General features: G+C 43.7%; 3 protein-coding genes across 8 annotated transcripts in view; 1 reads left to right on the top strand and 2 right to left on the bottom strand.

The window, feature by feature from the left end:
- Positions 1–8,153, top strand: part of jam2a (junctional adhesion molecule 2a) — a 16,501-nt gene extending 8,348 nt beyond the window's left edge. Inside the window, exons 5-10 of one of the 4 annotated variants that reach the window (XM_064969408.1) lie at positions 3,882–3,984; positions 5,284–5,391; positions 5,532–5,544; positions 5,869–5,940; positions 6,185–6,218; positions 6,495–8,153. In XM_064969408.1, coding sequence (XP_064825480.1) covers positions 3,882–3,984; positions 5,284–5,391; positions 5,532–5,544; positions 5,869–5,940; positions 6,185–6,218; positions 6,495–6,533 — 369 coding nt within the window. In that variant the 3' untranslated portion in view covers positions 6,534–8,153. The other 3 variants (XM_064969405.1, XM_064969407.1, XM_064969406.1) reach the window with 3 other exon arrangements.
- A 217-nt stretch (positions 8,154–8,370) lies between these two features.
- Positions 8,371–14,836, bottom strand: atp5pf (ATP synthase peripheral stalk subunit F6). Of its 2 annotated transcripts, none has more exons than XM_064969410.1 (4): positions 14,731–14,836; positions 14,133–14,303; positions 9,400–9,527; positions 8,371–8,481 (listed from the first exon to the last, which is right to left on the bottom strand). In XM_064969410.1, the coding sequence occupies exons 2-4, from the start codon at positions 14,300–14,302 to the stop codon at positions 8,453–8,455; spliced, it is 327 nt and encodes a 108-aa protein (XP_064825482.1). In that variant the 5' UTR covers position 14,303; positions 14,731–14,836; the 3' UTR covers positions 8,371–8,452. The 2 variants fall into 2 exon arrangements, with proteins under 2 accessions (XP_064825482.1, XP_064825481.1); XM_064969409.1 differs by lacking the exon at positions 14,731–14,836 and adding an exon at positions 14,620–14,692.
- Positions 14,837–21,988: 7,152 nt separating this feature from the next.
- On the bottom strand, positions 21,989–63,516 carry appa (amyloid beta (A4) precursor protein a). Of its 2 annotated transcripts, XM_064969403.1 has the most exons (16): positions 63,299–63,516; positions 40,055–40,222; positions 37,399–37,528; positions 37,073–37,185; positions 36,429–36,613; positions 35,604–35,896; positions 35,053–35,220; positions 32,045–32,178; positions 31,773–31,847; positions 31,365–31,523; positions 30,997–31,125; positions 30,494–30,593; positions 26,713–26,937; positions 26,351–26,496; positions 24,680–24,826; positions 21,989–24,025 (listed from the first exon to the last, which is right to left on the bottom strand). In XM_064969403.1, exons 1-16 carry the CDS (start codon positions 63,356–63,358, stop codon positions 23,924–23,926), a joined length of 2,334 nt encoding a protein of 777 aa, XP_064825475.1. In that variant the 5' UTR covers positions 63,359–63,516; the 3' UTR covers positions 21,989–23,923. The 2 variants fall into 2 exon arrangements, with proteins under 2 accessions (XP_064825475.1, XP_064825476.1); XM_064969404.1 differs by lacking the exon at positions 35,053–35,220.
- Between the last annotated feature and the right edge of the window lie 8,573 nt (positions 63,517–72,089).

Genomic DNA, 72,089 nt, shown 5'->3' with positions numbered 1-72,089 from the left:
TATTTCAGTTATTTTTTGCAAGCTGTTTTTGCTTTGTCTTTATGGGGTATTGTGTGTAGATTGATGAGGGGAGAAAAAAACTATTTAACTCTTCAGGATTGGTGGGTCCCCTGCGGGACGGGTTGAGCTAACGTAGGCTAATGCGATTAGCATGAGGTTGTAAGTAGCAGGAACATTTCCTAGGACATAGACATATCTGATATTGGCAGAAAGCTTAAATCGTAGTTAATCTAATTGCACTGTCCTATTTACAGTAGCTATTACAGTGAAATAATACCATGCTATTATTTGAGGAGAGTGCAACATTATTAATAAACCAATTAGGCACATTTGGGCAGTCTTGATACAATATTTTGAACAGAAGTGCAATGTTTCACTGGATCAGTCTAAAACTTTGCACATACACTGCAAAATCTAAATTGCGCCTGGGCTGGAATAATACATCATGGCCTTTCTCTTGCATTTCAAAGATGATGGTACAAAAAAAATACAAAAACGCGCATGTTTTTTTCTTTGTATTGTCTTTTACCAGATCTAATGTGTTATATTCTCTTACAATAATTTCACATTTCCACAAATTTTGAAATGTTTCCTTTCAAGTGGTATCAAGAATATGCATATCCTTGCTTCCGGTCCTGCGCTACAGGCAGTTAGATGGATTAACACCTCTTAAGGATCCGCCCCTTTTTTTTTAAAAATTCTCCTAACATGACATACCCAAGTATGTCATGTTAGGAGAATTAAAAAAAAAAGGGGCGGATCCTTAAGAGGTGTTAATCCATTTTAGAACAAGGCTGTAACATAACAAAATTTGGAGAAAGTCAAGGGGTCTGAATACTTTCCAAATGCACTCTATGTGCCAGTAAAGCAATTTGAATTTGACAGAACGAGGGCCCAGCCACACCCACAGACTGTGTGTTACATAGGAGCCACACTAGGGCATCAAGATTATTTTTTTTACCTACTACACTGGAAGTGTAATTTTTGGCCAGCGAGAGCAATGTGCAAGGTTCTTTATCCTATTGTGAGCTGCGGGGGAAAAGGGTCTTGAAAACAGAACCAAAGTATAACTTACAGCTCACTTACGCCCACGTTTCATTGAGATTAATAGGAGCGCCTCACGTTCTGTACGCTGTAAGTTATGCATCCGATGTAGCAGGCCTCCATTACAGACTCCAATACATGGAAGTATAATCAACCACTAACACAGTATATGATAATACAAACCTCAGTAAGACACTGAAACCTTAGTTACAGTTCAGACCAACAGGGGCAACCTCAGAAATAAAATAAAATTTTATTCGTCACATACACATGGTTAGCAGATGTTATTGCGAGTGTAGCGAAATGCTTGTGCTTCTAGTTCCGACAGTGCAGCAATATCTAACAAGTAATCTAAAAATTCCATAACAACTACCTAATACACACACATCTAATTAAAGGGATGGAATAAGAATATATACATATAAATATATGGATGAGCAATGACCAAGCGGCATAGGCAAGATGCAATAGATGGTATAAAATACAGTATATACATTTGGGATGAGTAATGCAAGATATGTCAACGTTAATAAAGTGCCAATATTAAAGTGACTAGTGATACATTTATTAAAGTGGCCAATGATTTCAAGTCTGTATGAAGGCAGCAGCCTCTCTGTGTTAGTGATGGCTGTTTAACAGTCTGATGGCCTTGAGCTAGAAGCTATTTTTCAGTCTCTCGGTCCCAGATGCACCTGTACTGACCTCCACCTTTTGGATGGTAGCAGGGTGAACAGGCAGTGGCTCGGGTGGTTGTTGTCCTTGATGATCTTTTTGGCCTTCCTGTGACATCAGGTGCTGTAGGTGTTCTGGGGGGAAGGTAGTTTGCCGCTGGTGATGCGTTGTGCAGACCCCACCACCCTCTGGAGAGCCCTGCGGTTGTGGGCAGTGCAGTTGCCATACCAGTTGGTGATACAGTTCTCAATTGTGCATCTGTAAAAAATTGTGAGGGTTTTAGGTGACAAGACAGATTTCTTCAGCCTCCTGAGGTTGAAGAGACGCTGTTGCTCCTTCTTGTGGGTGGAGCATTTCAGTTTGTCCGTGATGTGATCGATGAGGAACTTAAAAGTTTCCACCTTCTCCACTGCTGTCCCGTCGATGTGGATAGTGGGATGCACCCTCTGATGTTTCCTTAAGTCCACGATCATCTCCTTTGTTTTGTTGACGTTGAGTGAGAGGTTGTTTCCACACTCCGAGTGCCCTCACCTCCTCCCTATAGGCTGTCTCGTCATTGTTGATGATCAAGCCAACTATTTTTGCGTCATCTGCAAACTTGATGTTGGAGGCGTGCATAGCCGTGAAGTCAATGGTGAACAGGGAGGACAGGAGGGGGCTGAGCACACACACTTGTGGGGCCCCAGTGTTGAGGATCAGCGAAGTGGAGATGTTGTTTCCTATCTTCACCACCTAGGGGTCCTAGGAAGTCCCAGGACCCAATTGCACAGGGCGGGGTTGAGACCCAGGGCCTCAAGCTTAATGATGAGCTTGGAGGGTACTATGGTGTTGAATGCTGAGCTGTAGTCAATAAACAGCATTCTTACATAGGTATTCCTCTTGTCCAGATGGGATAGGGCAGTCTTCAGTGTGATGGTGATTGCATCGTTTGTGGACCTATTGGGGCAGTGTGCAAATTGAAGTGGGTCTCGGGTGACCGGTAAGGTGGAGGTGATATAATCCTTGACTAGTCTCTCAAAGCACTACATGATGACAGAAGTGAGTGCTCTGGGGCGTTAGTCATTTAGTTCAGTTACCTTTGCCTTCTTGGGTACTGGAAGAATGGTGGACATGTTGAAGCATGTGGGGACAGCAGACTGGGATAGGGAGAGATTGAACATGTCCATAAACACACCAGCCAGCTGGTCTGCGCATGCTCTGAGGACGAGGGTAGGGATGCCGTCTGGGCCGTCAGCCTTGCGAGGGTTAACGTGTTTAAATGTCTTACTCACATCGGCCACGGAGGAGAGCCCACAGTCCTTGGTAGCAGGCCGCATCGGTGGCACTGTATTATCCCCAAAGTGGGCAAAGAAGGTGTTTAGTTTGTCTGGAAGCAAGACGTTGGTGTCCGTGGCTGGTTTTCTTTTTGTGATTCTGTGATTGTCTGTTGACCCTGCCACATACATCTCGTGTCTGAGCCATTGAATTGCAACTCTACTTTGTCTCTATACTAACATTTCGCTTGTTTGATTGCCTTGCAGAGGGAATAACTACACTGTTTGTATTCAACCATATTCCCAGTCATCTTTCCATGTTTAAATGCGGTGGTTTGCTCTCAGTTTTGCGCGAATGCCGCCATCTATCCACAGTTTCTGGTTAGGGTAGGAATTAATAGTCGCAGTAGGTACAACATCTCCTATCCACTTCCTTATAAACTCACTCACTGAATCAGTGCATAAATCAATATTATTCTCTGAGGCTACCCGGAACATGTCCCAGTCAGCGTGATCAAAACAATCTTGAAGCGTGGATTCGATTGGTCAGACCAGCGTTGAATAGTTCTTGTCACGGGTACATCCTGTTTTGAGTTTCAGCCCATAGGAAGGGAGGAGCAAAATGAAGTTGTGGTCAGATTTGCCGAAAGGAGGGCCTTGTATGCATCGTGGAAATTAGAGTAGCAGTGATCCAGTGTATTGGCAGCGGGAGTGCGACAATCAATATTCTGATATAGGTCACTTCCCTTTGGTCAGACATCAACCCATATAGACCCTTAATTTCGAAAGCACACTGGTATACTCTAGACCAATTGCAAAAAAAAAACTATACAGGTTCTGTGCATCGTATCATTTTCCTCTCTCTTTTTCTTTCCTGTGAGCCCTCCATCTGTCTCTTTCTCTCTCTGGCAGGAGTTTAAGACTGTGGCGAGAGGCGACACGGGACAGTACAGCTGTCTGGCATCCAACAAAGTGGGGCCGCCCAAGATGTGTGAGGCTAAACACATGAAGATAGGTGAGTGTGCGTGCATGCATGCAAGTGTGTGTATGTGTGTGTGTTTAATTATAAGAATGATTGTGGTTCATATTAGTGTAGTTTTGTCTTTCCACAAACTAGCGTGACTCTCGTGCTTCAAACCCCATTGATATGGTCGATAACCAACACAGTTACAATACCAGAGCTGGTGTTATGTCTTGTAAAATCCCAAGAGTAAACAGTACTGTGAGGAGCACGTGTTTATATACAGGCATGTGTCTATGGAATAGCCTCCCCCTGGAGATCAAGCAAAGAAAAAGTAGAAATAGCTTCAAAAACCAGGCAAAGGTTTTCATTTGGATAAGGTTGTCTAAGTAAGAGAAACCCCTCCACTGCCCCTTGTGCCCCCTACTGCGGCTGGTCAGGTGTATTTATTTGAATGATAGGTACAATTAATATATTGTTTTAATGTGAAATGAATGTGGTTGATTTAAGGTTAGGGAAAGGTGCAGCGAATAGTGCCACTTTTTAGGGTGTCAATATAAATGAATGTATTTATGGTTGTTTGTCATTTTGTCTTGCCTTTTTTTAATCGTTAAATGTGTTATTGTTTTTACCACCAGGGACCACTTTGGAAACAAGCGTTTTAATTAATACTTTCAAGTGATATCCTCTGGGTCCACATTGTACATGTTGTTGTATTTGTCTGTTACACAAAATAAATTCAATTCAATTGTGAAGTGTAGGTATATAGGCATAGAACTGTACAATTGGTCTTCTGAGCTTCTAAGCTAAGAAACCATTAGAACAAATGGATACAACAAAAACAGTAAGGAAAGAAATAAAACTAGTTTTTCAGAAAGAAAAAAAAGAAAAGACCTCTTGAATAACCCCCAGAAGGAAAACCGAGCCGTGGCTTTTGTGGAGTGATAAGTAATGGTGCATCAAGGGTGACTTGTCGATGTGCTCAGAGGGTCCCTGGTTCGAGCCCAGGTTGGGGCGAGGAGAGAGACAGAAGCAAAGGTTTTTAGCTTTAAATAGGGAAGAGTACATTTTTGTAATTTCCCCTGGGTAGGTTCATTTTTCGGAGGAAATCATAAATGGGAGATGTTTTAACCAAGAAGGGGCCTGCACTCAAACAGGCATTAATTAACTTATTCCAATCGATTCTGTAGCCAGAGAAGGCACAAAACAAATGAATCAGATCCACGATATCTTGGATACTGGCTTGAGGGTTGGTTATATAGAGGAGAATGTCATCTGCGTGTAGTGAAATGTTATTTGAGATGTCCTTAGTATTGTAACCAACTAGCGTGACTCTCTCACTCTCTCTTTCAGAGGATGTAAACATGGCAGGGGTCGTGGCTGCGGTCGTGGTCATCTGTCTGGTCATCGCCATTTGTGGCTTCGGGGGGTACTATGCACACCGTAATGGCTACTTCAGCAGTGAGTCTGCCTGTCTGTCCCTCTCTCTGTCTGTCCATGAAACATACAATATGTCTGGCTCTCGGTTAGAAAATATCATTTGCACTCACTTCCTCTTACTTTCTGTCTCCACTCTCCTCTTCATTTCTATCCATCTCCAGAACACAGAGGAAGGTAAGAGTTGTGTCCTTAAATCTATGAACAATTATCCCAAATACAGTGAAGACACCCTGACACTGAACACATCTGCGTTGCTGTGTAACTACCACTGACTAATAGAGTTGTGTGCGTTTTAATGTTCTGAGTAAGTTCAGTAGAGAGCGACAGGTGTGATTGACATCTCCTTTTCAAGTGAACCCTGACTGCTAATAAACTCCCCTCCCGGCTGAATTGTGATTCGCTTACCCCCCCTCTGTGTGGTCGTGTTTGTTAGTAACCCTGAGCATGGTGTGTGAACCTCATCCACCCCCTCACTCAACTTTGAACCCCCCCCCACAGGTCCTTTTGGATCCCTCAGTGTCATGGTGTGGCCCACATCAGCAACCAGGACCTCCATAGAACAAAAGACAAGTGAGTCTGACCCACAGACAGACTCGAGTAATAGATTTAAAAGTAGACAAGATTCCTTTACAGAAAAAGTTGCCCTTTCCACTCCATAGGACCGTGTCCTGTGCTGTGTTTGATGTGGTGGTGTTCTCTTGATAGATGTTTTTACTGAGACCACAGCTGCATCACATTTAGGAAGCCCCCTCCCTCTCGCTCCCGCCACTCTGTCAAACAATCTATTGTCTTTAAAAATGCCTCTGTCTTCCAGGACTAATGCCAACTACAACCCTCCACCCCAAGACGTGAGTGTTTTTCCTCAGATTTTCTCTGTTGGTGTATTCATTGATGGGTATGATGTTCACAGGAAATGTTGACTTGAGCATTGCCCCCTTACATGTGACATTTTCTAGATAACATTTTACAACCATATTAAAAGACAATATGATCATTTCTAGTATTATTCTCTTGGCAGTAGTAGTAAGTAAAATTCTCCAAATGGTTACTAATAATGGAGAAAAAGACCTGAATTGCAGTAGTTCTGACTGAAGGAACATATGCTACTGTTTTCTCTCGCTCAGCCTGCGGACTTCAAACACACCCAGTCCTTCATGCTGTGAGGACCTCGACATCCCCCTGGAAGACAACACTGGAGTAGTTTCATTCCACCCAAATGAATAGCTCTAAGAATAATTAATTATATTTTTTGGGACTGACCAACCCTGCTCTGCTCACCCTTGTGGATGGATAGCAAGGGGGGGGAAAGACAACAGCGCGTAGAGGCCATTTATTCCTCCTGTTTTGCTTTCCCTGGGCCCTCAATGCAAGCCTATTATATTAGTCACATGGTACTCTACTTCCCTCTGGTGGCCAAGTTGTTAAACTACAGCATATCGCCATGTTGTGGTGGACCCATGGAATTACGTCCCACACATGCACACTTCCCCCTCAGCTGGCCAAAACATGAACTACCTAAATCTGATTTTATACCAAAGACGTGAACATGGCATCTGAGTGTAATATACTGTACATATTTTCTGAAGGCTATTGGATACGGCTATTGATGTGCATACAATGTAGCCATCACATTAGGCCTCCCGAGTGACGCAGCATCTCAGTGCAAGAGGTGTCACGACAGTCCCTGGTTCGAATCCAGGCTGTAACATCCGGCCGTGATTTGGAGTCCCATAGAGCAGCGCTCAATTGGCCCAGCTTCGTCTGGGTTTGGCCGTCATTGTAAATAAGAGTTTGTTCTTAACTGACCAATCCATTTTCTTCTGAGGGCAGTAGATCTCATTCAGTCGGTTTGGATTTTTATTTAACCTTTACTTAACTAGGCAAGTCTGTTAAGAACAAATTCTTATTTACAATGATGGCCTACCCCGGCCAAACCCTAACGACGCAGGGCCAATTGTGCGCCACTCTATGGGCCTCCCAATCACGGCCGGTTGTGATACAGCCTGGAATCAAACCAGGGTCTGTAGTGATGCCTCCAGCACTGAGATGCTGCGCCACTCGGGAGCCAAAATTACATAGATGTCCTCACCCCCCGTTAGTCTAATTAGCATACAGGTAACAGAAAAAAAATCCACATCAAAGTCCATCTGTTTTAAGATGGAGAAATTGTTTTTTTGTATGGGCCGCGCCCCAATAATAGTAAAGCAGTGTTGGTCAGAACAGGAGACATCCCTGAAAAACACCAGAGATCACCACAATAGTCTTATGGATTGCTTCCTCCATTTTGAATATTGGCCATCCACTATATTCCTTTCAGAACAGTGCAGCTGAAGGAAAGGAGACACTTTGGGATCGATTCAATCCATAATGATGAAGTTCAGTGCTGTGATTGAAATGTAAAGGCGATGTCCCTATTTTCGCAAACTGCCTTCACGTTGAACGCTGCATATGTTGGCTCAATCATAAATGACCTTTACATTTCAATTGCGCAGTAGCTCTGAACTTCGGCAATACTAATTGAATTGAGACCTTTGAGATGGACCCCTGCTCACCAGAAGATGCCTACATTTTCTGTGATGCCCAGTGCCTTTCAAAAGTAGTTGTTATATTCTATCTAGGGGCTCTTTTGTAAGTGTTTTCTTGTTTTGTTTAAGCTAAGGTATTATTGTGCTACTGCATTTTTGGTCTTATAGTGTATGTTTCTTAACCTATGGATGAAGGGGTTGCTGTACGTTTATTCTGTGTAAGATGTTTATTCAGTATTAAAGATTTTCTATCAAAAACTTGTTCAATCATTTATCATTTCGTACCATGTGGTCTTTTCCCCACAGCCGCTGGAACAGGGTGGAGTGCCATGAGTCAGGCAAGCGAGACTGTAGTGTGACATCGTCATATGTTATCAATCAAAAATGCAAGCATGTAAGGTTGAACATGGTTTGCAAAATCACTCTTACCATAACCCCTTGACTGATTAGCGTAAGAAAACAAAATGTTCTCACATTTAATCCAACTTCATTTATTAAATAGTACATTAACAGTGGTGACATGTAGGACAGGGACAACGTCGTCATGGCAACTGTGTTCACTTGGCCACTTCCTGCAGCTGGGGCTCTGGAAAAGAGAGAAGTGAGATTGAGAAATGCTCGGTCGTATTCATTAGTGCATACCGTAGTGAAACACTTTGCAAAACAAAAACAAGCGTTTATTGTTCCGGTAGTTCCTTTCATGTTTTGTATATACATTTTTTGGGGGTTTTGTTTGGTGCCTAAAGAATACAACCCTAGTTGAGGGTGAATGAATCCTTTAAAACCACCCGTGTCAAACTAATTTCATGGAGGGCTGAGTGTCTGTGGGTTTTTGCACCTCCCTCGTAGTTGATGAATTAAGGTCACTAAATTAGTAAAGAACTCCCCTCACTGGTTGTCTCGGACTTAACCGAAAGGGGGAAAAAAAACACACGTACACTAGAACCACCATGGAATGACTGACACCCCTGCTTTTAAGCATAGAATGAGTATGCTACGTAGGGTGAGATGCGGGTAGTACAATTTAGTCTATGACTAAGCTACCACGAAATGCTACTACTGCGGTAGAGCTGGGTGACATCCATATCACAATGAATGGACAATTATCACAATAATGAGAAATCAAACGACATGTTTGGGGTCCTGTGTGGCTCAGTCGGTAGAGCATGGCACTTGCAACGCCAAGCGTCGTGGGTTCGATTCCCGCTGGGGCCACCCATATGTAAAAGTAGTGGCCCCAGCCGACTTGTAAGTCGCTTTGGACAAAAGCGTCTGCTAAATGGGATATATTATTATTATATTAAATTTACACCCCAGTTACTTTTTCTATTACACTTTAAATGTCGTAGCTATCTATTGTTCCATTAGCAATCGCCCATATTATTTCAAACGTCACATTTCTCCACTGTAGGCAACTTGTCGTTATTAATGATGTCAGTGAAATGTCTGATCATTTTCAGTTAATCGCCCCAGCTCTATACTGCAGTGCATGGCCTTAACGAACCTGTAAATTTGAAGTCAGGGAATTTGGTGAGGTCACCGGTCCCGTATAACCTCTGCAGTTTGGTGATCTCCTCTGAGACGCCCTTTTCGTAAGAGGGGCCTGCATCAACAATCCCACCTGCTGCAGCCCTGGAGAAAAGAGAAAGATGGGGAAGGAACCTTTTTAAAAATCAAATCAAATTTTATTTGTCACATACACATGGTTAGCAGATGTTAATGGGAGTGTAGCGAAATGCTTGTGCTTCTAGTTCCGACAATGCAGTAATAACCAACAAGTAATCTAACTAACAATTCCTAAACTACTGTCTTATACACAGTGTAAGGGGATAAAGAATATGTACATAAGGCTATATGAATGAGTGATGGTACAGAGCAGCATAGGCAAGATACAGTAGATGGTATCGAGTACAGTATATACATATGAAATGAGTATGTAAACAAAGTGGCATAGTTAAAGTGGCTAGTGATACATGTATTACATAAGGATGCAGTCGATGATATAGAGTACAGTATATACGTATGCATATGAGATGAATAATGTAGGGTAAGTAACATTATATAAGGTAGCATTGTTTAAAGTGGCTAGTGATATATTTACATCATTTCCCATCAATTCCCATTATTAAAGTGGCTGGAGTTGAGTCAGTGTCAGTGTGTTGGCAGCAGCCACTCAATGTTAGTGGTGGCTGTTTAACAGTCTGATGGCCTTGAGATAGAAGCGGTTTTTCAGTCTCTCGGTCCCAGCTTTGATGCACCTGTACTGACCTCGCCTTCTGGATGATAGCGGGGTGAACAGGCAGTGGCTCGGGTGGTTGATGTCCTTGATGATCTTTATGGCCTTCCTGTAACATCGGGTGGTGTAGGTGTCCTGGAGGGCAGGTAGTTTGCCCCCGGTGATGCGTTGTGCAGACCTCACTACCCTCTGGAGAGCCTTACGGTTGAGGGCGGAGCAGTTGCCGTACCAGGCGGTGATACAGCCCGCCAGGATGCTCTCGATTGTGCCTCTGTAGAAGTTTGTGAGTGCTTTTGGTGACAAGCCGAATTTCTTCAGCCTCCTGAGGTTGAAGAGGCGCTGCTGCGCCTTCTTCACGATGCTGTCTGTGTGAGTGGACCAATTCAGTTTGTCTGTGATGTGTATGCCGAGGAACTTAAAACTTACTACTGTTCCATCGATGTGGATAGGGGGGTGTTCCCTCTGCTGTTTCCTGAAGTCCACAATCATCTCCTTAGTTTTGTTGACGTTGAGTGTGAGGTTATTTTCCTGACACCACACTCCGAGGGCCCTCACCTCCTCCCTGTAGGCCTTCTCGTCGTTGTTGGTAATCAAGCCTACCACTGTTGTGTCGTCCGCAAACTTGATGATTGAGTTGGAGGCGTGCGTGGCCACGCAGTCGTGGGTGAACAGGGAGTACAGGAGAGGGCTCAGAACGCACCCTTGTGGGGCCCCAGTGTTGAGGATCAGCGGGTAGGAGATGTTGTTACCTACCCTCACCACCTGGGGGCGGCCCGTCAGGAAGTCCAGTACCCAGTTGCACAGGGCGGGGTCGAGACCCAGGGTCTCGAGCTTGATGACGAGCTTGGAGGGTACTATGGTGTTGAATGCCGAGCTGTAGTCGATGAACAGCATTCTCACATAGGTATTCCTCTTGTCCAGATGGGTTAGGGCAGTGTGCAGTGTGGTTGAGATTGCATCGTCTGTGGACCTATTTGAGCGGTAAGCAAATTGGAGTGGGTCTAGGGTGTCAGGTAGGGTGGAGGTGATATGGTCCTTGACTAGTCTCTCAAAGCACTTCATGATGACGGAAGTGAGTGCTACAGGGCGGTAGTCGTTTAGCTCAGTTACCTTAGCTTTCTTGGGAACAGGAACAATGGTGGCCCTCTTGAAGCATGTGGGAACAGCAGACTGGTATAGGGATTGATTGAATATGTCCGTAAACACACCAGCCAGCTGGTCTGCGCATGCTCTGAAGGCGCGGCTGGGGATGCCGTCTGGGCCTGCAGCCTTGCGAGGGTTAACACGTTTAAATGTTTTACTCACCTCGGCTGCAGTGAAGGAGAGACCGCATTTTTCCGTTGCAGGCAGTGTCAGTGGCACTGTATTGTCCTCAAAGCGGGCAAAAAAGTTATTTAGTCTGCCTGGGAGTAAGACATCCTGGTCCGTGACTGGGCTGGATTTCTTCCTGTAGTCCGTGATTGACTGTAGACCCTGCCACATGCCTCTTGTGTCTGAGCCGTTGAATTGGGATTCTACTTTGTCTCTGTACTGACGCTTAGCTTGTTTGATAGCCTTACGGAGGGAATAGCTGCATTGTTTTTATTCAGTCATGTTACCAGACACCTTGCCCTGATTGAAAGCAGTGGTTCGCGCTTTCAGTTTCACGCGAATGCTGCCATCAATCCAAGGTTTCTGGTTAGGGAATGTTTTAATCGTTGCTATGGGAACGACATCTTCAACGCACGTTCTAATGAACTCGCACACCGAATCAGCGTATTCGTCAATGTTGTTATTTGACGCAATACGAAACATGTCCCAGTCCACGTGATGGAAGCAGTCTTGGAGTGTGGAGTCAGCTTGGTCGGACCAGCGTTGGACAGACCTCAGCGTGGGAGCTTCTTTTTTTTAGCTTTTGTCTGTAGGCAGGTATCAGCAAAATGGAGTCAACAAAACAACACTGTAGCATGGAATACACTACTCTGTTGTTTAGGACTGACCCCATTTAGTCGACTGATAATTCTTTATTCGAGCATTAGCAAAAATAGATATAGACATATATCATTGTGTACAAGACACCGGTCTGATTTGCCCGTGAGTGGACTAATCCATTGTGGAGGCCGTGGGGATGGCCGCTGTCCACGGTTCTGAAACACGCTGTTGAATTGGCACCTTTTCCTAGACCATGTTACTATGTGCATAATAGCAAAGTTAACAGGCATATTGGTTAACGAGCATAAAGCGGAGACAGCTGCCGAATGAGGGGAGATACAATAAGGCACGGGCTGTTTTCCTAAGAAAAGTGAGGAAACCAACTTAATTGAGGTCTAGAAATCAGTAGCATTACTATTAAATGTGCCTGGCTTTATAAATCATGCATATACAGTGGATTTGGAGAGTATTCAGACCCCTTCACTTTGTAGCTGGTTTTCATCAAGGACCTCTGTACTTTGCTCCGTTCATCTTTTCCCTCAGCCTGATTAGTGCCCCAGTCCCTGCCACTGAAAAACATCCCCACAGCATGATGCTGCCACCACCATGCTTCACCTTAGGGATGGCACCAGGTTTCCTCCAGACATATCACTTGGCATTCGGGAGTTCAATCTTGGTTTCATCAGACCAGAGAATCTTGTTTCTCATGGTCTGAGAGTCCTTTAGGTACCTCTTTTTTGGCTGTAATGTGCCTTTTTCCTGAGGACTACAACTTTTACTACCATAAAGGCCTAATTGGTGGAGTGCTGCAGAGATGGTTGTCCTTCTGGAAGGTTCTCCCAGCTCCACAGAAGAACTCTGGAACTCTGTCAGAGTGACCATTGGGATTTTGGTCACCTCCCTGACCAAGGCCAGGCGACCAGCTCTAGGAAGAGTCTTGATGGTTCCAAACTTCTTCCATTTAAGAATGATGGAGGTCACGGTGTTCTTGGGGACCTTCAAAGCTGCAGAAATGTTTTGGTATCCTTCCCAAGATCTGTACCAACACAATCCTGTCTCGGAAATCTACGGACAATTCCATCAACCTAACGGCTTGGTTTTTGCTCTGACATGCACTGTCAACTGTGGGACCTTATATTGACAGGTGTGTGCCTTTCCAAATCATGTCCAATAGAATTTACCACAGGTGGACTCCAATTGAGTTGTAGAAAATTCTCTAGGATGACCAATGGAAACAGGATGCACCTGAGTTCAATTTCGAGTCTCATAGCAAAGGGTCTGAATACGTATGTAAATAAGGTATGTTTTTTGTTTTCAATACATTTCTACGAACCTGTTTTCGCTTTGTCATTATGGGGTACTGTGTCTCTATTGATGATGATTTTAAAAATGTAATCCATTTTAGAAAAAGTCTGTAGCGTAACAAAATGTGGAAAAAGTCAAGGGGTCTGAATACTTTCCAAATACACGGTATATCTACAGAAATAAGAAAGATCCTGCTTCAGTTGCCTGCTTGCGTGTTTGTTTAATTGCCTACTTATTCCGTGAGCACCAAGCATCACGCAAAGACATGTCAAGGAAGCCCTACCTTTGTTGCAGTGGGTGAGCTCAAGAAACCGCATAACTAGTCAGCCCTATAATTATAATACCCTATAACGAGTCAGACATATATAACCTATAAAAGCACCTTCAGCATCCTATGCGGTTCATGGATCTTGCCATCTAGGCATATAGGACCGGGTTCAGAAGGTGCACAACATTGCGGAACGTTCAGATAGAAATATATAATGTAGAATGAACACGACTCTGACATGAACTGTATAATCAAGGATCAAGTCAGCGAGCTCTGTTCTCCGACATTTTTATTTGCAACATCCCACAGCGTTCGCCTACTGAACATATGGCCCAGCCTTCTGCAAATAGCTCTGCAGCGCTAAAAGGACGGGCAGACTCCCTGCCACCATCTCTGTGATGACATCCCGGGTCATTCCACACAAGCCTAGCTAATGTATAACCTACCAACATGAAGAAACAAGTAAGTTAGCAGTAGTGACAGTAGGACAAATAGTGCGGTTATTTATCGCACTCACTTGCTCTTGGTGCTGTAGTCGCGGATCTTGTCTAGGAATAGTTTCTGGATAGGATCCAGGTCCTTGGCCCGGTTGAAGAGGACAGCAGACAGGCCGAAATTCCTGCGCAGTGTCAATGACACCGCGGAGCGCAACAGCGAGGACAGCCGGAATAGTTTACGAAGCGCCATACTGTCAAACGGAGAGAGGGACAAATGACAACTGTTAAATTTGACAGTGTCGCTACCAAACTAGCTAAACTGAACATGTATATTACTGGCGATAGATAAACCGTGCGTGTACAGTAGCTACATGAAGTTAACGTTACTAGCTAGTTAACGGTTCCTCGCTGGCTGGATATCTGACGGCGGTAACGTGGCTGTGGGAACTAGTGGGAACCCAACCCTGTGCATATATTCCATACACCCATCTGAGGCAACAAAAATACATGACCCTAGCTAATTTACAGTATTTTGGGGGAAGTTACAGTATCAGTCGACTCTCTTACCGGCTGGCTATGACTTGTATTAGCATGAATATGACGAACATGTACGATTTGGCGTTAATATAATGAAATCGATTATAAGGCGTTTAATTCCGCTGTAAAAACACCACTCACCTTGGATTTGACACTCGTTGACAGTGATTACTTCCACTGTGATAAACCGCTTTGCATTGTGGCTATTTTTCAATCGGTCGCGTTCCGGAACATCAACGTGCGTCCTGGCTGCGCATCTCTACAGCCCTGTTCTTTTCAGCGCTATATCGTTTTTATCATAGCAATGTGCACAGCTTTCATATCACCCACATAATAACGATGCTTTATTTGCTACCTTATTTGGTATTTTATTCTGAAGTGAAAATCAAACTAGTCAAATGCCTTGAAGGTGCATGTCTTTGCCCCTGTGGCAAAACAACAAGTCACACGAAAAACATACTTGCTGGATTTACACCAAACGATTTCGTCTTTCCCTCAACTTCCTTGTACAGTCCTATAAATCTATTTGGTTTTTCTTTAGGCGATTGAAAATAGGATTTACAGTGTGCACCAGTAACCTACTGATTGTTTTAATCTCATGAATCTGATTTTAGTTGTCTATGATCTCCTACTCAAATAAAATACTGCATGAGTTACAATAACATGACAATACGCAATCATGTGGAGTTGATCAAAGCAAAATCAAACAGGACAAAAACATACTTATCTTTTCAATTACATACCTTCCTACTCTCTCAGAAAAAGAGATACATAATTGTAGCCTAGTCTAGGCCAACTTAAATGGGTACAAACTAGAGGTGTTCATTCCCACGGGATGCCTGCAGAACCTGATAGAGATCATTGCAGCACAGTCTGCATTTTTCATGCAGCGGGTGGGAGCTGGCAGTCAGAGACTACTTCGGGAGAATGTCAATGACTTAGCAGTGTCGTGCCAGGGTAACAATCTCTCCTTCAACGTCAGTTTGACCAATGAGCTGATAGAGGACTAAAGGAGAAAGAGGGGACAGCATGCCCTCGTTCACATCGACGGGGCTGTTGTGGAGCGAGTCAAGAGCTTCAAGCTCCTTGGCAAACGTATCACTATAGAGTTATTAACATGGTCCACACACAGCCGCAGTCATGAACAGAGCACGGCAGCGCCTCTTCCACCTCAGGAGGCTGAATAGATTTGGCATGGGCCCTCAGATCCTCAAAAAGTTCTACAGGTACACAATCAAGAGCATCTTGACTGGCTTCATCACAACTTGATATGGCAATTGCACCACCCTTGATCGCAAAGCGCTACAGAGGGTGGTGCGGACAGCCCAGTACATCACTGGGGCCAAGCTCCCAGCCATCCAGGACCTTTGTAGCTATGAGACTTGAAATTGAGCTCAGGAGCATCCTGTTTCCATTGATAATCCTTGAGATGTTTCAACAACTTGCCACATATTTATCAACTGTACTCTGATGTTTCACAAAAGTTTTGAAACTTTCTAGATTCTACATATTGTAAATTAAAGATAAACATTTTTGCTAAGAGTATTATTATATTATTAATCAAATTACTTTAAATCACCCAGCAGTGCTATTTGCAGAGTAAGCTCCAGGTAAATGTTGCAATTCTTCAGCCATTCCTGAACTTGCGACCAAAAACAAAACTACATATGGACAGTACCAAAACAAATTATCCAATGATTCTGTCTCATCGCAGCAAGATCTGCAGAGCTGGTATGGTTGTATCCCCCCATCTATATAACATTATATTGGTTGCAAGAATTTTGTATAATAATTTAAATGGAAAAACTCTACGCTTTTGCGATCTATATAGCACAGCTGTCATTTATGGGGGGGTGGGGTCCTTAAATGAAACTGATATACTTTTTTATTTATCACAATTTTCTTTAGACAATTTTTGTCTTTAATGCAGATCCGACAGACAAGCTCCTTACTTTCTCCTCCTTCCACTTGCCTCTTACATTTTTGTGGTAATGCTGCAGTTAGATGGTTGTAATTTTGAGTAGAGCAGGCATTTCCATATATTTCCCCAATCTCTTTCCAGGAGTTCAACCTCATTTTCGTATCTTCGAAAACCCGACACAAGGTTTCATAAAGATGTTTTTTATTTGTGAACTTGTTCTGAGCCTTTCATCACAGTTCTCCATGTTTGTTGTCAAGGAAGTGAGTTTGTGTTTATACAGGATATACCGCCCCCACCTACCGTCAGCCAATCATGTCAATGCGGAGCTATACGGAGCTCTCCGCATGGTTACAAAATTTGGGAGGCGCACTCCGATGCGGTACAAAGCTTGATTTGGTGTTGCGTCACACCCTCCGCACAGAGCCTCTGAGTCGCATTCCCAGAGCAAGCATAAATTGACATTTACCTCTAGTCTCCTAGTTGGCTTTACCTCAGTCCTCTACTGTTTTTAATGTACATCTGTGATATTTATTACCCCAACCTAAGAGAGGGACAAGTAGCCCAGTTCGCAGACAACCTGTTATTGGGCCACTATTATTGGGCCTTTGCCCATGCTGGAAAAAAGCTACAGAGGAGCATAATAGAGATCTAGAACTGGGCCAATCTGTGGCGGCTCAAGTTCAACCCCCTGAAGACCTCATCTCAAGAAACCCCAAAAGAACCAAGCAAATGCACCTTCAACTATATCTACAGGCTAAGTTCCTTGGGGTCACATTTCAAGAACATATGTCCTGGAGTGCCCATATAGAATGCCTGGAGGAGGAGGGAAGTGAAAGAACCACCTGAGGGTACTCTGCAGAAGAAAAGGAGGAGCCATGTCCGGAACAGACGTCAGAGTGTACCAGAGATACATCCAGCCGCTCTTTGAGAATGCTACATCAGCCTGGTGTATCGTGGGGAGGTCTCATGTCAGGAAATTTCAGACCATTCAAAACCTTGACGTCAAGATGGCAGACAGACTCACCACGTACACACACACACTAAATACATGAGCTTTCAGGATTGAGAACAGTAGAGGAGAGGATGGCTGTTCTGGGGGCGCAGGTTTACCCTCAGGTCGGTGGACATTCCATCACTGAAACCCATGATTCGGGAGGAACAAGCTGTCCCGCCCAGATTTGTATCCTGCATTGAGCATGTCACTTTTATACCACCGTTAAAACAATTTTAGAGTGGATATGATGTATTTTATTGTGATTTTATAGACTCTTATTCCCGCCGGTTTTTACTGCACTTTACATCCATTAAAGTTTTTTTTTTTATCATATCAAGTTGAGAAAAAAATATATAAATAAAGGAGAACTCCACCACCCCCTTCACCTTGTACCTTGCCAAACCTGACTTTCACCATGCATGGAGAAGACGGATAGAAGAGGGCATGAAGCCCTGAGATGTCCCTACCAGTCCCAAAGATTGTCGTCGTCGTCTCCTAGTTGGGTGTGTGAGATCAAGTGAGTCGAGTAGGACATGTGTGGTCTTATTGAAATAGAGTATCATTGGCGGAGAATCACATGGCAGTTATCTTTCCAAGGAAATGAACTTAAACATGATTAGAATATAGTTGTAAGAGAAAACGTGCGCACCCTCAAAGCATAATGTTTCCACCTCCTTGTTTGACGGTGGGGATGGTGTTCTTGAGGTCATAGGCAGCAATCCTCCTCCAAACACAGCGAGTTGAGTTGATGCCAAAGAGCTCCATTTTGGTCTCATCTGACCTCAACACTTTCACTCATTTGTCCTCTGAAACATTGAGATGTTCATTTGCAAACTTCAGACGGGAATGTATATGTGCTTTCTTGAGCAGCGGGACCTTGCGGGCGCTGCAGGATTTCAGTCCTTCACGGCGTGGTGTGTTACCAATTGTTTTCTTGGTGACTATGGGTCCCAGCTGCCTTGAGATCATTGACAAGATCCTCCCGTGTAGTTCTGGGCTGATTCCTCACTGTTCTCATGATCATTGCAACTCCACGAGGTGAGATCTTGCATGGAGCCCCAGGCAGAGGGAGATTGACAGTTTTTTTGTGTTTCTTCCATTTGCGAATAATCGCACCAACTGTTGTCACCTTCTCACCAAGCTGCTTGGCGATGGTCTTGTAGCCCATTCCAGCCTTGTGTAGGTCTACAATCTTGTCCCTGACATCCTTGGAGAGCTCTTTTGTCTTGGCCATGGTGGCGAGTTTGGAATCTGATTGATTGCTTCTGTGGACAGGTGTCTTCTATACAGGTAACAAACTGAGATTAGGAGCACTCCCTTTAAGAGTGTGCTCCTAATCTCAGCTCGTTACCTGTATAAAAGACACCTGGGAGCCAGAGATCTTTCTGATTGAGAGGGGGTCAAATAGTTATTTCCCTCTTTAAAATGCAAATCAATTTATAACATTTTTAACATGCGTTTTTCTGGATTTTGTTGTTGTTATTCAGTCTCTCATTGTCAAATAAACCCACCATTAAAATGATAGACTGATCATTTCTTTGTCAGTGGGCAAACATACAAAATCAGCAGGGGATCAAATACTTTTTTTCCCTCACTGTATAGCCCTTGGTTCACTCCAGCCCTGACTGCCCTTGACCAGCACAAAACATCCTGTGACGTACTGCATTAGCATCGAATAGCCCCCGCGATATGCAACTTTTCAGGGAAGTTAGGAACCAATATACACAGGCAGTTAGGAAAGCAAAGGCTAGCTTTTTCAAACAGAAATTTGCATCCTGTAGCACAAACTCCAAAAATATCTGGGACACTGTAAAGTCCATGGAGAATAAGAGCACCTCCTCCAAGCTGCCCACTGCACTGAAGTTAGGAAACACTGTCACCACCGATAAATCTACGATAATTGAGAATTTCAATAAGCATTTCTCTACGGCTGGCCATGCTTTCCACCTGGCTACCCCTACCCAGGTCAACAGCTCAGCACCCACCACTGCAACTTGCCCAAGCCTCCCCATTTCTCCTTCACCCAAATCTAGATAGCTGATGTTCTGAAAGAGTTGCAAAATCTGAACCCCTACAAATCAGCTGGGCTAGACAATCTGGAACCTCTCTTTCGAATATTATCCACCGCAATTGTTGCAACCCCTATCTCTAGCCTGTTCAACCTCTCTTTCGTATTGTCTGGGATCCCTAAAGATTGGAAAGCTGCCGCGGTCATCCCCCTCTTTAAAGGGGGTGACACTCTAGACTCAAACTGTTACAGACCCACATGATGAAGTCGCAAGTTTACATACACCTTAGCCAAATATATTTAAACTCAGTTTTTCACAATTCCTGACATTTAATCCTCATAATAATTCCCTGTCTTAGGTCAGTTAGGATGCCCACTTTATTTTAAGAATGTGAAATGTCAGAATAATAGAGAGAATGATTTATTTCAGCTTTTATTTTTTTTCATCACATTCCCAGTGGGTCAGAAGTTTACATACACTCAATTAGTATTTGGTAGCATTGCCTTTAAATTGTTTAACCTGGGTCAAATGTTTTGGGTAGCCTTCCACAAGCTTCCCACAATAAGTTTGGGGAATTTTGGCCCATTCCTCCTGACAGAGCTGGTGTAACTGAGTAAGGTTTGTAGGCCTCCTTGCACGCACATGCTTTTTCAGTTCTGCCCACACATTTTCTATAGGCTTGAGGTCAGGGCTTTGTGATGGCCACTCCAATACCTTGACTTTGTTGTCCTTAAGCCATTTTGCCACAACTTTGGAAGTATGCTTGGGGTCATTGTCCATTTGGAAGACCCATTTACGACCAAGCTTTAACTTCCTGATTGATGTCTTGAGATGTTGCTTCAATATATCCACATCATTTTCCCATCTCATGATGCCGTCTATTTTGTGAAGTGCACCAGTCGCTCCTGCAGCAAAGCACCCCCACAACATGATGCAGCCACCCCCGTGCTTCACAGTTGGGATGGTGTTCTTTGGCTTACAAGCCTCCCCCTTTTTCCTCCAAATGTAACGATGGTCATTATGGCCAAACAATTCTATTTTTGTTTCATCAGACCAGAGGACATTTCTCCAAAAAGTACAATCTTTGTCCCCATGTGCAGTTGCAAACCGTAGTCTGGCTTTTTTATGGCGGTTTTGGAGCAGTGGCTTCTTCCTTGCTGAACGGCCTTTCAGGTTATGTCGATATAGGATTCGTTTTTACTGTGGATATAAATACTTTTGTACCTGTTTCCTCCAGCATCTTCACAAGGTCTGTTGCTGTTGTTCTGGCATTGATTTGCACTTCTCGCACCAAAATACATTCATCTTTAGGAGACAGAACACATCTTATTCCTGAGCGGTATGACGGCTGCGTGGTCCCATGATGTTTACACTTCCGTACTATTTTGTACAGATGAATGTGGTACCTTCAGGCATTTGGAAATTGCTCCCAAGGATGAACCAGACTTGTGGTCTATAATTCCTTTTCTGAGGTCTTGGCTGATTTATTTAGATTTTCCCATTATGTCAAGCAAAGATGCACTGAGTATGAAGGTAGGCCTTGAAATACATCCACAGCTACACCTCCAATTGACTCAAATTATGTCAATTAGCCTATCAGAAGCTTCTAAAGCCATGACATTTTCTGGAATTTACCAAGCTGTTTAAAGGCAGTCAATTTAGTGTATGTCAACTTCTGACCCACTGGAATTGTGATACAGTGAAATAATCTGTTTGTAATTAATTGTTGGAAAAAGTAATTGTGTCATGCACAAATTAGATGTCCTAACCAAAACTCTAATTTGTTAAGACATTTCTGGAGTGGTTGAAAAACACATTTTAATGACTCCAACCTAAGTGTATGTAAACTTCCGACTTCAACTGTATATCTATCCTACTCTCCCTTTCTAAAGTCTTCGAAAGCTAAGTTAAAAACAGATCACCGACCATTTAGAATCCCACCATGCCTTCTCTGCTATGCAATCTGGTTTCCGAGCTGGTCATGGGTGCACCTCAGCCGCGCTCAAGGTCCTAAACGATATCATCCCCATGTTATTATCTTGCTCCTTTGCACCCCAGTAGCTCTACTTGCATATTCATCTTATAAAATGTCTATCACTCCAGTGTTTAATTGCTAAATTGTAATTATTTTACAACTATGGCCTATTTATTGCCTTACCTCCCTCGTACTACATCTGCACACACTGTATATATAATTTTCTATTGTGTTATTGACTGTACGTTTGTTTATCCCATGTGTAGTTTGTGTCACACTGCTTTGCTTTATCTTGGCCAGGTCGCAGTTGTAAATGAGAACTTATTCCCAACTGGCCTAACTGGTTAAATAAAAAGTGAAATAATATATACTTTTTAATGTATCATCAGAAAACAAAATCTAGATCAGGGAATCACTTGGTCCTGTGCTTAAGAGGTATTGCATAATTCATAAAAATATCCCCATCCCCCAAGACTTAGGAGCCATGACTCAGTGAGAGCTGTATGTACGTTCAAAACTTTATTTATGGAATACAGTGTAGAAAGCGTTTTTCCCAGTCAAAGCAAATGGCTTGCACAATTACACACAGTAGAAATAAAGCCACAGAGAAATAAAGAAAGAAACCCTGCTCTCTCTAACTCTATACTGCCTTATTCTGACTATGGTGAGGTAATGCATCCTCTGAAAACTCAAGCAAAGGACTGACCCACCTGCAGCAGTGTGTGATGCACACAGCTCTACACACCACAACACTGCCTTAAGTCTAGTACTGTCGCAAAATGGCACCCTATCACAGGCCTATATTTTGATTACTTCTCACTGAAACTGTAGTCCATCCAATTACTGGATGGCCCTGCTAACCCGCTGAAAGTTGCCTTCTAGGCCACGGTAGAGGTCGTCGTATGGCTGGCTCTAGACAAGTGCTTGAGAGAGGTGTCGCATGCCTGAAGCAGGGGGAAAGAGGGGAGGAGGGTGGTTGGAGATTCATTTTACAGACTGCCCGTCTGACTATCCATCTGGAACAGCTAGTAATTCCCTCTACCTCAATCCTTCCTTCTCTCAATCTTTCACATGTACCGACCCTGCTCCGTTTCTAGTTTCAGCAGAGGGAGAGGGAGAGGGAAGGATGAGCCGAAGCAAGAAAGGAACAGATTGGGAAGAATAAGTAAGCCCAAAATGGTGTTGGATTGTTCTTATATATCACAAACAAATGTACAGAGGAGGAGAACGTTGTTTATTTCTAGCGGAAACATAGAACCGGAACAAGAATTCTAACTAGACTGGAGAACAGAGTCATCCACCCCCTTCCCTCCATTCTCCCCCGGCTGGAACCGGCCTTCCCGCCACATACCCCCCCCCCCCAATCTTAAAAAGAAAAAACACGACAACATGGAATCAAAGAAAGAAATCAAAAATTAAATAGGGCTGATTCATAACGTCTGCAAAACGCAATAGGATGCCAACGCAATAAACTAAAGATAATCATAATTCATATGATAATATAATATACAAATACGGATCAAGCCAGCCCCCCCGCAGTTTTCGGAACATAGCATGGTTGAAATAAAAAAGGAAGAAACTTAAATCCAAAAAGCACAGATCTCTTACAGTGTATTTAACATGATATCCAAGCAGAGAGAGCCCATTCACCGAGATTCATATATATGTTTTTATCCAATGTCATTTAAGTCACGTAATCACGAGAAAGTTACTAAAATGTACAATCCTGCTAGAATGATCATCTCGATGTGAGAACCTCTGGAGACGCAGAAAGATATTTTATTATTCTCAATAATAACCCCATCGTAATTTGTCATCATGCACTAAATAGGAACGGCTACTTTGTTACATTATACGCAAAAAAAAAAAAAAAAAACGATCTTTACATATGATTTTTTTTCTAATTTTAATTTATTTTTTGAAAAACAAAACCGAAAACGATAGAATAACTAAAATAAAGAGCTCATTCAGAGTACATCATCATTATCATCATCATTTTAGCCTTGTGTGACCTAACACAGCACAGCTGTCATAAGAATGCACAGAGAAGGAAAGAAGGAGGAAGGAAGGATAGGAGGCTTCATTGACCCATAGACCTCACCTATTCCCCAGTGTATAGAGAATGCAGTAGTGTAGGGGACAGTGTGGCTGGCACTACAGCCAGAGAATGCCCCCTTAAATAACACTGGTCTGGAGTCAGATCTCTGTCCAAATCCATTCCCCAACTCATTCCAAATCAAACTAAAAACAGACTCTGGACCAGTGTTGAAGGGGACAGTCTCCGTCTACACCAGGAGTGATAGTGGTGCCTGGTTCCAACCTGCACTGCTTGAGGGTAGGGTTGGTTTGGAGTGGGGATAGTGTTAAGGGCATAGGGGGGTGGAGGGTTAGAGGGGTTGGGTAGTGGTCATAGGGGTGAGGGGCTTTGTCATTCCTCAGTTCTGCATCTGCTCGAAAAACTTGTAGGTGGGGTTCTCATATCCGTTCTGCTGCATTTTGGACAGGTGGCGCTCCTCAGGGGTGACTGCTGCATCCACCTGCAGAAACAGAGAGATGTGTTACACACAAGATATGGTATGTCCTCGTACACCAGGGGTTCAGTCATTCCACGGAGGGCCTAGTGTCTGCAGGTTTTTGTTTTTTTTTCCTTTCAATTAAGACAACCAGGTGAGAAGAGTTCCTTACTAATTAGTGACCTTAATTCATCAATCAAGTACAAGGGTGGGGTGAAAACCCGCAGATAGTCGTCCCTCTGTGGAATGAGTTTGACATGTGTCATAAACAACAAAAAAGAACCAGCAATAGTGTAACGAGTGGGGGCTGTTCCCACTCCTTACATGTTTACTGATGCAGTAGGATAGATTCGTACCCATGCTGACACAGTACATGTGCACTGTTAACCTTCTACGCAGAATTCAGATTCAAGTCTCAAACTCATAAACAACAGAAATAGAGAGAGGAAATACTGAGCCAAAGTCCAGAACAGTACACGCATAGCATTATTTTACTATCCTTGTGGAGGCCTAAAATTGATTTCCATTCAAAATCCTATTGTCCTAACCCTACCACCAAACCTTCTTCCTTGTGGGAGAATTCCCTTCGTTTCACTATCCTTGTGGGGACGTTTTGGGGATTTCCGGTACCCACTAGGATAGTAATACAAGTCCACACACGTCGCCTCTACCCCTCACCTCGATGACTCCGTGGTGGATGGACGTGTACTGCTTCTTCCTCAGCATCACCAGGGTGATGACGATGACGGTTGCTATGACGACGCCTCCCACCATCAGCCCGATGATGGCGCCCTTGTTAGAGCCGACATCCTCGGCGAAGAACACCTCGAGAGAGGAGAGAGAAAGAGAGGGACTGTAAAATCACACTGGAACAACCAATCACAAAAACTGACTAGATTTATGCAGACATATCTGGGGTCAGGAGTTCAAGGCATGAAGGTGAAATTAAGTCGGAGAGAGTAGGAATAATTTGGAGTTTGGATGGAATACAAACAGACGATTTGTAATCTAACGTTAGGATTGCTGTTTAGGTGTTAAAAGAGGCCGCGGTAAAATTGAGGGGGTTTGGGATTAAGGTTCAGAGTTAGATTAGAGGGATTTTTAGAGGTAAGCTTAAAGTTACGTTATACAATATGACTGTTACATAATCAATTTTCTCCCTTATTTAATGAGGAAAATTACCAAAATGTATAAGATTTAAATTGGGCACGAAACGCCGCTTGTTTTTCTAAGTGTGAATGTATGCGTGTCGCGGTTTCAGATCTGCCCACCCTGTCCAACCTTTTAGAGTACCAGACGCACGCGCGGCGAGTTGGAGATTCATGTGCTTAGACAAACATGATGGAGCACACCTGGTTCAGTTCAGTCCTCTGAAAAGGTATTTACAAAACATAAAGAAAAGACTCATACTGATAAGTACAGAACATATACAAGAAATATATGTTTTGTGGAATTAGCACAGATGGTCTGTATGTTTATTCCATTACATTAAACTCCCGAATCCATTTCATTCCAAGATGTTTATACTTATTTTTTGATTATACTTTTGTAATGTGGATCATAATAATTATAATAATTACAGTCCATCAGGTTGCGTGATCCTCGTAATGTTACGTGGAAAATACAACTTATGGGACGCAGAATTCAATATACGTCACACTGGCACAAACACAACCAGTTATTTTTCATATTCGCATTTAATTTCTGTCACTCGTAAAAGCGAGAGCTAAATTGAAACAATGTGTTTACCTTTCCACAACGCAGTCGAAAAGGCATTTGTCCATGTGTTTACGTACAGCTGACAATCAGCAAACTCAGCATCACAACAAACAGGAGGGGCAGACACGGGGTAGCTACGTCCAATAATTATGTATTCATCTCCATGTCTGTTGACAAATGTCTGTGTGTTGCAGCTTAAGAATCGGGATGTTAGATTTACTTATTATTTTATTTAAATGTTTAAAAAAAAATTAATCAGGCCCTATTCATTTCTGTGAACTTTTAACTCAGATCCCATACCTGCGTACATGGACAGAGAATTATGTAGTTGGTACGCAAAATGCGTGCATGTTGGCAGGTCTGCGTTTTCAATTTCAGACAGTGTTCATCTGAGGACATTTATAAATTAGCGCTGGTGTGAAACTAACATCCTGGCAACGCAGACGCCAGTTACTAACCCTGGTCATCTCAGCAGGCCTTGGTTACCATTCCAACGGTTAGCCAATACATATGGCTAGACATACCCTTATGGGCATGGATATGTCTGGGATAACTCCGTGATGCTTGTATCTGGCCATTTATGAAAAGAGTGTAAATATACTAAATTAAGTGGTGTGTGTGTGTGTCTACCAGTTTCTGGTGGTGCACTTCGAATCCGGTGCTGTGCCTCTCCTCTGCCTCCATCCTGAGCTCAGGGATCTCGTCTGGCTTCAGACCAGACACTGGTCGTGTTGGAAAGTCTCTATCAGGAATAGGGCGGGCATCCACAGGCTCAACTAGGGAGAGCGAGAGAAAGTGAAAAGGATGGATGAGTATCTTGTTAATATAGTTTCACTTTGATCTCATCCCTGTCAAGACCCTGACAGCGGTCTACAATCAGTTATGGATTTGGTACATTTAATGTGTGGTTGTATGTAGAGTACACCTACGCTGGTTCGGTCTGTTCCCACCCTGACTCTGTGTGTATTGATCATAGCTTTAGGCACACCTACCCTGGTTATCGGTGTTGACCTGGTTGAAGCTCTCGGGGTGGATAAAGCCCAGTCCGTCCAGGCCCATGCCCAGGTCTTCTTCCTGGGGCAGCAGGTCCAGGGAGGCCCTGGTGCTGTCTGGAAGACTGTCAGGCATCAGGGCATCATTGCCGTAGCTCACCCGCACATCACTTTGCAGGTTGGACAGCTGCTGGGCCATATCTGCCTGCTCCTTCTGCAGCAACTCTGGAGAAAGAAGAACAATGGAAAAAGGGGAAGAGGGTGAAAGACAGCAGCAGAGAGGATTAAGAGAGAGAAGAATAGAAAGGAGAGGATGGAAGGTGTAAGAAACAAGGGTAGAGAGAAAAGGAGAGAAAACGGCAATGCTGTTGCAATAGAATGGTAAATGACTGTGTAATTGAACAATTACAATTATTATATATATTTTTTTACCTTTATTTTACTAGGCAAGTCAGTTAAGAACATATTCTTATTTTTAATGACGGACTAGGAACAGTGGGTTAACTGCCTGTTCAGGGGCAGAACGACAGATTTTGTACCTTGTCAGCTTGGGGATTTGAACTTGCAACCTTTCGGTTACTAGTCCAATGCTCTAACCACTAGGCTACACAGCCACATACAAAATACATACAAAAACAAGAAAATAGGATCACTAGAATATGGATGTCTCAAATGTCCACCATTTCCTATAAACAGTGCATTCGGGAAAGTATTCTGACACCCTGACCTTTTCCACGTTTTGTTTACATTATTCTAAAATGTATTAAATAATTGTTTTTTCCGTCAATATAAAAAAACTATTCAGACCCTTTGCTATGACTCGAAATTGAGCTCAGCTGCATCCTGTTACCATTGATCATCCTTGAGATGTTTCTATAACTTGATTGGTAAATTCAATTGATTGGACATGATTCGGAAAGGCACACACCTGTCTATATAAAAGGTCCCACAGTAGACAGTACACAAATTAAGCCATGAGGTGGAAGGAATTGTCCGTAGAGCTCCGAGACAAGATTGAGTCAAGGCACAGATCTGGGGAAGGTTTGAAGGTCCAAGAACACAGCGGCCTCCATTCTTAAATGGAAGAAGTTGGGACCCACCAAGACTCTTCCTTGAGCTGACCGCCCGGATAAAAACGGAGCAATCGGGGGAGAAGGGCCTTGGATAGGGAGGTGACCAAGAACCTGATGGCCATTGACAGAGCTCCAGAGTTCCACTGGGGAGAGGAGAACCTTCCAGAAGGACAACCCTCTCTGCAGCCCTCCACAAATCAGGCCTTCATGATAGGACCTCAGACTGGGGCAAAGGTTCACCTTCCAACTGGACAACGACCCTATGCACACAGCCAAGACACAAGCCTACCAGACAAGCTAAATACAGTGGGGCAAAAAAAAAGTATTTCATCAGCCACCAATTGTGCAAGTTCTCCCACTTAAAAAGATGAGGCCTGTAATTTTTATCATAGTTGAAGTGTACCTATGACAGACAAAATGAGAAAAAAAATCCAGAAAAATCACATTGTAGGATTTTTAATGAATTTATTAGCAAATTATGGTGGAAAATAAGAATTTGGTCAATAACAAAAAGTTTCTTAATACTTTGTTATATACCCTTTGTTGGCAATGACGCTTTATGTAAGTCTTCACAAGGTTTTCACACACTGTTGCTGGTATTTTGGCCCATTCCTCCATGCAGATCTTCTCTAGAGCAGTGATGTTTTGGGGCTGTTGCTGGGCAACACAGACTTTCAACTCCCTCCAAAGATCTTCTATGGGGTTCAGATCTGGAGACTGGCTAGGCCACTCCAGGACCTTAAAATGCTTCTTACAAAGCCACTCCTTCGTTGCCCGGGCGGTGTGTTTGGGATCATTGTCATGCTGAAAGACCCAGCCACGTTTCATCTTCATCTTCGTCCCTTTGCAGAAAAACAGCCCCAAAAAGCATGATGTTTCAACCCCCATGCTTCACAGTAGGTATGGTGTTCTTTGGATGAAACTCAGCATTCTTTGTCCTCCAAACACGACGAGTTGAGTTTTACCAAAAAGTTATATTTTGGTTTCATCTGACCATATGACATTCTCCCAATCTTCTTCTGGATCATCCAAATGCTCTCCCAGCTTGGTGCAGGTCTACAATTTTGTTTGTGTCCTTTGACTGCTCTTTGGTATTGGCCATAGAGGAGTTTGGAGTGTGACTGTTTGCGGTTGTGGACAGGTGTCGTTTATTCTGATAAGTTCAAACAGGTGCCATTAATACAGGTAACGAGTGGAGGACAGAGGAGCCTCTTAAAGAAGAAGTTACAGGTCTGTGAGAGCCAGAAATCTTGCTTGTTTATAGGTGACCAAATACTTATTTTCCACCATAATTTGCAAATAAATTCATTAAAAAAAATCCTACAATGTGATTTTCTGGATTTTTTCTCTCTCATTTTGTCTTTCATAGTTTAAGTGTACCTATGATGAAAATTACAGGCCTCTCATCTTTTTAAGTGGGCGAACTTGCACAATTAGTGGCTGACTTAAATACATTTTTGCCCCAACGTAACGAGGCAAGCAACACAGAATGCATGAGAGCATCAGCTGTTCCGGATGACTGTTATCACACTCTCCATAGCCAATGTGAGTAAACAGGTCAACATTCACAAGGCCGCAGGGCCAGACGGATTACCAGGATGTGTACTCTGAGCGTAAGTAACTATTTCACTGTAAGATCTACACCCTTTGTATTCAGTGCATGTGACAAATAACATTTGATTTGAAGACAACGCAGCAGTGGCTTCGGGACAAGTCTCTGAATGTCCTTGAGTGGCCCAGCCAGAGCCCGGACTTGAACCCGATCGAACATCTCTGGAGAGAGAACGGAAAAATAGCTGTGCAACGACGCTCCCCATCCAACCTGACAGAGCTTGAAAAGATATTCAAAGAAGAATGGGAAAAACTCCAAATCCAGGTGTGCAAAGCTTGTAGCATCATACCCAAGACTCAAGGCTGTTGTCGCTGCCTAAGGTGCTTCAACAAAGTAAAAGGTCTGATTACTTGTTTAAATGTAATATCCTTTTTTTTATACATTTGTAAAAATGTATAAAAACCTGTTTTTGCTCTGTCGTTATGGGGTATTGTGTATAGATTTATGATGGGGGAAGAATGATTTACATCAATTTTAGATTAAGGTTGTAACCTAACAGAATGTGTAAAAAGGTCAAGGGGTCTGAATACTTTCAGAATGCTCTATAGGTACCCCATGGGCCCTGGTCAAAATCAGTGCACTATATAGGGAATGGGGTTCCATTTGGGATACACCCTTTAAGTCTTCCTCAGACACTTCACTTGAAACAAGGTCGCTCTCTGTTCTCATTTGTTTTAATGACAGGAGAAATCCAAACCAATGTCTGTTGCTGGGAGGCGGTGTGTGCGCGCAGAGGGCAGGGGAGCAGCCTGAGAGAAGGGGGAAACTAGACAGTTTGAGACGCACACAACTCAAGACCCAGACAAACACAGGAGGGAGGGGGGGGGGGGAAGCGGGAAGAAGTTGTTATAGTTATTGATTTGACGGAGGTGTAGGTGAGAATTGAGAGATGTCATGATGTTATAATTATCTGTATCATGAATGAAAAAGTGGATGAGGGTTTTGTGGATATAAACTATGGATAGTGGTTGGTGACAGTGTGGATGAGGTGCAGGTTACTGGTTCATATCAGTTAATGCTTACACACAGACCTAGTCAACCTTTACCTGGTTAATGAAGGAGAAATGAGACTGGGAAAAAAAAAAGAAAAACTCACCAACTTGGTCCTGGATATCGGCGGCCACTCCGGGCACCTTGTAGAGCAGGCCCAGGGACTGGTTCATCCTCTCCTCAATCACACGCAGGTGGGTCAGTACCTACAAGTACATTTGAATGCTATTTAATACAAGCCATCTTCTGTGAGCCATACATTGTACATGTCCGGAGGTTACCCAAATACCCTTCAGTGGTGTATAGGCGTTTGTGTGAGCACATTTGGCATTGGAGGTGGATGTTGTTTCTAGGTTTATCATTTTATCCGGTATAAATGGAAAATATTTTGTTTCTGCACTGGAGAGGACTAGAAAGTGCTCAACCAACGAGGTGCATACAAAAAGTAATAAGGGCATCAATAAAAATCTTCGATTTGATTCAAGATCAAATCAAAATGTCATTCTCATGAAGGCTGAAACAACAAAATTACTGTCACCATGTAAAACACATTCAAATGTGAATTACATTTTTATTATTATTTTTAAAGGCCTTTAGTGGGCTTATTACCTGGGGTCGGATCTGTGCGGCCTTCTTGGGGTCGACCATGCGGACGTGCTCAAAGTGTTTAAGGGTGTGCTGTCTGTCCTTCTGCTCTGCACGGACATACTTCTTCAATAGGCTGAACACATGACGAGGCTAGAGAGAAGGAGAAGGAGGGGGAGGAGGGGGAAAAGGGAGAGAGACAGCGGGAGCGAGAGAGATGAGTCAGAACGTCGGTCTGTGTGTGGGAGGATTAAGACAATGGGAGGATGATCCATATGTACTGTGTATGTGTGTGTGTGTGTCCCTACCCTGGGTGGCTAGGCAGTTAGGTGGCTCTACAGGGCCAGGCAACTTTGTGTGTTATACTCTGTTACGATGTACTTTCTACCTACCCTGGGTGGTTGGGCCTGCAGGGAGGTCAGGTAGCTCTCCAGGGCCAGGCGACGGCGGTCATTGAGCAGGGCCTCAACCCGGGCCATGTGGGTCTCAACCAACTGCTGCCTCTCACTGGCTGCCTCCTGCTCCAGGGCCTCCACCTTCTCCTGGAAACGCTGTGTGACACACACACACACACACATTATTATACTGTACAACATGACATTTAATATACACACATTTAATATAGATGATGGGTTCATGATAAGACACACATAGTATATGATACACACACAAATTAAAAAGTCACTACCACCTACCACACGACTATCAAATATTCAGACACGCACACAACAGCTATGACATTGACAGTCACTCAAACATATTCATAAATGCTCAATCAGTATCTTCTGTGTGTGTCTGACCTGGATGACAGCCTTCTTATCAGCACGAGGTAGACTCTTGGCCTCCCTCTCGGCCTCCTCCCACTCCCTCATCACCTACACACATACAAGAAGAAAGACACGTTACTGCTGTATCTAACTCCTTCCTTCCGGGTATAATCATACATGATCTTTCACCACGAATGTGTCTTTGCTTCCTTCCCTTTCACCTCACCCATTCTCCATCCTCCCTCCCCATTCCACTCAACCCCTCTATCGCCCCTTCCCTCAGTCTTTCCCACCCTCCATCCTACCTGGGACATCCTCTCGCGGTGTTTGGCCTCCAGGCTCTCCTTGGCCTTGGCGAAGTGGGCGTGTTCGTTGTCATCCCCGGGCGTCTCCAGATAACGGTCCACGGCGTCGGGAGGGCTGGGGGTGGCGGTGGGCACTGGGTGGTGGAGGGGGCGGGGTAAATGGACATGGAGGACAGGGGGTGCGGGTGCAATTGAGGAGAGGGAGGAGAGAGAAGGGGATGAGATGGAGAGAAATTTAGAAAATGACAATCTGGTCTTCAGGTATCCCCCATTGTTCCTTCACCTTCCCCGGGAATCCCTTTTTCTATGTTTCTTCTTTCATAACTTTCCTCTTCAAAATCCAGACCATCTTTTCCAGAGTGACTTACGATAAGTGCCTTCAGAGTATTTGACTGAAATAAGGATCCGGAGGCAGTAAGTAAAAACAGTTCCAAACTACCAACACTATGTAGCAGCTCCATAATAGCAAACACTAAAGCTAGACGATTAATAGTACTAGTGTTAGCAACAACAGGTTGGTTAGTGATTCATCGAGCGAGTGAACGAGTGTAAACAATACAGAGTGAAAAAGCAGAGAAGTGTGTGTTTGAAGGGTGGCTGGTGTCTGTGTGTATGTGTGTGTGTGCGTGTGTGTGTCCTGCTTGTTCCGGACAGATTCCGGGAATATTCCAACCGTGATTTCTTTAAAATGTATATATTTTTAAACAAATCTCTTCCATTAATGTGACTGCCATAGACACTCCAAGTCATTTAGACGTTTGATTAAAATCCTCTAGAAGAGTTACTTTAGCAATTTGCCCATTTATTTGACTACAGAAAAAGCGAGTAAAAAGCTGTTCTGCCTTTAGTCTGGGATACCTTGCATGATCTGTGATCCATTTGACAGGAAAAAGTCAATTGTATAATATGTAATATCATTCCGAGAGGAACGATGTTGTAAAATATCCCTAGGCAAAAGTGTGTGTGTGTGTGTGTGTGTGTGTATCACATTACGTGACATACTGTAACTATCATTATCATCCTTGATTAAACATTGAACAGCATACATATATTACTTCTTACATGAATAAGGAAGCGCTGATTTGATACTTTGGAACCTGTGTCATGTGAAGCATGTTTTTGTTTTAGGTTTGTCTCAGAGATAAGCACGACCTCCTTTCAAAGACACTCAATAGTCCCAAAAACAACCAAGAGCATTTTCTGCGATCCGAACAAAGCAGAACCGTTAACACAATTTTCACTTGGAAGTCTAAATGTGAGGGTAGAGGATTGCTAGCTTGTGGAACCACACTGTCTTTCACACCTCCGATATGCTCAACCTAGTGGAAATCTCACACGCGCACGCACACACACACACACACACACACAATTTCAGAGGCTGCTACAGAGGAGGTGAGATGGAGTGAAAGACAGGATTAGTGAGAGAAGGAGGGCGTGGGAGACATAAGATATACAGAAAGTAGGGGGAGGAGGAGGGCGAGAGTGATCCATCGCTGAATGGATCATTCACACACTCACTCGACTGTCAGGTCACTGCTTCACAACACTCGAATCAGCGCAAGATAAACTTTTGCCTTCCATCTGTCGCGCGCACACTCTGTCCGCTCATACGGAATGAGTGGGAGGGGGAACAGGTGAAATCACTCGTGTTAGTGTCTTCTAAAACCCCAAAACAGGTTAAAAGGTGTGTGTATGTGTGTGAATGTATTTGTCCATGTGTACAGTAAACTAGGGTTGGACGGTATCTAGATGCATACAGTCATACTGTCTCTGTACCATACAAGTGCATACAGTATTACCGAATGTGCACACAAGGGCCGTATATTTATTTAAATATATATATATATAAAATTACGTAACAGGGATCTTGATCTAGGAGGGGATTGGATGTCTGCTGTAACCAACAAGCTTGATCTTCACATCTAGCCCCTTGGCTAGCAGTTAGCAAACCAGATAACATTTTGAATTTGTTTTTTAAGGGGTGGATTTCTGGAAGCAAAGTAATTGTCTTTCATTTCTCCAATATATGTTTTGGGTAACTATATCCACACACACACACCACAACACTTAAGCGTCTACCTTACACATTTTACAATCTATTTTACAATCGTTATATTTTTGTTTGTTTTTAGTCCTTCCTCTGTTTCTGATGTCCATCCAGTTTGATTTCTATTTGTAACTGTGCTATTTCACAAATTTCTGAACCTATATACATTTTACAGACCCCATATGTTTTACATTCGTTCTCTTGTTATTAATCCCACCCTTCAGCTCCATTCAACTTCTCCCATCTATCTCTCAACATCATCCATTTTGGATTTCTATTTATCTGATAACATTTATTGGACATTTTAGATTTGTTATATTTATACTGAACTTGTGGTTATAAGCAGTGGCGTAGTGGCCCTAGCAGGGGGTGCCCCCACCCCAAAAAAAGTCTACACAAATAATTTAACGGTATTGAAAATCATACCATCTGTATTTCGAAACACCCCAGTATATCACCCAAGCCTACAGTAAACACACAATGCGTGGTGGTTAGTGAGACATGGTTAGTGTGGTTAGCACCAAGGGGCCAGACGCTAACTAGACGGCTAACCAGAAACTAGCTAGCAGACGTGGACACTAAGTGTAACACACAGACAGACAGTTAGGCAGGGAGCTCTGCTGTCCGTGTGACTGACGATGCAGGCAGTACAACAAGATTTAGTTAAGTGAGACGACAGGTTAGTGAGAACTTGCATGGTTAACAGCTAGTCAGACGGTAACTAGCCAACATAGACACTACACGCAGACAGACAAGTAGTCTGTGTGACCGACTTACTAACAGTGCAGCAGACAGACAGTACAAGTGGTGGTTCGTGAGACCAGAGGTTAGCATGTAACGTGAAGTAGTATTAGCGTGGTTAGCAGTTAGCTAGCCAGAGGGCTAATGACAGAGGCTAGCTTTCAGACGTGGACACGCAGACAGACAGGTAGACAGGACGCTGTCTGTGTGACTGACTTACTGACGTTGCTGCATACAGACAGGCAGTACTCCTCCGACTCAAAGTTATTGCGGTTGCCCCCGCAGCCGCCATAGATGAACTGGGCACAGCGGCCCTCCTCGCGGTCAAAGTACCAGCGTGCAAGCATGGCACGGCATGGGCCCGTCTCCGCATTCGCCCAACACACCTCTGGTAGGGGGGCAATGAGCCGTCAGCACACACACACAGGGTGAGTGTGCCAAATGGCACCCGGCCTATTCCCTACATAGGACTCTGGTCAAAATATAGGGATATATAGGGAATCGGGTGCCATTTGGAACACATTCTTATTATCGTACAGGCGTGTGCATGCCAATGGTGTGTGAACTTACACACCACTGTAATGTCATACACTCGTGTGAAATATGGGTGGTGGAATGGGGATTTAGCTGAATTCCTACTAATTTAGTGGTGAGTTTCTAGATTTGCACCCCCCCCAATTCCAACCCTGCATACACTCACTCAACCTTTAAATAGACAAGAGTAAATTATGTACACACACACGGCCCCTGGCCCTCCCCAGTCCCTCTCACCTCTGACCACTTCCTCCACAGACTCAGTGGTAGTAGTAGTGGTGGTGGTAGTCATGGCAATGTTGGTGGTGGGCTCGCTATCGTCGCGCTCGTCAATGACGTCGTCGTCATCATCCTCCTCGTCGTCGTCGTCCTCGTCCCCGTCTCCATCCTGGTCATTGTCCAGCACCTCCTGCCCCTCCTCTTCCTCATCATCTTCCTCTACCATGGCTGGGGCGGTCTCCTCTGTCTCCTCCTCCTCCTGTTGCTGCTGGGGTGTGAACCCAGCTGGCTTTGCTGCCCCCCTTTCCATACTGTGAGAGGGATGATTGAGGAAGGTAGAAAGAGGGAGAGAAATGGGGGGGAGAGAGTGAGGATGTGTGTGAGTAACGTGGTTATGAGCGAGTGTACTGTGGGTGTGAGCGAGTGCTATTATAAGTATAATCTCGATCCCAGACACTTCTGCGCAAATGGGCAAAAAGTCTGGTGGATCAGCGAGTCAAACTTCACTGCTGTTCGCCACTACCGAAAGACCGGTAGAAACTCCAGGCGCATAGGCATTGGCTTAATGTACCAACCAATCAACTCTCACAACACCTTCCCCCTAACCTGTGTGTCAGGCACACTTCAGTTTACGGTCAGCCTCGCAGTTGTGTGATTAGCTCAAATTAAATGACAAATACTTTACTCAGTAGGTCACTCCCATAGAATTCTATGGTCTCTCCCACTAAGGCCAACTTTGAATTGTTGATATCCCAGGCTGATGCACTGTGCACAATAGCCTGGGGGCGAGGATAGTACAAGTATGAATGTAAGGGAGTACTGTATGAGCTCCTGTGTGTGTACCTGTTGTCAGTGTAGTCAGTCTCGGCTCCTCCCCACCACACATCCGAGTCGTCCTCGTCCTGTTCAGTGCTGTCGGTCTCCCTGTCTGACGGACAGCACACAAACTCCACCCCCCGGAAACGGTCGATGCCGCAAGGCAACAGCATCCCGTAGTCGTGGAGATTCAAAGTGCGGTCTCCACAGGACTGGGTGAGAGAGGGATGGGGCTGTTAAAGAAAGGGCTGTGTGTACCAAGAGTAGGAGCACTGATCTAGGATCAGTTCCCCCCCGTCCATGTCATTCTATTCATGGTGATCTAAAAGACAAAACGGATCCTAAATCAGCACTTCTACTCTGAGATAATTGATTCATACGGTTCCAGGTTTTGTGAATTATACGCTACATGCCCAAAAGTAGGTGGACACCTGCTTGACAAACATCTCATTCCAAAATCATGGGTATAAATATGGCGTCGGACACTCTTTGCTGCTTTATCAGCCTCCACTCTTCTGGGAAGGCTTGCCACTAGATGTTGGAACATTACTGCGGGGACTTGCTTCCAATCAGCCACAAGAGCATTAGTGAGGTCAGGCACTGACGTTGGTCGATTAGGCCTGGCTCGCAATCAGCGTTGTATGCATGTACGTGTGCGCTCGTGATCTCACCTCTTTGGCCACAGTGTGCCAGTGCAGGTGGCTCTCACACATGTCCATGCGCTCCTGGTGCAGGAACTTGCACTTATCAGGAACCAGCAGGGCATCACAGACAAACTCCCCCACTGCACCATACACAAACAGAACCAATTAATACACAGACATAACTAAAAAACAAACATCTGCCAACAACAAAATAACCACTTTTTCCTAAGCGATGGAGACGCACACATAAATCAATTTCTCTCCCCCTCTCACATACACGCAACACATATTCCCCCCTACACACAGCGAACCCCACCCACACACCCAAGCCTCCCCACACAGTGCATTTGTACCTAGGCATCGGTAAGGCACCACGATGTGCAGGTGACTGCGGCACTGCTTGCGGCCCTTCTTGCACCAGTTCTGGATGCTGACTGGCTGGTTGGCCTCCACCACGTTGGTGATCTGCAGCTCAGGGTATACCTGGGAGAGAAGAAACAGAGTCTGTATCATCATCATCATCATCATCTCCTTTCACCCTCCCCCATTTTCTATCTATGATTTATCTCTCCCTCCCCCACATCACCCATCTGTCCCACCATCCATTCACAGGGCGATGAGCACTCTTTTCTGCTCTCTCCCAATCACTGTTCGTCCACATCCTCCCATCCGTCCCAAGCCCTCTTTTACTCCCCCCTCTCTATATCCCCCTCTGCCTCTTAATTGTTCTCAGTTCTCTAATCCACCTCTCCAAGTATTACTTGTTTTGCTCCTCTCATCCAATTACTTGACTCACTCCACCCCTCCTTTCCTACCTTTCAATTGGTTTATCATTTATCCACCGTTTCCCTGGCCCAATTCTTCTCAATCTCCATTTTAACAGCACGACACTCCAACTCTTCTCTATGCACATGCCTTTCGGTTGTTTCTTTCTCTCCCTCCCTTTAGTTTATCATCACAAAATTCAGAGTTCAACTGCATTGTGCCATGTAAATGAATTACATGTATTGACCTTGAACTCCCCCCTCAGCAATATAGCAGGGTGACGATTTGGCTCTTTATCCTTCAACGCCCCCCAACTCTTCCACCTTCCCTTCCGCCTAGCTCCTCGCAATATGTAGCTCGATTCACATCACCTCCCCATCTATCCCCCCTTCCTCTCCCACCTCCGGGCAGTCCTGGTTGATGCCAAAGACACCATTTCTACTCCCCCTCTCTCCTCCTTCCAGAACTGCAGGATGCCGATACATTTGGATACATCCCTCTCTCATTCCCCTCCCTGTCCCTTCTCCCCCATGTGTGTTCTCACTTTGCAGTATTTTTGCATTGCATGTGGTTGTATTAGTGTGTTTATATTGCGTATAGGTCCCATGTGGCTTAGTTGGTAGAGCATGGCACTTGCAACACCAGGGTTGTGGGTTTGATTACCACGAGGAACTAGTACAAACAAATATGAAAATGTACGCACTCACTATTGCAAGTCGCTCTGGATAGGAGCGTCTGCTAAACTACTTAAATGAGTATTTAGTACGGTGACCTAACAAAATTACATTTCCATGTCGATGGACATTATAGTAGGTCCTCGGTAGCTTAGTTGGTAGAGCATAATGCTTGCAACGCTAGAATACTACTACTACTACTAATAATAAAAATAATAATGTGGGTGCTTTCATTTGTCCTATTTCATACATCTGCACGTGTGTATTATACGCATATGTGAATTGAAAATGAGTTATACATATCCCACTCCCCGGGACACACTTGGAGAATAAGCCATTGCTGATGGCGACCCCGGAGGGTTAAGTGCTTTGCTCAAGGGCACGTTAGATTTTTCACAAAGTCGGCTCAGGGATTCGAAGTAGCGACCTTTTAGGTTACTGGCCCAGCACTCTTAAAATGGACACTTCGGGATTTTGCCAACGAGGCCACTTTACTTCTCCAGAGTCAGAAGAACTCGTGAATAACACGTCGTCTCGGTGTCCAGTATGCAGGAAGTTAGAGGTAGTTTCGCAAGCTAATGCTGACTAGCATGTAGCGCAATGAATGGAAGTCTATGGGTATGTGTTAAGATGTATGCACACATGACTAAGTCACCTTTGGATAAAAGTGTCTGCTAAATGGAATACATTATTATACACTACCGATCAAAAGTTAACACCTACTCATTCAAGGGTTTTTCTGTATTTAAAAAAATATATATTTTCTACATTGTAGAATAGTGAAGACATCAAAACCATGAAATAATAAATGGAATCAGGTAGTAACCAAAAAAACAATAATCCCAACTCTTTGCCTTGCAAACTCTTGGCATTCTCGCAACCAGCTAGTTGAGGTAGTCACCTGGAATGCATTTCAATTAACAGGTGTGCCTTGTTGAAATAATTTGTGGAATTTCTTTCCTTCTTCATGCGTTTGAGACAATCAGTTGTTATTACAAGGGGTGTGGGGGTATACAGAAGATATTTTAGCTCAGATAAGCAAAGAGAAACGACAGTCCATCATTACTTTAAGACATGAAGGTCACTCGATACGGAAAATGTGAGTTGCAAAAACCATCAAGTGCTATGATGAAACTGGCTCTCATGAGGACCGCCACAGGAATGTAAGTAAGACCCAGAGTTACCTCTGCTGTAGAGGATAAGTTCGTTAGAGTTACCAGCGTCAGAAATTGGGAGATTTTTGGTTCCTGCAGCAATACGCCATCACACATTATTTGGGCTTAGTGTGACTATCATTTGTTTATCAACAGGACAAATGACCCAACACACCTCTAAGCTGTGTAAGGGCTATTTTACCAAGAAGAAGAGTGAAGATTTAGATATTTTTGGTAACTACATGATTCCATGTGTTATTTCATTGTTTTGATGTCTTCACTATTATTCTACAATGTAGAATAAAGAAAAAATATATATAAAAAGGAAAACACTTGAATGAGTAGGTGTTCTAAACTTTTGACCTGGAGTGTATAAAGTTATTGTATCGTATCATATCCGACCCCAATCTCCATACCTCCTGACAGTACTGCAGGATGCCCTCCTTGGTGCCGATACAGCTCTTGGTGCCGGAGGGGTCTGACTCCCATTTGCCGCTCTGGACATCCACATGCATGTTGAGCTTCCCACAGAACATGGCCACCTGGGGCTCCGCCAGCAGGCCCATCCCACCATCTGTCGGCACCTTGAGAGAGAGGGAGAAGTAGAGGGATGGAGACAAAGAGAATTGTTCATTTACTCTCGTTCCGTGGTATTTGGTAGGCATGTGCGAGAAGTGAGAAATCCAAATGGTCAGCAGAAAATATTTGATACAACATTTTACAAAATTAGGTTCCTTTCATTTAGCTTTTATTTATACAGTTTGCTGTCATTGTTGTTTGCCAGGGAGACTTGTTCAAGATGGCAGCAGTTTCTAAAACATGCCCCAAAAAGAATTGGCAATACATGACACAGAACAATATAATACAAAGAATGTTTAAAAATACATTTTTCATAAATGTCAGAATGATGTGGAGAAGGAATGGATGGAGGGAATAGAGGAATGGAGTGATGGAAGATTGGAGAAAAACTGAAAATGTGTAAGAAAGGGAGAGAACAGGGTAATGATTCAAGAAAAAAAAGTGGGAGGCAGGAATAAGAGGAGAACAAAGAGGTGTAAGCGGGGGAAAAGATAGACCCTTTATTCGTAAACTACTTTTGACCAGTGCCCAATAGATGGGATAGATGCAGATTAGAGTTTGGGTGGCATTTCAGTCATTGACTTGTTACATCAATGAGGCTCTGGTGTGAGGTTTCCCCTCAGTACAGGTCTAGGATCAGCTTTCCCTCCCCCAATCCTAACCTTTAAGATGTGTGGGAAATACAAAACTGACCCAAGATCAGCATCCTAGGGGCAAATTCACACGACACCCATCAATGGCAAAAAGAGAGGCTTTCTTTGACGATCTTTGATGGTGAGAGAAAATAATTGCTACTGTAGACTTTCCTACCGAATTGTGATTGAAAAACCCACAGCACCATTGCAGTCTCTTATGAAACCTCCCCAACCTAAAGCTTTTACACACGCAGGCACGCACATTGGACTGCGTACACCATGCATGTATCCTCGATATCCTACAGGTGGCAGCACTGAGAAACAACATGTACTGTAGTTTGCCAGCCTGCCAAGGGGTATGCATGCTTGGCTCACGTGTGTGCTCGCCCCTTTGTTGTCCATCCAATGCCTATTCACGGGTACTAATTATATTATGTAACTCCATTGATGTGTGTACATCCATCTCTGCGAGTATGTTTGTGTGCGCACGCATGTGTGTCCATTGCTACTACGTAAGGAGGTCTTGTAATGAGAATCCTATAAGAAGGGAGGTGGGGCCAAACAAAAGACTGAAAGACAGCATTGTACTAGGGAACGAGGGAGAAGAGAGAGAGAACAAGAGGAGAGAAAGAGACTGATTGCATTGTGTTTTTATATAATCTTGTTAGTGGTTTGGCAGTAAAACAAATGTTTGTGAAGTAGAGGATGACATACTGTGAATGGACTTGATTCTTTTCTGAGCTAATGCACAATGTAATCCTTATCCACACACACAGACAGTGCACGCACATTCAGACACACGCGCACACACCCATTCATACGCACGCGCACACGCCCATTCATACGCACGCGCACACGCCCATTCGTGCACTGTGCATGCACACATTCTGGCATGCACGTGTACACACAAACACACACAGACAGACAGATCAGATTGCAGTGTAGTTCTGAGGGACGGATGTGTCGCCTAAAGAAGTTCATGTCCTTCAAGCAAACCTGTTAGGCCACAAGCCCTAGCGCCAAGCAAATCTGTAAATCCCTCACGCACATACAGAGAGTGGAAAAAAAAGGTGAAATCACTTGTGTTAGTGTCTTCTATCAATCAAATGTATTTATAAAGCCCTTTTTACATCCGTAGAGGTCAAAGTGCCATACAGAAACCCAGCCAAAAACCTCAAACAGCAAGCAATGCAGATGTAGAAGCACGGTAGCTAGGAAAAACTCCCTAGAAAAGGCTGGAACCTAGGAAGAAACCAGACTCTGAAGGGTGGCCAGTCCTCTTCTGGTTGTGCCGGGTGGAGATTAACAGTACACGGCCATTTAAGGCCAGATTGTTACAAAACCCACAAACAGGTTAAAAGAAGTGTGTGTGTGAGAATGTATTCATCCATGTGTACAGTAAACTAGGGTTGTGCGGTATCTAGATTTCCAGTCATACCGTTTCTGTATCATACCAGTGCATACAGTATTACCAATGGGCATACAAGGGGCGCTATAAAAAAATAAAAATAAAAATGCAACCCACAAAACCATTTCGGTAACAGGGACCTCTCTCCAGAAGGGGATTGAATGTCTGCCGTAACCAAGAAGCTTGATCTTGACATCTAGCCCCTTAGCTATCAAACTCGGATAACATTTAACACATCTTAGATTTATTGTATTTATACTTAACTTGTAGTTATAAGTAGTGACATAGCATATTGCTAGACGTCCCATGGTACAATAGCCAGTGCCTCTCAAAAGTAAGGAAATAGACCTTCCAACTACTCCAAAACAGGGTGGTTGGCCTCCACCTTTTGCAACGGAAAACGACAATGAGTGTTTTACTGGACAACTTCAAGAAGTCATTCTGCATTTGTCAATTTTCGGTTTGGTGCAAAATCATCATGACCCTAGTCAGCTTTGTGTTGACATGTTCCAGATGGCATGACCCAGGTGGTGAAGGTAGGCAACAACGCCTCCACAAGGGTGCGTGCTCAGCCCCCTCCTGTACCCCCTGTTCACCCATGACTACATGGCAATGCGCATCTCCCAACTTAATCATCAAGTTTGCAGACAAAAGTGGCAGGCCTGATTACGAAAATGAACAAGACAGCCTACAGGGAGAAGAGGGCCCTGGGGGAGTGGTGCCAGGAAAATACCCTCTCCCTCAACAAAATGAAGGAGCTGATTGTGGGCAGCAGAGAGAGCACACTCCATCCAAAACCACTGGTCTGCAGTAGAGAAGGTGAAACGCTTTAAGTTCCTTGGCGTGCACGTCACTGACAAGCTGAAATGGTCCATTCACAGACCGTGTGGTGAAAAATGAGCAAGTGCCTCTTCAACCACAAACTTCTACAGATGCACCATTGAGAGTATCCGATCAGGCTGTATCACCACCTGGTATAGCAATTGCACTGTCTGCAACCACAGGGCTCTCCAGAGGGTAGTGTGTTCAGCCCAACGCATCCCCGGGGCCACACTGCCTGCCCTCCAGAACATCTACAGCACCCGGTGTCACAGGAAGGCCAAGAAGATCAGCAAGGAGTCAGGACCTCAGCTACATGGCCTGTTCACCCTGCTATCACCTACAACCGAGAGACTGAAAAATAGCTTCTATTTCCAGGTCTTCAGACAGTTAAATAGTCACTTAAGCTTCCGCCCAGTACTCTACCCTGAGCTTTAGTCACTGTTACTAGCCGGCTACCACCCGGTACTCAACCTTGCACCTTAGAGACTGCTACTCTATATAGTCATTGAACACTGTAGGACTTACCCCAATTAGTCAACTGGTCAATTGTTTGGCCGATAGGCTGTCAGTCAACCAAGATGTTCTTTTGTTGAGGAGTAGCATATATATATATATATATATATATATATATATATATATATATATATATATATATATATATATATATTTTAAATACATATTTACACAGTACCAGTCAAAAGTTGACAGTTACTCATTCAAGGGTTTTTCTTAATTTTTTTACTGTTTTCTAATAATAGTAAAATAATACATATGGAATCATGTTGTATTCAAAAAACAAAAACAAAACAAAAATGACTTACTCAAAATATATTTTACATTTTAGATTCTTCAAAGTAGCCGCCCTTTGCCTTGACAGCTTTGCACACATGCCTCTCTCTCAAAATCACACACACTCAGCAAATAAAGAAACGTCTCTTTTTTGGACCCTGTCTTTCAAAGATAATTCATAAAAATCCAAATAACTTCACAGATCTTTCATTGTAAAGGGTTTAAATACTGTTTCCCATGCTTGTTTATCTGGTATTGGAAACAGTTTATTCAGTCTTAAATTTGAATGATTATTTACATTGGTTGAGGTTGGTTTAGGAACGTTGTTTGAAACGTTTGGACCAAGTTAACAGGTATATTATTAGATACTTTGTAGACTTTGTAGGCATGTTGGGCGAGTTGAAACCGGTGTATTTCTGAATCAAACGCGCCAAATAAATGGACATTTTTGGGACATATAGAAGGACATTATCGAAGGACCATTTGTGATGTTTCTGGGACATTTTGGAGTGTCAGAAGATCTTCAAAGGTAAGGCATTAATTATATCGCTATTTCTGACTTTCGTAGCGCACCTGCCTGGTTGAAATATGATTTTTATGTGTTTGTATGCGGGGCGCTGTCCTAAGATAATCGCATGGTTTGCTTTCGCCGTAAAGCCTTTTTGAAATCTGACACAGCGGCTGGATTAACAAGAAGTTAAGTTTTATTTTGATATATAACACATATTTTCAAGAAATGTTAAATATTTGAATTTGGTATTTTTGAATTTTGCGCATTTCACCGGATGTTGGCCAGGTGGGACGCTACCGTCTCACCTGCCCATTAGAACTTAATCAACGTGGTTCCATGTAATTTCAACCAGAAAATGTGATGACTTCGAATTAACATGGAAAACTGATTAAATTTGCAAAAAGTCATCAACGTAAAAGATTGGGGAAATTGTCGTCTTCACTCAACTTTAAAACTAAATCCATTTTCATGTTTAACATTTCTGCTGATTTCACATTGAACTTGATCAAATGTAAATCAAAACTAGCTGTTGAACTGATGTCTTTCCCCAGTGGGCAGATCTGCAGTTAGCTGAAACATCTGCTTGTCAGTCGTCATTTTCCTCTGTATATTTACACTAGTGGAAAGGTACACCTCCCTTGTGATGTGTGTGCAAGATCAGAGTCTTAGTTCTGCTCTACAAGAAATCAATGATGTAGAACAGGGTTCTCCAACTTTTGATCCAGCCCTGCAGTTACTGACAAACCTGATTCAGCTAATTCCGATCCAGAGAGACAACCTTTAGTTTAATATTTGAATAATGTGCATTACTGCAGGGCTGGATCAAAAGTCTGTACGCCAGATGATTGGAGTTGGAGAACCCTGTAGATCGGGTCAGATAACATGATGCTCCTATACCCACATTATCATCTCAACCCAAACCATATTGCTTGGATATTTTCTTTTTACGTGGCTAGGTCTAGTCACTAAAAGCGAGCTGGCCCCTTAACATATCCGTTTCCAGCCCAAAGTGAATATAGGCATAGTTAGCTTGCCATGCCCCACTCAAACCATGTTGGCAAGAAGCAGTTCGTAACAAAAGCAGGTTGGCCATCGTCCCAGTCAGTACTCACTGGAAAGCGAGCCAAAAGAGCACAGTTCAGGTTGACAATAGTGTGAAAAAGGTTATTGTTATAGAAAGACCACGATGACCCAATTCCACTTTGTGACAACTGCTGATGTATAAAGGACTTTAGAATGGGTTTGAAATTTGACCCAGTTCCATGTCACGTTGCGCCCCCCCACCCATCACTTAGATTTTAAGTGTCTTAAATGTTAAGAAATTGAAACAGGGGCCTAGGTGGAGCAATCCCTATATTGCTTTTAGACCTACCCGCTACTCTGATGTGTGAACACTCCCTCACTCTCTAAACCACTTTTCCAGTATTCAAAATCACCTCATCTGTTTTTGCCTTGTAAATCATGTCCTTCCTCTATTCTCCATCCCTCTGCAAACAGTTGGGGGGGGGGGGGGGAGCAGCCAAATCCCACTGCAGTCTTGTAAATCAGACTGTTTGGAATGGAAAGGTTAGAAAGAGCGAGAGAAAGCAACAAAGCGAGAGACGAAAAGGGGCGGGATTTAAATGGACAATGAGGCTTTGTGCGTATTAGGTTCAAGTAAGGTGATGTACGTAAGGTGCATAAACTTTGAGCACCAGTGGAGTAGGGTGAGGTTGCCCTTAGACCCTGATCTTATTGCAGGAGATGCAAAGCTGACCCAAAAGTTTAAGGTTAGGATTGGGGGAGGGAAAGCAGATCCTAGATATGTACCTTGGGAAAACTTCGCCCTGGATCACAAACCAGTCAGGAGAGGTAGAACAGTAATGGTTAACGGTTTTCCTAGCTGCAGGGTTCAAAACATGAGCGAGAGAAAGACGGGAGGGAGAAAGCGAATAATAGAACAGCGGAGTAGTGGACATGAGGAGACAGGGCTTTCCCTGAGCCACCTGCTCCATCGCTTGCCTCTGCCCACTCTCATCCATCGCCAGCATTGCAATCTCATCTATCGGCTTGCCAGCCTGCCGGCAGTAAGCTGGGTGGGGGATTACGCTGAGCTGCCTGGCCCGAGATCTCCCACAGAGGACCCAATCCACACTGATACCACCCATGGTACCCTCCTGCTGCTGTCACAAGACACCGTTGTCGCACTACCGCACACTCGAAATTGATATTGCATGTAAAGTACCTCCAATATGGTCTTTGATGGGGTAACACAGACCTATGTACTGTTGTCGTAATCACACAGTAAAAAGGCTAATACAGTTGATTTAAGCTGCATTTAGCTGCAGTCCCAGCTCGCAACATCAAGAGTTTCCCCCCCCAAACGGCAAACAAACAATTTATACCTGTGCAATTAATGGTCAACCGCGGCACACCAAATGTAAAGTGATAGCACATCGGGCAATTCTTTGGGAAATCGGGAAGAAAGGAGAAGTCTGGTCGAATGCCTAAGTCTAATTCACATATAAAATGACAGTAGTCCAATGTAAATCTACCTTAATACAATGCTTGGTACTGCTGGTACTAGCCTTACTAGCACAGCACATGGGAGACTCCTCTCATCAATCACGCCTTTGGCGCTGGTGCACTGCATTGGTTAGTGATCCCAGTTGCACATCTCCACCGGCAAAAAGTTGAAGCCATGGAAACTAGAACACGCATTACAAAAGAGCCAGCCACCGCCTGAAAACACAGGGAAGATTTGCCTCATGCTGAAAGTGGGCCATGAAACAGACAGTGTACGTTTCTGAAAATAAAGTCAGACAATCCTATACCCACGCATAATCTTTGGACTGCGCCTAGCCAGCTGGTTGCTGGTACTAGTAGGAACGTACGGTCCACATACTTACAGAGACAAGAAGCCACGTTGATTGTTTTTCTATGATATTGTGTAAGGGAAGCAGACCTGGGTATATTAAATTAACAGAAATTACGGTAACCAAACAAACAATTATGGGAAATCATGGTAAATTTACTACTCATGTGCAATCCCCGCGGCCTCCGCAATGGATTAGTCCACTGAGAAAGGTGTCAAAGACGTGCAATAAATATAGATTTTTTAAAACTCAGTAAAAACAGTAATCGGTCAACCAACAGCCTACCAACCAAACAATCCACCAGTCGACTAAAAATGGGGTTAGCCCTACACAGGACAAAAGGTTATTTGAATTGAATCATGACCTCATTTCAGTCGGGTGACCTCGTTCAGTGACCTATACTGAAACCAGACAAAACATACCAGGTCTCTATCGCACATCTTTAAGCACACATTATCTTTGCTCCATATTGTATCTAAGAGCCACAGTCATGGCGTCAGTATTGTCTCGTTTGGTTAAACAGAAAACCTTGCTGGTACCTATTGTCCAGTGAGAATGTGTCAATGTGCTATTATTGGTGGGTCACTGACCATTCCTCTAGCTCGACCAATGGGTATAGGGTGCTTCCGCATTGGTTTGCATGGGGATCTCGTGGGTTTTGACCAGGGATTATAATTCTTCCGGCTTGTCCATCCTCTGCTTTATCATTTTATTAGCATGAAAACGCACATGCACACCCGCACGTGTTGTGGCGTACATAAACGCAAACACACACCAAAGAACAAGTGTATAATATCAAACACACATTGATTTAATCCTCCCGGGCCCTGTTCTGTGAACCAGTCCCACAATCCTGGGGCGGCATTAATTGTGGCTCTGTTGCGGTGATGTTATCGGAGTGTCCCAGGCCTGCCACTGGGATCTGGGATCAGCTTCAGACCAAGGAAGACCCTCTGGCGGAGCGAGTGTCATCCGAGATCAGCTATTATGTCTGGAGAGTGTACAGACCCGGGAGTCTGGAGTGTGTCCTCTGCCTGTCTCTACCCACCAGAGACACAGGGTGCGTCCGAAATGGCACCCTATTCCCCATGTAGTGCACTACTAGTACAACACTGTGGTCTGTCTAGGTCCCTGGCTGTGTTTGAAATGTGCTCTGGTTAACAGTTGTGCACTCTAAAGGGAATAGGATGCCATTTTAGATGCAGCCAGGCCGTATAGAGAGACCATAAACAGATCGATAAGAATGACAGATACTGAGTAGACAGGCACATCAACAATGACTGGGGAGGAAAGAGAAATAGCCAGAGGCCTTGTATAAAAACATAGTCAGTCTGACATACAAACAAATAAAAATACTACTGAAGTAGTTCTTGGAGATGTGTGTGTATATATATATATATATATATATATATATATATATATATATATATATATATATACACACACACACACACACACACACATCCATATACACATACACACACATCCATCTAATTTCTTTTGACTACTTTTAATATACTCCACTACATTCCTAAAGAAAATATGTACTTAACACCCATTTTGCCTGACACCCAAAATAACTTTTCAAATGCTCAGGCACAAGAGCAATATGGTCCAATTATCCCTACAATATGGCACCTATCATCCCTACTGCCTCTGATCTGGTGGATACTAAACACATATTGCGTATGTAAATTGTGTCTGAATGTTGAGTGTGCCCCTGGCCGTCCTTAAAGCAAATGGATTTTTTTTTTTAAGTTGTGCCATCTAGTTTGCACAATAAGGAATTTTGATGAATAGCGTTTACTTTTACTCAAGTCTGACAATTGTACTTTTTCCACCACGTTTCTTAAGTACCTTAAAAAAAGTACTTTTACACTTTTACTCAAATAGTATCTCACTGGGTGACTTTCACTTTAGTCATTTTCTATTAAGGTATCTTTACTTTCACTCAAGTTAGTACTTTTTCCACCACTGCCCTGGAGGACAGAGCCTTGTTCTGTTTGGAATACAGGTTGGACGCTATGGGAAAATGGTACATGTGCTTGGTCTTTGGGGTGTGTGTGTGTTTGTAATGCGATCGGTGCTAGGTTCTGGGACCGGATCCTCGGGTAGGTTGGGTGTGGGAGTGTGTTACAGTGATTAGAGGGCAGTCAGCCCTTCGTTTCCCTCACACCCTGCCTGCCAACATTCCAATTACACCCGGAACGGAAGACTGGTTGCCGTGGCCATGATGATGATGTCTTTTCCCATCTGGTCGAGATGTGCTACTGTGTCCCTATGATGACAGTTGACAACCTCATTGTCAAGCAATAAGACTGGCTGTAACATAACAAAATGTGGAAAAAGTCAGGGGTCTGACTACTTTCCGAATGCACTGTATTTTTTAAAAACTAGGCATAACAAAATGTGTCAGTTAAGAACAAATTCTTATTTACAATGACAGCCTACCCCCTGTACACTGTGTGTGTATGTGTGTATATATATATATTAATAAGTCAAAAGTTGAGACACCTACTCATTCAAGGTTTCTTTATTATTTATGTAGAATAGTGAAGACATCAAAACAATTTAAAAAAATGGAAATCCTGTAGTAACCAAAAAAGTCCTAAACAAATCAAAATACATTTTACATTTGATATTCTTCAAAGTAGCCACCCTTTGCATACGCTTGACATTCTCTCAACCAACTTTGTGAGGTAGTCATCTGGAATGCATTTCAATTAACAGGTGTGCCTTGGTAGAAATTTGTGGAATTTGATGAGTCCAAATTTGAGACCGCTGAGTCTTTGTGAGATGCAGAGTAGATGAATGGATGATCTCCGCATGCGTGTTTCCCAAAGTGAAGCATGGAGGAGGTGGTGTGATGGTTTGCTGGTGACACGGTCTGTGATTTATTTAGAATTCAAGGCACACTTAACCAGCATGGCTACCACAGTATTCTGCAGCGATATGCCATCCCATCTGGTTTGCGCTTAATTGTACTATCATTTCTTTTTCAACAGGACAATGACCCAACACACCTCCAGGCTGTGTGGGGGCTATTTGACAAAGAAGGAGGGTGATGGAGTGCTGCATCAGATCACTCGACCTCAACCCAATTGAGATGGTTTGGGATGAGTTGGACCGCAGAGTCAAGGAAAAGCAGCCAACAAGGTGTCATATGTGGGAACTCCTTCAAGACTGTTGGAAAAGCATTCCAGGTGAAGCTGATTGAGAGAATGTCAAGAGTGAAAAGCTACATGTGTTATTTCATATACAAAAATAAAGAAAAACCCTTGAATGACGGCTTTTGACTGGTACTGCATGTGCGTGCGTGCATATATATATATATATATATATATATTCACACAGTGCAAGTATTCAGACCCCTTGACCTTCTCCCCATTGCTATTTAACCAATTTTAGAACCAGGTTGTATCAATCTACACAGAGTAGCGTAGTGGTTAGAGCTGCAGGTTCAGTTGCAGGTTCAAACCCCCGAGCTGACAAGGTACAAATCTGTCGTTCTGCCCCTGAACAGGCAGTTAATCCACTGTTCCTAGGCCGTCATTTAAAATAAGAATTTGTTCTTAACTGACTTGCCTAGTTACATAAAAGATATATATATATAAAAAAAACAAAGCGAACAGGTTTGGACATTTTTGCCAATAAAAAAATAAATAAATACCTGATGTAAATAAGTAAGTAAGACTAAGAATTGAGCTGGGGTGCATCCCGTTTCCATTTGTATCCGGAGCTAAGCAGTTCACACCCCATTGGGTGCTGCCATTGATTTACATTAGAAGTGCACATTCAAGAAGGCTCAAGGCCAAAGATAAAATGACATCAAATCACATATCCAAACATGACATGATCAGTCCAATCAAAGCTAACATTAAAGTTTCAAAATCTTAGCTAGCAAGCAGTCATGAATCACGTCGACAATCTGCTGTCGAAACGTTTAATTCCTGTCAAATGAAGAGAAATTGATAAAAACGTATCGGTGCTCAGCAGCCAATGGACATAAACACTACACAAAAAGTAAATGTATTTTTAAAAAATTATATTAATTTGCAAATTCAACAATGACTGGTTTGGAAAGAATCAGTGGCTAACTGCAAGCGTTTCAAAGCAATCCCTATTCTGCTTCCCCTGTCTGCTATTCAGTGGGGAGGGTGTGGTCCAAGTCTGAGTTTAAGGATTTTAAACAGTATTCAGACCCATGGACTTTCACATTTTTGATACGTTACAGCCTTATTCTGAAATTGATCAAATTGTTTTTTCCCCCTGAATCTACACACACTACCCCATTATGACAAAGCAAAAACAGGTTGTCTCTAATTTATAAAAATCACATTTAAATAAGTATTCAGACTCTTTACTCCGTACTTTGTTGAAGCACCTTAGGCAGCAACTACAACCTCGAGTCTTCTAGGGTGACGCTACAAGCTTGGAACACATGTATTTGGGGTGTTTCTCCCATTCTTCTCTGCAGATCCTCAAGCGCTGTCAGGTTGGATGGGGAGCGTTGCTACACAGCTATTTTCAGGTCTCTCCAGAGATGATCGTTCAGATTCAAGTCTGGGGTCTGGTTGGGCCATTCAAGAACATTCTGAGACTTGGCCCAAAGCCACTCCTGCGTTGTCTTGGCTGTGTACTTAGGGTCATTGTCCTGTTGGAAGGTGAACCTTCACCCCAGTCTGAGGTCCTGAGCAGATCCTGACTAATCTCCCAGTCCCTGATGCTGAAAAACATCCCCACAACATGCTTCCACCACAATGCTTCACTGTAGGGATGGTGTTAGGTTTCCTCCTGACGTGACACTTTGCATTCAGGCCAAACCATCGTGGTTTCATCAGACCAGAGAACCTTGTTTCTCATGGTCTGAGACTCTAGGTGCCTTTTGGCAAATTTCAAGCGCGATGTCATGTGCCTTTCACTGAGGAGTGGCTTCCGTCTGGCCACTATACCATAAAGGCCTGATTGGTGGAGTGATGGAGATGGGAGAACATTCCAGAAGGACAACCATCTCCACAAAGGAATATTTACTGTTTATATGTAGATGCAGTAGCTCCACAAGAGGAATAGAAGCTCAAGCAGTAGAACATTTGAGGTGTCTGTACTCAGCTCCTGCCCAAGTCAAGGACTGCTCCTTAAACCTTGCCAAATAGCCTACAGCTGTGTGTGTCCAGAACTCACTGGTGTGGGAAACAGAGCCCAGAATATTTTATACAATGTTGCAAGTCAAGCTTCGGGCTGGATCCAAGTTAATAGTTGATATGTTTCAAGTCAGGCCATGCGTAGCCAGTGATTCATAGGATATTTATTTTGATCAGGATATTTTCTACCTGCAGGCTGCAATATTTTCATTTGTTGGCTTTATGCTATTTTTACATATAGAAGTTAATCCATTTTTTTAAAGTATTAAAGCATCAGACAAGCTCAATGCATATATTTGATTTTATTAAAACCCATACGGCTCTCTATCAATATATATATATATATATATATTCAAAAGAACAGATGACGTAAATCGACCAACATTTTTTCCTGTCGGGAACAGCCTTAGTGTGTGAATGCCCAAATATGTGTTTGTGCAGTGAGTGAATGTGCATGCGTACAAGCTAGGCTTGAGCGGTATACCGTATATTGGGGTATTTGAAAAAAGCCCCGGGATGGTTTCTCCCAATACAGTCAAAACTATTTTGTTAACTTTTTTAAATAAATATTTGTAGCTACTTTACGTACCTGCAGTCAACTTCTGTAATATGCTACGAGATGAACATTGCAGAACACAGTCATTTGAGAAACCAAGGCTGTTGTGTCTGCTGATAGGAATGCGGTGATTGACAGAGTCGAATGCCTTGTCCAGGTAGATTAATACGGTTGCACAGTATTGTCTTTTATCCTATGGCGGTTATGACATCGTTTAGGACCTTAGAGCGTGGCTGAGGTGCACCAGTGACCAGCTCGGAAACCAGATTGCATAGCGGAGAAGGTACGGTGGGATTCAAAATGGCCGGTGATGCGTTTGTCAACTTGGCTTTCAAAGATTTTAGAAAGGCAGGGTAGGATAGATATAGGCCTGTAACAGTTCGGGTCTAGAGTGTCACCCCCTTTCAGCGGGGGGGTGACCGCAGCAGCTTTCCAATCTTTAGGGATATGAAAGAGGTTGAACAGGCTAGTAAAAGGGGTTGCAACAATTACGGTGGATCTTTTTTAGAAAAAGAGGGTCAGATTGTCTAGCCCAGCTGATTTGTAGGGTTCCAGGTTTAGCATCGCTTTCAGAGCTTCAGCTATCTGGCTTTGGGTGAAGGAGAAATGGGGAGGTTTGGGCAAGTTGTTGTGGGGGGTGCAGAGATCAGAGCTGTTGACCGGGTAGAGGTAGCCAGGAGGAAAGCATGGCCAGCCGTAGAAAAATTATTATTGAAATTCTCGATTATCGGTGTTGACAGGGTTTCCTAGCTTCAGTGCAGTGGGCAGTTGGGAGGAGGTGCTCTTATTCTCCATGGACTTTAGTGTCCCAGATATTTGGGGGAGGTTGTGCTACAGGATGCAAATTTCTGTTAGGAAAGAAAAAGCTAGCCTAACTGCCCGTGTATATTGGTTCCTAACTTCCCTGAAAAGTTGCATATCGCGGGGGCTATTCGATGCTAATGCAGTACGCCACATGATATTTTTGGGCATTGGAGTGAACCAAGGGCTATATCTGTTCTTAGTTCTACATGTTTTGAACGGGGCATGCTTATTTAAGATAGTGAGGAAAGCACTTAAATAATAACCAGGCAGCCGCTACTGACGGAATGAGGTCAATATCCTTCCAGGATACCCAGGCCGGGTTGATTAGAAAGGCCTGCTCGCTGAAGTGTTTTTTTGTGGTCGTTTGACTGCGGACCCATTACGGATGCAGGCAATGATCGCTGAGATCCTGGTTGAAGACAGCAGAGGTGTATTTAGAGGGCAGGTTGGTCAGGATGATATCTATGAGGGTGTCTGTGTTTACGGATTTAGGTTTGTACCTGGCAGGTTCCATGATCATTTGTGAGAGATTGAGGGCATCTAGCTTAAAATTGTAGGACGGCTGGGTTGTTAAGCATATCCCAGTTTAGGTCAACTAACAGTACATACTCTGAAGATAAATGGGGGGGGGCAATTAATTCACATATGGTGTCAGGGGCACAGCTGGGGGCTGAGGAGGTCTATAACAAGCGGCAACAGTGAGAGACTTATTTCTGGAAAGGTGGATTGTTAAAAGTAAAATCTTGAACTGTTTGGGCATAGACCTGGATAGCAATGACAGAACTCTGCACGCTAACTCCACCCCATTTGGCAGTTCTATCTTGGCGGAAAATGTAGTTGGATGGAAATTTCTGAATTTGTGGCGGCCTTCCTAAGCCAGGATTCAGACACTGCTAGGACATCGGGGTTGGCGGAGTGTGCTAAAGCAGTGAATAAAACAAACTTAGGGAAGAGGCTTCTGATGTTAACATGCATGAAACCAAGGCTTTTACAGTTACACAAGTCAACAAATGATAGCGCCTGGGGAATAGGAGTGGAACAAGAGGCTACTGGGCCTGGGTTAACCTCTACATCACCAGAGGAAGAGGATAAGGGTACGGCTAAAGGCTACAAGAGCCGGTCGTCTAGTGCGTTGGGGATAGAGAATAAAAGGAGCAGATTTCTGGGCGCAGTAGAATAGATTCAAGGCATAATGTACAGACAAGGGTATGGTAGGATGTGAGTGAAGTGGAGATAAACCTAGGCGTTGAGTGACGATGAGAGGTTGTCTCTGGAGGGACAAGTTAAGCCAGGTGAGGTTGCCGCATCTGTGTGGGACTAAAAAGCTATCTAAGGCATTTTGAGCAGGACTGAAGGTTCTACAGAAATAAGTGAGTCAGGGTACTGTTTGGTAGTCACTACTACGCTAGGCGAGCAGGGTCACAGCGTTCAGGGAAGCTAACGGATCGGGGCTAGTAACTGGTTCTTCGGCAACATCATAACAGAATAGCCTGTTGAGACCACATCGGGCGATCAGGTCGGAAGTCCAGTCGTGATGGATCGGCAGGGCTCCATGTCGACAATAAAGGGTCCAGACTAATTGGCAAAGGAAGTATTGTAGCCCTAGAATTAGCTGGTATATGGGCCTAGCTCAAGGCTAGCTGGGGCTTGCTTCTGGACAGAAGCGTTAGCAGCTGGCTAGCTGCGATGATCCGGAGTAAATGACCCGGTGTAATGATCCAGAGCGGCAGGAATCCGGTGATATAGTAGAGAGAAGGCCGATATGCTCTGGGTTGATATCGTGTTGTGCACACTGGCAGGTGTTGTCCGAGCTAAGACTGGCTGATGACTGGGGGGGGAAAAAGCAAGAACCGCTAGCTGTGGCTCACAAAGACTAGTAGCTAGTTCGCTGGCTAGCTCCTGATGGAAGTTCCAGTTACAAGGATTATAAATTAGCAGCTCTGTACTAGAAGTAGACCGATGATTTAACGCCGTTACCGATTATTGGAAGACCCCCAAAAAAAGCAGATACCGATTAATCTGACTTTTTTTTATTGTAATCATGACAACAATACTGAAAGAACACTTATTTTAACTTAATATAATACATCAATACAATCAATTTAGCCTCAAATAAGTAATGCAAACAAAGTGTTGGAGAAGTGTGCCATGTGCCAAGTAAAAAAGCTAACGTTTAAGTTCCTTGCTCAGTTCCTTGCTCAGAACATATGAAAGCTGGTGGTTCCTTTTAACATGAGTCTTCAATATTCCCAGGTAAGAAATTTTAGGTTGTCGTTATTATAGGACTATTTCTCTCTATACCATTTGTATTTCCTTTGACTATTGGATGTTCTTATAGGCACTTTAGTATTGCCTGTGTAACAGTATAGCTTTCCATCCCTCTCCTCGCCCCTACCGGGGCTCAAACCAGGAACACAACAGCCACCCTCAAAGCAGCATTACCCATGCAGAGCAAGGGGAACAACCACTCCAAGTCTCAGAGCGAGTGAAGTTTGAAACACTATTAGCGCGCACCCCGCTAACTAGCTAGGCATTTCACATCGGTTACACCAGCCTAATCTCGGGAGTTGATAGGTTTGAAGCCATAAACAGCTGCTGGCAAACGCAAGAAAGTGCTGTTTGAATGAATGCTTACGAGCCTGCTGCTGCCTAACGTAGCTCAGTCAGACTGCTCTATCAAATCATAGACTTAGTTATAACATAAAACACAGAAATACGAGCCTTAGGTCATTAATATAGTCAAATCCGGAAACTCTCTCGAAAATAAGACGTTTATTCTCAGTGAAATACAGAACCGTTCTGTATTTTATCGAACAGGTGGCATCCATGAGTATAAATATTCCTGTTACATTGCACAACCTTCAATGTTAGGTCATTACGTAACACTCTGGTAAATTAGGCGGCCGAAACTGTTGCATATGCACTGCGTGCAATGAACGCAAGAGAAGTGATAATTTCACCTGGTTAATATTGCCTGCTAACCTGGATTTCTTTTAGCTAAATATGCAGGTTTAAAAATATATACTTCTGTGTATTGATTTTAAGAAGGGCATTGATTTTTTATGGTTAGGTACACGTTGGAGCAACGATATGCACCGCTTCGATTATATGCAATGCAGGACACGCTAGATAAATGAGTAATATCAACCACATGTAGTTAGTGATTATGATTGATTGATTGTTTTTTTAAAGATAAGTTTAATGCTAGCTAGCAACTTACCTTGGCTTACTGCATTCGCGTAACAGGCAGTCTCCTCGTGGAGTGCAATGTGGTTAGAGTGTTGGACTAGTTAACCATAAGGTTGCAAGATTGAATCCCCGAGCTGACAAGGTAAAAATCGTTCTGCCCCTGAACAAGGCAGTTAACCCATCGTTCCTAGGCCGTCATTGAAAATAAGTATGTGTTCTTAACCGACTTGCCTAGTTAAAACGATTAAATAAAAGGAAAAAAAAAAACTTAAAATATTATATTTCTTTTTAAAATGTTTTATTATTAAATCGGCCAAATCCGCGTCCAAAAATAGATTTTTTGATTGTTATGAAAACGGCCCTAATTAAATCAGCATTCCGTACCACATTGGGTGAGGCGGGTTGCAGGAAAGTATACTTAGTGCATAGATAGAAAGTGAGATTAATAGATATACGAAAAAGACAAAAGACAGATACATGCCCTACTGCAGTGCCGTCTTGGAGAAACAATTCAGATAAAATGTCTAAAATGTGCTAAATGCTTTGCAGTTATGAATTTGGTTTGCTGATTTAGTAGCTAGTTAGCTATCTAGCTACTGTAAGTGGTTAGCTTCTTCCAACAAGAATTCACTTTTATTTTTTATTAAACGAGGCAAGTCAGTTAAGAACAAATTCTTATTTACAATGACAGACTACCCTGGCCAAACCCTCTCCTAACCCGGACAATACTAGGCAAAATGTGCCCCGCCCTATGGGCCTCCCGATCACGACAGGTTGTGTTACAGCCTGGGATCGAACCAGGGTCTGTAGTGATGCCTCTAGCACTGAGATGCAGTGCCTTAGACCGCCGCGACACTCGGGAGGCTTGGTAACAGAGAAATCCCTCCTGTATCAAGAGCCTTGCTGGCTAATATTTGTTTTGTGCGTGCAGCAAACTGAGTAGCATTTTTAAGTCATGTATAGTTTAGGTCGGAAACTGTACAAAATGTTCGCAATGCGATCGTTAGCATTTTCTATATGATTTTACAAGTACTTGTTAGCATTGCTAACCTTTGGATTACAGAGTATCAGTGGGGTTTGAAAACGGCACCCCTTGTGTTCAGTGACGGTGTTACCAATTATGCCAGTATGGCACAAGGTTCGGAATGAAAGTGTAACATTCTGGATACCACCCAAGCCTAGTAAAAGCACTACCAACTGAGCCACAATGGAACAAGTCTACGATGTGAAGTCAATGTATGATACATGTTTGCATGTTTCCAAGAATTAGTTCCCCATACTGAGAAATAAGGAAATGTATGGGGTCAGCAGCATACTCGTGCAGTGATGCAATGCTTACCCGTCCCACATATTTTAGTGGGGCACTGAACACACACAATTAATCAAGTGAGATTAAAATGCACACACATGGGAGAGATGTACAAAACTAATCGAGTGCGAGACAAACACGCCCGCACACACAAACTCAAAAATGTACACACAGAGCCATGTTCCATTACTGTCACATTCACACAGTAGGCTATAAGTCTCCTCCTGCATCACACAAATGCAGGAAACCAACCCTAGGTAATGGTGGGGACAAGGAAACAGGAACTGGGAATAGCAGGGCACTGCCAAGAATATCCCAGTCCTTCTTGACACCACACACACGCTATGCTACCCACAGTTCAGCTAAGTTATTTAGTTCATGAAACAAAGAGGACCTTTTAAAGATATTAGATAGTTTAAAACTGCAAACTATAATCAACAACGCAATTTTGAGCAAGCGGATTAAATCGAAGCCCAAATCAACATTTAGACCAGCACTGATTAAATTCTCCAAATGTCAGGTCATAGTTGATTGAAACTGTTGTAAAGCAATACGCATATAATAACTCCCTTCACAGTGCACGTAGCAATAAATATACATAAGGCCAATATACAGAGGGACACTGTCGAGGGTCGAGCGAGGGAAGCATTGGCCTGTCTTGGAGAAAAAGGCAATAAAAAGAAAGATGAGGGAATGAAAGGGAGGAATGGGAGCAAGAGAAGATATTGAATGAGGGAAGACTTAGGCCTGTTGCTTCTGAAGAAAGAGGCAGTGAAAAAAAAAAACTTGAATAAGAAGGGTGGAACGAAAGGAAGAAAGCGTGAGAGCAGAGACAGGAATATCTCTGGGAGGCGGCGCTCTAATTATAGCACAGGTGCCAGGCGACCGGGGAGGGCACTGCCGCCACCAAAACACAGGAGGAGGGAAGAGGGGGATAAGGAGGAAGTAGAGGTGGTCAAGGCGGGTTGCTCAATCATTTCAAAAAGAGACCCAACATGGGAGAAGGGATAATTGATGAGGTGAGGAATAATTGCTCAACTCCAAATCAACCCCTAGCCCCCTACTCCCTACCCACTCCTGTCGATCTAAGAGGATTGGATGGTTAGATCGGTGGAATCAATATGGCTATATTTACACCCTAGCTAAATGAAAAGGTAAAAGTAAGCCATTACCAATACCTGCAAAATTCTTTCAGAAACAGTCAGCTCTATAGGAGTGTATAGGCGTGTAGCTTGTACACGGTAGGGGCTAGGGATTGATTTGGAATTCAGAAAACACATGTTTTAGAGTATTTATTTGATTGCTTTGGGAGACATTTGGTCAAGTAGGACAAGTCAATCAAGAACAAAGGAGGCTGACTGAAGAAGGAGTGGCCATTTTGTAGTCAGTGGGACTAGTGTGTAGCATAATTCCTAAGACACATGCTGCTGTGTTTGTGTGATTATGTATTGGCGTTGTTGTGTAGAGTAAGCGTGCATGTGTCTCTGTCTGTGTGTATGTCAGGAGCATGTTGCCATCAGACATTAATTAATATATCCACGTGGGCTCAGTCAAATGGTCACACAGATCACTGCCCCATACATCGATGTACGTCACATTGACCTTACTGCCCTCCCTCTTCTCTTTCCTTACTCTCTGCAGCTATATGTTAACGGTGGACTATGTCTACATCCCAAATGGCATGGTACTCCTTATGTAGTGCGCTACTTTTAACAAGAGCCCTATTGGAAAGGCGACATAAGAAATATGGTGCCATTTTGGACTAATTCTATAAAAACTATAAGCCACAGTGAGTCAGCCCCCTAAAAAACTGAAATCATCACGAACGACCTCCACCAGGCTCTTTGACTGCGCTTGGTCGCTCAGATTATCAAGTTCCAGGTTTGTAAGTGGGGACGTGAAGGTCACACACACGACTCGCCACGGGCCACGGCAGTCACGCAGCGTCCATGACGGTGACACTGACAGTTAAGACGTGATCCACTGGCCTGTGCAGGGCAGCGGTGGGGTTGCCATAGCAGCAGGGCTATAGGGCACGTCCCAGGTGCCACTTTATTATGATAGAGTAGTCTTTTGGGATGTGCAGCATGACTGCAAAAAGACAACCTGGAACATACCCATTCTCTCCTGGTTGGAGGTGGGGTCCCTGATAACCCTCATCCAGGTTTCATTGGGGAGCATTGGAATGGAGCAGCACTTGCACAGAACCACTGATCTGTATAGATGAGGGATTGTGAAGAGAGGAGCCGGAGTTGCTTCACAATCGAGCCCATCCTGATGTGAGAGCCTCTAAAATGTGGTCTGTACCAGACACTGCTGCACATTTCATATAAGATGATACCGTGAGATCATGATATATTTGCTCTGTAAAGCTCTTCATGGTCGTGTTCATTAGGACACACCGCAAAATGTTTTGCAACAGAATGTGAAAACAAACATCTCTCATTGGACAAGTTCAGGTAGTCACTCACTGTTTCACTCCATTTCATGCCAACTGAACACAGCCCATGGTCAGCAAGATAGAGATAGCATCCATGGCTGGTTATCTGAAAGGCCAGGTCACAGCGCAAAAGCCAGCCTTACACCACCATGCCAGGTGTTTTCACTGATCAGCTCTCCTGAAAACCTGCCATGCCATTAAAGGAATAGGTGACATGACCTTTTCAGACAAACATTACTTAAAGGTGAGGATGTCCAGTGTGGCAACATGGGAGAGAAAGAGGGTACAAAATACAACAAATCCAGAAATGGGAGGAACATCCCAACATGGTGAGAACATAACAAACGTACCATGACAACGCCATAAAGGGCCAGGTATTTCTGTCTGGCAGGCAGAAAAAGAGGTACCGTCACCAAAACATAAAAAGGGGCTTAAAATGGATGGTTGGCATGGCTTGAGAAACATCCCAAAACAAAGAATGATTGGCACACAACAACAAAACATTACAAGGGTAGGTATTGTAGAGACTGTAACGGAGCTAATTGTCCCTTTAAAGCATAATAGGAAACTGGTGCTTTAAATGGATGAAGCTGCAACAGGAGCAGTGGATGCCAAAGGGAGACAATGGGTATAATGTACGCTAATGGGTGTGAGGCTGTGTTGCCCTGGGCTTGAATGACTGCAGTGCATTGACAGACTGCCTGGGTTGCTCTTCAACCAATTCTTCAAGGATGGGAAAGTGAAATTCTGATCCTACACTCCAGTCTGTATAGAGGTCGGATTAACAAAGAGAGCCCTGCCCTCTGTGTCCTTAGACTGTTCAATTTGTGGCTTATACATGTGTATACCAAGTAATAATGCATTAAACTACATCAGCTTTCTTTTCCCATCAAAAATGTAAGGAATTAATTGTCAATTATTGACAACCCACAATATGGGAAATAACAACTATGAACTTCTGTATTGGGAGGTTTGAAAATCAACTTTATAGCCCATTTGGAATTTAATTGACTGAAATGATCTTAATATGTAGAAATATCACCAACACCCTTTGGCTATATTGAACTAAGATTAAGAACTGATACATAGACAGAAACATTAGGGGTAATACATATAACAACTAGCTATGTTAAAGGTGTATGGATGTGAGAAGGCCTAGTAAAACCTGAGTGACATTGAAATATTGAACTTGAGGTGTGCGAAGAGTAATGTTTATTGTGTGGGTAGGCTAGCTAGCCCACAGACCCGCATCGACCTGTTACAAGTATCACCCATATCAAATGTATCTGCTTACTGCCTGGTATCATTTGTTCCAATCCAAACCGGGGTACCCACACACAGGCATACCAAATGTAGCAACTCAGCCGCAATTGCAGTGTAGCGTGTGTGTTACACTGTAACACAATACGAACTTCGTGAAAGAGCAATTGTCGTCGCTCTCTTGACAAGGCCAAAGTCACACCGACATGGCATAGCGCCTGAGAGAGAAATGATCGGTGATTGTGTGCAACATCTCCACACCGGGGCCAATTCCAGACAACTCTTGACTTTCACAGACATTTTAGCAGGGTATTTTCTTGAAACATTTAAGTTGTGATAACTCAAATAAAAACAGGTAAACAGCCTATCGGTTGAAATGTTAAACTAATGTTTCCCGCGAGAGAGACTGTCCCTGCGTCCCCGAGCCTCTGGGTTCATGGAATGCTGCAGTGCACCGCCGCCATCTTACTTCTGTCTCACTACATTATCTTGATTCTCAGGCTTAACATGAAACAGGTTGACGTAGGGAAAACATAGGCGGTTTTACACTTATCCATGGGCGCAATGTGCAGAATTAAATGGGTCGTAGGTCTACTCGTTGGCTCTTTTTTAGGGAGTAGCCTGTGTTTTTAGGCTACAGAAAGCTAAATCTAAGGGAAAGAATAACCCACTATAAACCGTTAGATGTTTACTTTCACGCCCACCACCAATGTATATAATCGAGCCATGATAAAAACACTACACAAGTGGCTACAAATTGGTGATCATATTACCCATAATGTCCGGATACAACAATCAATAGTGCCACTACAGAAACCGGTCTAGACTAGGCTGTGTTTTGAAGTGCAATTGTGCACAGAATCAAAAAAGAAAAATCACGTTCGTTTACATAGGTTACACAGGAATCTCAGCCGTAGCCTAGATAGGAAGACCTGACGAAGCATTCCATTCTGTGCAAAACAAATGTAATTATTTCTCATCTTGAATTATGAAAAAAAAAAAAAAACAAACTTATCCATAGGCTATAAAACTAGATTTCAATTCAAGCGATGGCAGAAATATATTAGAGCAGAAATATTTATAACAACACTGGGCAAAGGGGGATCTAAACACTGGCTATTCTAAATCTATGATTTCAAGTCACACTAAATTCAATAAAAAGCTGTCCAACATGTATTCAGGCGTGGAATATGATCACAGCCTTGCTGAATGTCTGGTTTCATTTGGTTCTATTCATGCTTAATTAGCCCCCATGGTTTGGAATCACCCGGCTGCTCGCTCCCGCAATAGCAGCGGAAGAGAAGAATAACCATGGAGCTCAGCCTTGTCCCGACTCCCGTCTTTCTTTCCCCAGTATCTTACCTCAACTGCTAACGCCGTGGTCGCAACAACCAGCAGCAACAAAGCCATACGGTCCCCCATGCCGTATTATTGTCACAACGCGTCCTATGTATGGTGTATTGGTTTTTTTCTATGTTCCGTCGGTATGTAATTCAGAGCTCGTCTCCGTGGCAGTGCCGCTGACGGTGTTTGTTTAATGGAGAACGATACCGAGGCTGCTCGAGCGCCAAGTCACCTGACCTGACAACGAATGAAAGGAATTATTAGGGAGGTGCCCTAAAAAAAATCTGAGGATGGCTATGGGTGTGGTCCCGATGAGGGCTAAATACTGAATTTAGCATTCTTCAAACACCTGAAACAGATTTTGTCCTGCAATCTAGTGCCATAATAATTATGCTATGTAATATATATATATATATATCAGTACCAGTCAAAAGTTTCCACACATCGACTTATTCTTGGGTTTTTATTTTTACTATTTTCTACATTGTAGAATAGTGAATAGTGAAGACATCACAACTATGAAATAACAAATATGGAATCATGTAGTAACCAAAACAGTGTTAAATAAATCAAAATAGATTTTAGATGTTAGATTCTTGAACATAGTCACCCTTTGCCTTAATTACAGCTTTGCACACGCTTGGCATTTTCTCAACCAGCTTCAGGAGGTAGTCACCTGGAATGTATTTCAATTAACAGGTGTGCTTTGTTAAAAGTCAATTTGTGGTATTTCTTTTCTTCTTAATGTGTTTGAGCCAATCAGTTGTGTTGTGACAAGGTAGGGGTGGTATACAAAAGATAGCCCTATTTGGTAAAAGACTGTCAATATTATGGCAAGAACAGCTCAAATAAGCAAAGAGAAATGACAGTCCATCATTACTTTAAGACATGAAGGTCAATCAATGCAAGAACTTTGAAAGTTTCTTCAAGTCCAGTTGCAAAAACCATCAAACGCTATGATGAAATTGGCTCTCATGAGGACCGCCACAGGAATGGAAAACCCAGAGTTTCCTCTGCTGCAGAGGATAAGTTCATTAGAGTTACCAGCCTCAGAAATCGGCAATTAACTGCACCTCAGATTGCAACCCAAATAAATGCTTCACAGAGTTCAAGTAACAGGCACATCTCAAAATCAACTGTTCAGAGGAAACTACATGAATCAGGCCTTCGTGGTCGAATTGCTGCAAATAACCACTACTAAAGGACACCAATAATAATAAGAAGAGTCTTGCTTGACCCAATAAACATGAGCAATGGACATTAGACCGGTGGATATCTTTTCTTTGGTCTGAAGAGTCCAAATTGGAGATTTTTGGTTCCAACCTCCGTGTCTTTGTGAGACGCAGAGTAGGTTAACGGATGATCTCCGCATGTGTGGTTCCCACCGTGAAGCAAGGAGGAGGAATATGATAGTGTGGGGATGCTTTGCTGGTGACACTGTTTGGGATTTATTTAGAATTCAAGGCACACTTAACCAGCATGGCTACCACAGCATTCTGCAACAATACGGCATCCCATCTGGTTTTCCCTTAGTGGGACTGTCATTTGACAAGGACACAACACACCTCCAGGCTGTGTAAGGGCTATGTGACCAAGAAGGGGAGTGATGGAGTGCTGCATCAGATGACCTGGCCTCCACAATCACCCAACCTTAACTCAATTGAGATGGTTTGGGATGAGTTGGACCGCAGAGTAAAGGAAAAGCAGCCAACAAGTGCTCCGCATATGTGGGAACTCCTTCAAGACTGTTGGAAAAGCATTCCAGGTGAAGCTGGTTGAGATAATGCCAAGTGCTCTTGGGAGAGCAAAACATTAAATATTCTATTGCAAGTATTGAACCCGGCCAAATAATTACTAGTCAGATGCACTAACCTCAACCCTAGCATACATGTATTTTGAAATAGCTTAATATCTTAATACAGTGCAATACAGTGTTCTGCATCCAGTAAATATTGGATTCAGCTATGGCGTTAAAAATTAACTCATGTCTGACTACAACAGTGTGCTAACTGGCAGCAACAAACTGAAACCAACTCAGGGCCACAGCAAAACATGTCACAGTTGGATGCATAGTGTAACGGCGTCACCGGCCTAAATCTAATCCAATCTCGAGCCAGTCAGTCTTCATCTGTAAAGCATAGAATTAGCTTCCAAATTAGATGATTTCTCTAGCTATATTTAGAATTGAAGGATGATGACAATTGGTGACCCTGTTCTTCTGTTAGACAAAGTGTATAGTTGGGTGCCAGACTTTTATTTATTTTTTAAATTTAACTAGGCAAGTCAGTTAAGAACACATTTTTATTTACAATGACGACCTACCCCGGCCAAACCCTAACGACGCTGGGCCAATTGTTCTCCGCCATCAGTATCATGCAGACATGCCCTCGCTGTGTGCATTCCTATGAATGGAACAGTCAGCCACTTTATGGCAAGTATCCGACAGGCAACCTTCGGCAACAGCTTTCACGGGCTCATCAATTGTACGAATACAAAAGGTTACCCACTTCATTACTTTTATACATTTGATAAACCAATTGTGAAAAATAATTTATGTGAAGGGCATTATTTGTTGCTTATTCTCTAATTCTTGGGTGAATATAATGTCCTGTACATAACCTAGCCCGGCGGAACCAGCATGTCACCACTCTATTTCACTTCACATTTTATGAAATCTGAAGTGAAATAGAAAGGTGAACACAGCGATCAGGTTGGTTCCACCAGGATGATCATAACCAACATTGATAATGTAATCAGTGCTCTGTGTTTGTGTATGTGTGACCGACCATTATCTTTGATGAGGGCCCAGGTATCAGGATAAAGGTAAGACCCAGATGCAGACTGTGTCGAAGTAACAATGTTTCTTACAGCAACAGGGGCAAAAGTACAGGACGGCATGCAGGCTCAGGGTCAGGCAGAGGTTGGTAATCCAGAGGTGGGGCAAAGGTACAGGACAGCGGACGGGGACAATAACACTGCCATGGGGGCCTGCAGAGAGCTGGACGGAATGATCCACTCAAAGTGGGTGAGCGATGGGGCTGTATGCAACCAGGATGGGGTCACTTGATGACCCAGGTCGACCAGGAGAGAGGAAACGGTGGATGGAGACGACTACCAGAATGGCCCTGGATGCTAGCTAGAAGGTATTGGAGACCTTTATGATCAAGGGGACTTTGTTGTTCGTTTTGAGTAAATATGGGGGGGGGGGGTTTATATATTTTTAAATTGTTTTTGCTAACCGGTGTGTGAAACATAATATTGCACGTGTGTCATTTTGCAGTGTTTTCACTCACAAGTGTGAGGAAACACTCATTTTAAATTGGGTGAGAATGTCACAGGTGTCACTACTTTCCATGTGTAAACAATCAAGCATTCCTATTGCATGGTTAACGTATCATGTGAATCACGCGATGAATTGTGTACTTTAATCACCCTGTTTTTGTCTTCCAGGCAGCCACCCACAGGAAGGGGTGTAGTCCAGAGGCATGGTGGATCCTTGTTGCAACAAAGCTTATGACGTGCCACTGGCATTAAACAAAGCCTGTGTGTACATGCATGTATGCTGTATGCTGTATGCTGATGATTCAACCATATATGTGTCAGCACCCACAGCTAATGAAGTCACTGATACTCTTAACAATGAGTTGCATTCAGTTTTGGAATGGGTGGCCAGAAATAAACTGGCCCTGAGAATCTCTAAATCTAAGAGCATTGTACTTGGTACAAATCATTCCCTAAGCTCTAGACCTCAACTGAATCTGGTAATGAATGGTGTGGCTGTTGAACAAGTTAAGGAGACTAAATTACTTGGTGTTACCTTATATTGTAAACTGTAATGGTCAAAACATAGATTTAATGGTTGTAAAGATTGGGAGAGGCTTTTTTTGACACCACTCTCAAAAAAGCAAGTCCTGCGGGCTCTAGTTTTGGCTTATCTTGATTATTGTCCAGTAGTGTGGTCAAGTGCTGCAAATAAATACCTAGTTAAGCTGCAGCTGGCCCAGAACAGAGTGGCATGTTTATTTAATTTAACTAAGCAAGTCAGTAAGAACAAATTCTTATTTACAATGATGGCCTACCGGGGAACAGTGGGTTAACTGCCTTGTTCAGGGGCAGAACAACAGAATTATACCTTGTGTCATGTTTTTCGTAAGAATTATCGGACCAAGGTGCAGCGTGATATGGTTTCCACATGTTTATTAACTGTAACGCACAAAAACAATAAAGAATGAACGAAACGTAAAGACAATGGAGTGCTCACAGGCAACTACACATAAACAAGATCCCACAAACACAGGTGGGAAAATAACTACTTAAATATGATCCCCAATTAGAGACAACGATTACCAGCTGACTCTAATTGGGAATCATACAAAACACCAACATAGACATAGATATACTAGATCACCCCCTAGTCACGCCCTGACCTACTACACCATAGAGAAACAATGGCTCTCTATGGTCAGGGCGTGCTCATCCCGCGGATCCGCCAGCTTCAGGGGAGGCTCTGGTGCGGGACGAAGAACCCGCTCAGCTCGCGGATCCACCAGCTTTGGTGGCGGCTCTGGTGCGGGCTGAAGAACCCGCTCATCTCGTGGATCCAGCCATGGACCCGGGCTGAACACTGCCTGGACTGGACCACGGTGTCAAGGAAGGCTCCTGCCATGGAGTGGAACTGGACACCAGCCCTGGCCTGGACATCGGTGCAGAGGAAGGCTCCTGCCATGGAGCGGAACTGGACACCAGCCCTGGCCTGGACATCGGTGCAGAGGAAGGCTCCTGCCATGGAGCGGGACTGGACACCAGCCCTGGCCTGGACATCGGTGCAGAGGAAGGCTCCTGCCATGGAGCGGAACTGGACACCAGCCCTGGCCTGGACATCGGTGCAGAGGAAGGCTCCTGCCATGGAGCGGAACTGGACACCAGCCCTGGCCTGGACATCGGTGCAGAGGAAGGCTCCTGCCATGGAGCGGAACTGGACACCAGCCCTGGCCTGGACATCGGTGCAGAGGAAGGCTCCTGCCATGGAGCGGAACTGGACACCAGCCCTGGCCTGGACATCGGTGCAGAGGAAGGCTCCTGCCATGGAGCGGGACTGGACGCCGTATCTGGGCCGAGCACCGGCGCAGAATAAGGCTCTGACCATGGAATAGGATTGAACACCGTGCCTGGACTGGGCACCGGCGCAGAGGAAGGCTCCTGTCAAGGAGCAGGACTACACGACGTGTCTAGAAGCTCCGAACCGTGGACCGTTGCTGGAGGTTCCGGACCGTGGACCGTCGTAGGAGGTTCCGGACTGTGGACCGTCATCAGAGGTTCCAGGCTGTGGACCGTCGCCGGAAGCTCTGGACTGGAAACCGTCGCCGGAAGCTCTGGACTGTGAACCGTCGCCGGAAGCGCTGGACTGTGAATACGCAATGGAGGCCTAGTACGTGGAGCCGGTACAGGTGGCACCGGACTGGTGACACACACTTCAGGGCGAGTGCGTGGAGCTGGCAAAGGATGTACCGGACTGGAGAGGCGCACTAGAGGCCTGATGCGTGGAGCCGGCACTGGTGACGCGCACTTCAGAGAAGGAAGAGAGAAGGAAGGACAGCGACGATGCCGGGGTTCGCGGCCACAAAGAACGTCCAAAAAACAGCCCAAAAATATTTTGGGGGAGGCACAAGGGGTGGTCGGCGGAGCCGAGGAGTGAACCAGAGCCAGTCTGGGAGAAGAGGGAGAAACTGGAGAAGAGTGAACGGAGAGAGTCAGAGACCGTCAGTGAGTTGAGGGAGAATTTAGAGGAGAGAAATGGGAGAGTTGTTGAGTTGGTGGAAGATGCACAACATTTGCCCTAAGGAGCGTGTTATCAGTTTAATGCCACCTGAGTCAGCTCTCCGTACTTGTCCTGAGGAGCTATCAGTCTGGTAAAATCTGTGCCGGCCCCACGCACCAGGTCTCCAGTACGCCTTCCCAGCCCTGTACATCCTGTGCCAGCTCTCCAAACTCGACTTGAGGAGCGTGTCATTGGTCCGGTACCATTTGTGCCGGCTCTACGCACCAGGTCTCCAGTGCGCCCCCACAGCCCAATACGTCCTGTGCCAGCTCCTCGCACTCACCGTGAGATAACTTGTTCTGGTACAACTGATGCTGGCTCTACTGGCTCTACGCACCAGGTCTCCAGTGCGCCTTCACAGTCAAAGGTTTCTTCCGAAAATAATTTATGATTAGGCCTAGTCCAAAAACCTCTCTTCTGTGAGGAATAGCCTATGTTCTGTTTAGTTTGAGGAGAGCACCGAGATGAAAAGGACCGGAGGTCCACTTTAATAGCTTGCTACCACTATAATTGAATTTATAAGATATGTTTCTCACATATTATGTATTTATTAGAGTTGTTGACCTCACAATAAGCCAGATTTGAGTAACTTACATTGTGGTGCTGAACCCTGAAACAGCAGACCCAGCACAATCAGTCAGAAATGGACAGCTCATGGTGCACATTTGAGTAGGCACAATTCATTTCAATCACAATTAATTTCAATTTGAGTATTATAGAAATGGCCCTCAAGATTAAAGAAATGTGCTCAAACATACTTTCAATTTCATAGCCATGTGACACATTTTTGACATGAAGCACATGTCAAAAACCACCAATGGTCAATACCAGCTCCGATGACCTTAGGTTTGTGTCTCAAATGGCACCCTAGAGTGCACTACTTATGACCTCAATAACCAGCAGTAGTCTACCTGTTGTGATTCGAGGCACCAATCGAGCTGCCTGCATGAATACTATGTGTAGGGTGAAGCTGCTCCTAGGCCCAGACACTGATCTTGGATAATTTTCCCCACCAGACTAATGGCGAAGGTTAGGATTTGGGGAGGGAAAGCTGATCCTAGATCTGTACCTAGGGGAAAACTTCACCCCGGAGCTGAATAATATGGCAGAGGTAGAATATTTTCTGTTGGAAATACAAATTGGATTAATCTTCAATATGAGCCATTTTGAAAGAGTGGGAAAATTGCCTTGCACGACCCCTTATTGAATAAAATGGTTGATTTGCTTAGCAATTTCACTGCAGCGAAGTGCTGGCTGTCTTCCTCCTTTGTGTGAGCAGAATGACCATCTCAAATAGCCCTTATGCAGAGGCTTACTTTTACTTGAATCTGGAGCACAAATTACATCTAGGCTGGACTTGTTGTTGTGCTCTCTCCTTTCTACATCCTCTCTGGTATACACTTACTGATATGGTATACACTCTTTCACACTTACCGATTCACACACACGTGGGTACGTGCTCGTGCATGCACACACACGGCCATTGACTGGTGTACTGAGTTTAGGTTTTCTTGGGTATTTATTGAGGCAGAGTAGACAATATGATTTGGAAACTTTAATTTAACTTTCATCCTGAACATGTTCATAGCGACAACATATAAACAACACTGAAAGATTGTTGAGAAACAACACCATCATAGGATTAATTTCATCATTCCTCAGTCCTCTGAGAGCAGGCCCAGACCCGTCTTCACTGTGCACATATAGGCAGCCCTGCTCAGAGTAGGGTGAAGTTGCCCCTAGACGCTGATCTGGACAATGGCGCCGGAGGGGATGGCTGGCGCTTTACGGGCTCCTAACCAAATGTTAGTTTTTTAACATTGTTTGTAACTTATTTTTGAACTTAGAGATTTTGTTGATAATGTTGCTGCTACCATCTCTCATGACCAAAAATAACTCTGGACATCAAAACAGCGACTACTCACCTCGAACTGGACAAAGATTTTTTCTTTAATGAGTCCAACAAGAAGGATATACTGCCTTTTCAGAACCAAGCCCAAATCCTAGTAATTTGCGTGAAGAAAAGACAGAGAAAAAAGGTGCGGTGGTCGGGCCTTCTGAGAATTCGTAGGCGAGTGAGTAAACCTCCACTACCATCCATTCTATTGGCCAACGTGCAATTATTGGAAAACAAAATGGATGATATATGATCAACGGGATATTAAAAACTGTAATATCTTATGTTTCTCTGAGTTGTTGATGAACGAGGACACAAATAATATAGAGCTGGCGGGAGTTTCCATGCATCGGCAGGACAGAGAAGCAATGTCTAGTAAGATGAGGGGTGGGGGTGTGTGTCTATTTGTCAATAACAGCTGGTGCGCGGTGTCTAATATTAAGAAGTCTTGAGGTATTGCTTGCCTGAGGTAGAGTACCTTATGATAAGCTCTAGACTAGAGGTCGATCGATTAATTGGAATGGCTGATTAATTAGGGCCGATTTCAAGTTTTCATAACAATCGTAAATCGGTATTTTTGGACACTGTTTACAACTTTATTTAACTAGGCAAGTCAGTTAAGAACACATTTTTCTTTTCAATGACAGCCTAGGAACGGTGGGTTAACTGCCTTGTTCAGGGGCAGAACGACATATTTTTTATCTTGTCAGCTCGGGGATTCAATCTTGCAACCTTACGGTTAACTAGTCCAACGCTCTAACCACCTGCCTTACATTGCACTTAACGAGGAGCCTGCCTGTTACGCAAATGCAGTAAGAAGCCAAGGTAGGTTGCTAGCTAGCATCTTATAAAAACAATCAATCAATCATAATCACTAGTTAACTACACATGGTTGATGATATTACTAGTTTATCTAGTGTGTCCTGCGATGCATATAATCGAAGCGATGCGCATTCGCGAAAAAGGACTGTCGTTGCTCCATAAACATCGATGCCTTTCTTAAAATCAATGCACAAGTATATATTTTTAAACCTGCATATTTAGTTAATATTGCCTGCTAAAATGAATTTCTTTTAACGGGGAAAATTGTGTCA

The sequence above is a fragment of the Oncorhynchus masou genome, chromosome 6 (assembly GCF_036934945.1).
Source record: "Oncorhynchus masou masou isolate Uvic2021 chromosome 6, UVic_Omas_1.1, whole genome shotgun sequence".
NCBI lineage: Eukaryota > Metazoa > Chordata > Actinopteri > Salmoniformes > Salmonidae > Oncorhynchus > Oncorhynchus masou.
Note: the sequence above shows the minus strand (reverse complement) of the source record. Positions and strands in the feature narration are given on the sequence as shown.

Coding starts and splice junctions, on each gene's coding strand:
- atp5pf (XM_064969409.1), bottom strand. CDS start 14,660: ATGTTCGTCATATTCATGCTAATACAAGTCATAGCCAGCCG. Junction 9,528..14,132: donor GACTACAGCACCAAGAGCAA/GTGAGTGCGATA, acceptor TCTTTTCTCCAG/GGCTGCAGCAGGTGGGATTG. Junction 8,482..9,399: donor CCCTGACTTCAAATTTACAG/GTTCGTTAAGGC, acceptor TCTCTTTTCCAG/AGCCCCAGCTGCAGGAAGTG.
- appa (XM_064969403.1), bottom strand. CDS start 63,358: ATGGGGGACCGTATGGCTTTGTTGCTGCTGGTTGTTGCGACCACGGCG. Junction 36,614..37,072: donor GGCACACTGTGGCCAAAGAG/GTGAGATCACGA, acceptor TCTCTCACCCAG/TCCTGTGGAGACCGCACTTT. Junction 26,497..26,712: donor GGTCAACACCGATAACCAGG/GTAGGTGTGCCT, acceptor CGCTCTCCCTAG/TTGAGCCTGTGGATGCCCGC.